The sequence below is a fragment of the Humulus lupulus genome, chromosome 1 (assembly GCF_963169125.1).
Source record: "Humulus lupulus chromosome 1, drHumLupu1.1, whole genome shotgun sequence".
Taxonomy (NCBI): Eukaryota; Viridiplantae; Streptophyta; class Magnoliopsida; order Rosales; family Cannabaceae; genus Humulus; species Humulus lupulus.
The window spans coordinates 193786361-193858449 of record NC_084793.1 but is presented as its reverse complement, the minus strand read 5'-3'; the positions used below and the strand labels follow the sequence as shown (position 1 = coordinate 193858449).

Genomic DNA, 72089 nt, shown 5'->3' with positions numbered 1-72089 from the left:
TCATAATCATGCAACAGTGCATACAAATATTGGGAACACTTAGTCCCAACCTAATCCCATAACTGAGTGCAATTTTCTTACCTTTAATTCCAAGTGTTTTGATTTCAGAAAGATGACCCCCGAGCATGATCCTGCCCCGAGCCTAAGCGTACACCTAGTCACAACCACAATAAAGGTTCCATCAAGAATAAATGAATAAGGGTTTCCGGATCAAGTTCTAGCCTTCGGGACATCCAATTCCACCAAGCACGGTAGTGGAATCGATCCCGAGCATCCTAGGTCAACTCCCCGCACCTTAAGCCTCCTTAAGGCCAAAATTCCCTTAAGAGTCGCGGCCCAAGCTTCCTATGACGCGGCTTGCCCCTGACCAGTGGCTCAGCCTCACCCCGCGGCCCAACACTCCCCATGTCGCGGCCCGCCTTTCTTCCCCAGCTCCTGTCTACCTCAAAGGGCCGCGGTCCGACCCCTTCGAGCCCAAAAAATCCACCATTTTTAACACTCAAACCTCACTCAAATCCATCCAATATCATCCTAATGATACAATCCAATTATCACAAACATTCTGACATGTTTTTAGCAACATAACCCAACAAAACCTAACTTAGAAACTCACCAATATAACACTTTAATCTTGAAACCCATAAGCTCAAAAACTCCTTAGAACATACAGTAATTCCCAATAAATCAGATGTTAAACCATTATTAAAGGCTTACCTTTACTAAAGAGCAAGTCCACCACTAGTTGCTGAGTTAATTCTGAAGCCTTAGCCCCAATTTAATCTTCAAAATCAAGAACCCAAAACACTTAGAACTCAGCCCAAATCTACAGAATTAAGTCAGCTAAACCACAATTCAATACTCACATAAACTCCTAGTCTGAACCTTCAGATTGCTACAGAAATTCTCCCCACAACTCCTGCTCAAATTCTTGAATTTCCAGCCCAAAAATCCTTTGGTTCCAATGGCTAGCTTGAGAGACTCCTTGAGAGGAAGGAGAGAGAGAAAAGGTATGTTTCAGGCAGGCTTCCAAACGTTTCTTACCTTTGTCTTATCTAACTTAAACCTCTTAAGTTAATCCCAAGGCTCGGGGTACCAAAAACGTCCCCGAGGGCAAAATGGTAAATTTCCCCAGTATTCCCACCTAGGCTTCCTAACCTCAAATATATCTCCAATTATTTATTTCCATAACGTGATAACCCAAATAACTGTCTAATACCCAAAATACCCCTTGACTCACCTCGAGTCAAGTATCGGGTCCCGTTGTGACTTTCCCGCTACTTGCTCCCTAGGATCGCCTTGTGCCGAAAGCATCGAATATATATATATATCCACATAATAATGTGGTCTCAATAGTTTATCACAAATAATCACATTTATGCGCTAACGGGCCAAAATTACAATTAAGCCCTTACAGACTAAACAGGGCCCGCATGCTTATCTAATACTCATAAGCATGCATTTCACATATCCATATAATCATAGGATCATGCATATCACATAATCATGCATTTTCACCATTAATTCACATATCTTCCAATTATGCCCTCCTGGCACACTAATCAAGGCCCTTAAGCCTTATTAGTAATTTTGGGTCGTTACAATTACAGTCGACCTAAGCGACAAAGTAGTTCATTACAGTACATTCCCCAAAATAACCCTGGTCGTGGAAGCCAGGTAGGCCGAACATGTACCCGTCACTCCACGCTCTCCGTACTCATGGTTGGTCGACCTTCCCTTTGCTCTTACCTGCACCATAGAGTACCCGTGAGCCGAAGCCCAACAAGAAAACTCACATAACATATAACATAACAATCCACAGTATACAGCAAAACAACAAACGAGCTAAACACATAGCAGCCTACGCCGTCCTAGGCGCTTTACCAAGCCCTGGGTTCACGGTGTTCACCAAGCGGGTGGATTCAGCACCCAAGGAGGGTCTCGCCCTAGTGGCCTGCAGTCAATGTGCTTAACACCGATCCCAGCCCCTTGTCGTACCCAGCTTCATGCTGTTCTCGCCCTTCGCTGTTCCCGGCCCTCGCCGTTCATTCACAAACATGTATATCATTCACATATATTAAACATAAACAATATGTTCGCGCCCTAAAACATAAACAATAGGCTCGTGCTCTGCTCTACGGGTACAACAATTTTCTTACTTGTATCCCGAGCTGATAAGCCAATGCGATCTTGAGCACAGCCCCCTAATTTGAGCCTTGTTGAAAACATAGTCACAACGCATTCATAATAACCATACATCAAGTCCTAAACCAATAAATAAATTCAGAATATTAATCTAGCCTCTGGAACCTTGGATTCTACTAAACCGGGTAGTAGAATTCTTCTTGAGCCTTAACATTCGAGTTCTCGAGCTAAAAACCTCCATTTCCTCTTTCCTTCCATTTAGGGCCGCGACCCGCTACTACTCAGAGGGCAATGCCCTCTCTGCTGGAGGACACGGGCCGCGGCGCGCTAAGCCTTGCGTCGCGGCGCTTGGGCAAATTTCTAAGGCCCCCAGGCCTCCACGTTCAAGCGGGTCGCGGCGCCTGATGAATAGGGCTGCGACTCGAGCCTCTAAACCCATAATTTCCCCATGCATTTCACGAGCCAACCTCTCTGAAACTCACCAATTCTAAGCCTTAATCCTAGAATTCGGCCTAGGATTCATGATACGAACCAAGCCAACAATTGTGACGAAACCCGAACTAAATCTAGAAAAACAACCCAAGAACACTCGAATTTGGAATGGAAACCACGACCCAATGCTTAGCAAAGCACGAACCTTGGTATGGTGAAGACGCCATAAACGGGAATGGATTATCCATTTGATAAGTCAGATTTGAACGCCACAAGGAAATCCTTGATAAGTTCGAAAGTTTCTTCAAGAACTCAAGAAGAAAACTCACAATTTTTCATTAACAAAAACTATCTGCCTTCCAAACCGTCCACAAGACCTAATATAGCTGAAAATTACAAAGAGGGTTTTAGACATATAAAAACCCTAAAATACCTGTTATCCAAAAATCAGGCACGGGTGACGTGGCAGACGTTTTTAAACACCTGGCTGACACCTGGCAGAAGTTCTGTTCGACCATCGACCAGTAAGATTCTCCTGGCGTAACATTTGAAGTTTCGTTACGACTAGCATGGCCGTACACTCCGCATATTTTAAGATGATCTTGGGTAAATCATAATCAATTCCGAGATTATCTCCTATGATTCCTAATTATCCAATTAATTAGGAGAAAATATCTGTAACAAATTCATGTAATCCTCCTTGAGCCTATAACTAGGGAAAGATAGCTCAAGGAAGGGACTTTTGGCTTTTGGTTGATTAAAGCTATACGCTTACAAGGGAATTAGAGCTATTGTATTACGATTGTATTGTTTATCTCTCTCAGGCTTGTGAAACTTAGAGAACCCTAGTTCTCTGATCACTCCTTTGAGAACTCATATCAATAATAGCTTCAGTGGACGTAGGTCATTACCAGTTCTTGGGGCCGAACCACTATAATTTACTGTGTTCTTTACTGTTTTTGTCATTATATCTATTCCAACACATCTATCCACTTCAAGCGTTTGACTTCGCGTCAGTTGACCAAAACGAGGGTCAACATTCTGGTGCTTTCATTGAGAGTTGAACTCAAGATTGTTGAAGCATTAATGGCGAAAACAACAAAGAAGACTGGGCAGGCGGCTGGCGCTGCACCATCTCAACCACCTCCTCCCCCAAACATGGCTGAAAATGAGCCACACTTGGAATTTGATGAGGAGGAACTAGATTCCGAGATGCTAAGAAATACCCTGGGGGTATTGCAAGATGAACTGGCCAATCTGAGGGCCAGTCAAGAAAGTGATGCGAAGATTATGGCGCGGCATCAGCAAGAGATAGAGCGACAGCGCCAGGAGCTAAGTGAAAGACAGGCGGAGATGGACCGTCGTTAGAGGGAGGCCATGGCAGCCCTCGAAGCAGCCCTACAGTTGGCTAGGAATTAGGCTGCACCTGCCTCACAACCTGATCAACCCTCGAATGGGCCACCCCAAAGGGGTCCTAATCCTAGCCCCCCAATCCGGCCAACAAGCCCTCAAAGGCCCGAGCAGCCACCAATGCCTCAGGATGATGTCCCACCAAGGGATCCTGAGATGCAACCTCCATCCTAGGCTGGTCGTGGCAATCCCCCACAGCCAAGGCAGAATAGGGTCGGGCAGCAGGCCCGCAGTCCTAGGTGCCATAGGGGTGAAGAGCCGAACCCGCCGAGCAGGGGGCAGCGTCCTTCTGGCAACAGAAGGAACTCAGAGATAAGCTCTGCGATCCGGGTCCCCCCATGGCATGATAATGCACGGGGACCTACCGACCAACGCAGGCCGCCCTCTAACGCCCGGGAAGTTCCAACCCGAGGAGGCAACCGAGGGGACAGTCGGTCCCACCATAGCCAATCGAGGTTCAGAGATGGCAATGGTTACAATGAGGTCGACTTAGACAGAGGAAATTTCGGTCAGAGAAATGAAGAGAGAGGTGGAGGTAGAAGCCCACCACCTAGGGAAGACCAACCAGAGAGACGTAACACTGGGGGGCAGCCCCGACAAAATAACGTCTTTAACCGGCTCAGAGTAAGTGAGCAACGACGAAGAGACAAAGATTTAAGGGATGTACTCAACGACCACTGGGAACGACACGACGAGTACATTCCCCCAGCAACAGAGGCCTCGGCAATTCCTGACACCGTGCAAGCCCAAATAGATGCCCTGAACCAGGCAGTACAACAGCTGGTCAGGGGAAGGATGTCTCATATCGAGTACGACAGGAGAAGAGGCACTCCTTTCGTTCAAAGGATAGCTATGACAGAAACTCCTAGCAAGTTTAAAATGCCCATGCTTCCAAACTTTGATGGGTATGGTGACTGGGTATCTCATGTCAATAAGTTTGAGATACAGATGGACATTCAGAAAGTGTCCGAAGACGCTCGGTGCAGGATCTTTCTTGCAACACTTTCTGATACTGCACAGGAGTGGTTTTTTAAATTCCCTCCTGCAAGTATTGTTTCTTGGGAGATGTTCGTAAAGGAATTTTACAGACAATTCTATGGGGGTCGTGTGCACCCAACTAAGGCGAACTAGCTGGTGGAAATACGCCAGTAAGAAGGAGAGCCACTGAAGGATTACGTCCAGTGCTTTATGCGAGCAACAGTTGGAGCTAAAACAGTGGGAGATGAGGGCAAGATGATGGCCATAACTGCAGGAGTTAGGTGTCGTATGCCTTTGTGGAGTAGCCTCAGAAAGCATGGAGTTAAGACTACTCAAGAATTCTTGGATCGAGCTGATCGATACATCAAGCTCGAGGATGCTATCGTCGGCGAAGGAAAGCCCTAGGCAAAGATAAGGGGACTGCAAAACCCACCAAAGCCGCCAATTGGTCAAAACCCAACGGCAACGGAAAAGGCAACGGGAATGGGAATGGCAATGGCAAGAATGGGGGGAAGAGGTCCCATAGTGAACCTTCCACCTCCGAGAATAAGCGCGCTAAGGGCAACCGTTATGAACCACGGTTCACTAACTACACTGCCCTTATCGAGTCTCGAGGAGAGGTGTATCAGGCCACGAGTTCCAGTGTGCCTTACAAAAGACCCACTCCCATTCGAAAGGATATTTCAAAAAGAGATACTACAAAGTTCTGTCGTTATCATAACGACTACAGACACGATACAAATGAGTGCAACCAGCCAAAAGATGAAATCGAGTTCCTTATCAGACAAGGACACTTGACGAGATACGTATGGGCCTCGGGAACTTCCCAACGAGAGGATCCAGGTGGCAACGAGTAGGCACCTGCACGCCAATGCTCGCCACCAGTTCCCGTAGCTGGCACTTTACTCACCATCTGTGGAGGCCCGCACCTCGCGGGAAATAGCAGAAAGGCAAGGGAACGATATGCTCAGACCTTACGCCACGATCACGACATCGAGATGATGACTGTGGAGGACCGGGGATCAAAGAAGGCTCGGTCAGAGGACGGTGAAATAGCCTTCTCTGATAGCGACGCCCAGCATGTCCGGTTCCCGCATTCTGATCCGCTGGTCATGGATGTTCAAATCGCCAACATGATGGTAAAGAGAGTGCTGGTCGATACAGGAAGTTCAGTTAACATCCTATATAAATCTTCGCTGGAACGCATGAAGTTGTCCGTCAAGGACTTGGAGCCCTGCAACCAAATAATATACGGCTTCTCTGGTGAGGGACTCGCCCCAACAGGGTCAATCAGACTTCCGGTAACAGCAGGTACAACACCTGCTACCAGGACATTACTCGCTACTTTCATAGTAGTCGATTGTCCTTCAGCATACAATGCTGTAATCGGAAGGCCCATACTGGTTGACCTTCGGGCCGTCACCTCAGGATGGCACCTGGCCATGAAATTCCCGACAGACGCAGGGGTAGGACGCGTGTTGGGAAATCAGAGGGAAGCAAGGGAGTGCTACAATGCCTCGATTACGAAGGCAAAGAAGGGAACGTCAAATAGCACTCCCCCAGAGAGGTTGCAGATGGCCATTGATACACAAGCCCAATCCAGTGATGGAGTCACCAAATAGGGTGTTGCCCAAAGTGAGGATAGAGATTTAGATCCTCGCTTTGGGGATTTTGAGGAAGATGTTGGACCCATCGAGGACCTGGAAGAGGTCCAACTTGACGAAAAAATTCTGACCAGAGTTGTAAAGGTCTGTAAAAATTTAGAAGCAACAACGAAGCACGCACTGGTGGAATTTTTGAGAAAGAACCAGGAAGTTTTTGCTTGGTCACATAAAGACATGGCTGGGATAGATCCTGCAGTCATTAGCCATGTCCTGAATGTTGACAAAAGCTTTCCACCCGTGCAACAGAAAAGAAGGTTGCTCGATAAGGACAGATCGAAAGCCTTAAAAGAAGAAATTGAAAGACTGAAGGAGAATGGGTTCATCAGGGTGGCGTTTTATCCATCATGGGTCTCTAATCCAGTACTGGTTCCCAAGCCTAACGGAAAATGGCGAACCTGTGTGGATTTCACAGACCTTAATAAAAGCCTGCCCAAAAGACTGCTTTCCACTCCCAAGGATCGACCAGCTGGTCGATGCAACTGCAGGACATGAGATCCTCTCTTTCATTGATGCATACTCAGGATACAATCAGATCAGTATGCATCCCCCTGATGAGGATCACACTAGCTTTCGGACCGATACAGGGTTATACTGTTATAAAGTAATGCCCTTCGGACTGAAAAACGCTGGTGCGACTTACCAACGATTGGTTAACCACATGTTTAAGGAGTTGATCGGAGTAAACATGGAGGTGTACGTGGACGACATGCTGGTAAAGTCAAAGAAGGTAGAAGGACATGTGAAGGATTTACAGGAGTGTTTCAATGTTTTGAACAAATATTAGATGAAGCTAAATCCTCTCAAATGTTCCTTTGGAGTAGGATCAAGGAAATTTTTGGGGTTCATTGTCAATTCAAGAGGAATCGAGGCCAACCCCGAAAAGATCAAAGCCCTGATCGACATGAAATCGCCGGTGAAAATCAAGGATGTGCAAAGTTTAACTGGAAGGATTTCCGCACTCAGTAGATTTATTTCAAAGTCGACAGATAAATGCGTCCCTTTCTTTAATCTACTTAGAGGCAACAAGAAGTTCAAGTGGACTGGAGACTGCGAACAGGCTTTCCAAGCCTTAAAAGCCCACATGGCACAGCCTCCTGTTTTATCAAAGCCTATAGATGGAGAAACTTTGTTCATTTACCTGGCGATCACCGAATATGCTGCTAGTGCGGTGCTAGTACGAGAAGAAGAAGGCGTACAAAAGGCAGTTTATTATGTTAGCAAGAGGTTAATCGGGGCCGAATTGAGGTATCCTCCCATCGAAATATTAGCCTATTGCTTAATTTTGGGCTCAAGGAAGTTACGTCCTTACTTCCAAGCCCATCCCATCACAGTCTTAACTGACTAGCCCCTTCGGCAAGTTCTACAAAAACTGGAGGCAGCTGGGCGTTTGTTAAAATGGGCAGTCGAACTCGGGCAATTCGATATCACATATTCACCGCGAGCAGCAGTAAAAGGACAAGTCTTGGCTGATCTCCTCACCGAATTTACTGAACTCCCAGACAACGAGCAGTGTGAAAAACCTAGTGCGCCTGAGCCCCAAGTTAAAGCTCCTTCGTGGAAGTTATTCACAGACGGATCGTCCAACGAATCTCACGCAGGAGCAGGAGTGATATTGATAACGCCAGAAGGGCATCAATTTCACTACACTATTAGGTTCGATTTCACCGCTTCAAAAAATGAGGCCGAGTATGAAGCCCTCCTTGCTGGGCTGAGGTTTGCCAAAGACATGAGTATAAAAGTACTGGATATTTACAGTGATTCACAGCTGGTAGTGAATCAAGTCTTAGGGGAGTATCAAGCATGAGGCCTGAAAATGGTGGCCTACTTGAACAAAACCAAAGATATGTTGGCGCAATTCGAGAAATATACCCTCCAGCAAATACCTCGAGATCAAAATTCAAACGCAGATGCCTTAGCCAAACTCGTGAGTGCGAAAGATGCTGACACTTTAAATATAGTGCCAGTGGAGCGGCTACGTGAGCCGAGCATACGAGCAGATGAAGCCAGTATGGAGATCCAGATAGAAGATACATGGATGGCACCGTACTTGGAGTATCTCACGAATGGTGTACTACCAGCAAATAGAAACAAAGCCAGGACTCTTCAGAGACAGGCTGCTAGGTACATATTGGTCGATAATGTTCTATACCGAAGAGGATACTCCATGCCACTGCTCAGATGTATTACACTAGAAAAGGCTAAAGAGCTGATGAGGGAAGTACATGAAGGCTTCTGTGGGGATCATGCTGGGGGGCAGAGCTTATCGAAGAAGATTCTGAGGCAGGGTTATTTCTTGCCGACTATGAGCGAAGAATCAATGGAGTTTGTGCAAAAACGTGATAAGTGTCAGAGGTTTTCCAAGATCCCATGCGCAGCTCCCAACGAGTTAAAGCAGATGCAAAGTCCATGGCCCTTCGCAGTATGGGGTATCGATTTAATTGGGTCCTTGCCAACGGGAAAAGGTGGAGTAAAATATGCAGTTGTAGCAGTCGACTACTTCACCAAATGGGCCGAAGCTGAGCCACTCGCTACCATAACGACAAAGAAAGTTCTTGACTTCGTCATCAAGAACATTGTTTGCCGATATGGATTTCCTCGGAAGATTGTATCAGACAACGGCACCCAGTTTGACAGCGACCTATCACAGACTTCTGCGAAAGGCATGGAATCGTCAAGAGCTTTTCTTCAGTCACGCATCCACAAGAAAATGGGCAAGTCAAAGCAATGGATAAAACACTTAAGGATACCCTGAAGAAAAGTCTCGAAGAAGCTAAAGGAGCATGGCCAGAACAACTGCTTGAAGTACTCTGGTCGTATTGAACGTCTCATCGAACAACAACAGGTCATACCCCATTTTCCTTAGCATACGGGTATGAGGCTATGTTGCCAGTCGAGTTAGATCCGCCCTCACATCGAAGAATCACATACGACCAAGACCAAAATAACCAACTGTTGATGGAGTCCCTAGACTCGGTTGAGGAGAAACGAGAAAAAGCCCAACTCCGAGTAGCTGCGTACCAGCAAAAAGTCGCCCAGTATTTTAACTCAAAAGTAAAAGAAAGAAAGTTCAACGTCAGAGACCTAGTACTTCGACGAGTTTTCTTAAACACCCACGACCCAGCTGCTGGAGTACTCGGACCAAACTGGGAAGGACCTTACCAGATTGAAGAAGTCCTTCATCCAGGCACATACAAACTTGCACGCTTAAATGGAGATCTCCGTCCGCGCTATTGGAATGGAGAACACCTGCGCAAGTATTATCAATAAACAGTCCTTCTTAAAGGACTGGCTTGTATTAATTTTTACTTTTTACAAGTTTTGAAAAAGAGTTAGTCATGTTATATGGCTAATCGCTTATAAGTGTAAGATCTTTTTATAGATCACTCGTAAAGACATGTTTAGTCCATTTTAATATGAGAATTATAAGGGACTGTGCGTAGCCAGTCATTCTTGCCAAACCTTTGTAAAAAAAAAATTACAAGTATTTGTTCATTACGTGTGTTGTTTTGCTGTATTAGAAGTGTTGCATTTTATACCAAGCAGTAATGTTCGTATAGGTCGTGGTCAAGGTAAGTGACCAAGGACCTAAAACTCCTCAGTCACTTGGGGGCATATAAGGTACATCGATAGCAAAGCATACCAAGAGGTATGTAAACACATGAACAAAATAAGTGAAAGCATGCTACGGTACTTAGAGTATTTTTCAAATTTTATATTTTGTTAAATCAAGCCAAAGTACTATGCTAAGTTCGGTCATGCGAAAATGATGTTATAATAAGCATAAATATTATAATATCAAAGGGAATTCTTTTACACCGCAAGCAGTACTGGTTGGATGTAATTGTTCAATAGTAAAAGTAAAATATGATGCCCATGCAACAAAATTAAAAAGAAAATCAGTCTTTACATCACGACCCGTAGGTCGTGTAATTAAAGAAAAACAAAAGAAAAAACTTTATGGAGCTTGAGGAGCAGGAGGATCCTATGGAGCATTCTGGTCGACCACGTCCCCAGCAGTTTCTCCTCCCTCCACTATGGCGGCCGGCAGAATGTTTGGGGAGGTAGGGACCCTGGCTCTCTCTTTGGCAGCCAACCGAGTAGTGCAGCGGGCTATCTCAGCCTTCCTGGCGTCCTCTGGCAGGTAACTGAAATCGACACTTTGGTTGTGTTTCCAAAAGTCATAGAAACACTGAAGTGTCGCGTTCTTATACCTCTCCAGGTCCTTGGCATTAGTCAACTTAAGCTGCTCCATCTGGCTCTGAAGGACAGCAATGGTCATGTCCTTAGCAAGATGCTCCTCCCTAAGTTTTTTAACTTCACGCCATTGGATTCGGTTAGATTCCAGGTAGTCATCCCTCTGCTTTCTGGTAGTTTCCAAATAAGCTTGCTTTTCTGCCAGCTCTGCTACCAAGGCATCCTTCTGCTGGGTGACTACCTCCAGCTCCCCAGCATGCCTAGCCTCTGCGGCTTGAAGCTCCTTAATAACCTTCGCCCGAGACTGCTCGATGCTGGCACCAGTGCGAGTACGAGCAGCAGTCATTGTCAGCATGGCCTGCAATCAAAGAATAAGAGTTAGGCTATCTTACAAGAAGGAAAAATAAAAACCAAGATCGCAAAAAGAAAAAGAGTGCTTACACTGGCCACTTCATTAAGGGCCCTGTTGAGGATCTGATTGACCCCCATGTTTTCAGCTACAGCCATTGCCTCCCTGCAACGGTCATGCTTCAGGATATGAGCGAGGCGATCCTTAGCTGATCGCAGGGAGCGGCTCGAGAGTTTGGCCCCAGGAAGTTCAGCTTGCTGGGCTTGTTCTTTAGGAGCCACAGGCGAAGGATTTGAGGCAGTAGGTGGGGTCTCCTTCTCAGCAGGAGCGGAGGGTTGAGCAGAAGGTTGGCCAGAGGGCCCATCCTTTGGAGGATCAGCTGCTTGACTCTTCTTGGCCGACGGTGCTTGGCTAGACTCGCCATCTTGTCTCCTAGCCGATTTCCTCCTTCGGACCAGGGGAACCTCCTCCTCCTCCTCCTGAGTGTTGTACATGTCGAAAACATTTGCGGAGGCCATGTCTGTAGAAAAAGATAAACATGCAGACAGTAAGCTAAAAATAAATGACAAGTTATGGTACATCAGAAAAGAAGTAAAGAAATTTACAAAGTCCAATACCCGAGCTACTACTACTTGTCGCTACACTACTGACTCTACTAGTCATACACTCACTCTCTGGCACGAAGAAGTCTGGCCCTAGATTTGGAGTATACGTAAAATTGCCGTCCCTGTCAAATAAGTGACAGGGAATTGGCAAGCTATTTAAAAGCGAAATAACAATACCGTTTTCGTCTGAAGACTCATCCAAGTCTACGACAGTCTCTGCTGCCTTTTGTTTCCCCTTCCCTTGGGGGGCAGAAGGCCTTTCTGCTGAGGGGGCACCAATCAGTTCCCTGATCGTAACCCCAGTCGGTCTCCTTCGAGTAGGGGACGTTGGGGGTTGCTGCTCGGGATGCCCCTCGGCAGTGGCGTCAACCACCATGGGTTCCCTCATTTCCTGATGAGGGGTCAGGAGGCCAGACAGCCTCAACTTTTCATCAGTGACTAGAGACTTAACACTTTTTTCAGCGTCAGTCATTCTGGCCAGTGCGTTGGACCTCAACACCATGTTTGGTGTTGGGTTTAGGCGTAGCCATGGTCCTGAAAGGCATAAGATACTTTAGAGAAGTACAAGGAAAATGGCTAAGTAAAAGTAGCAACCAGTGGAAAAGGACATTTACCTCCTCGAGCGAAGGCCAAGTTGTTTGTCGTCATGTCGGGCGTGAGGAAATACTCCTGGATGTATTTCCCCACGTTGGAGATGTGGGTGGTGTCACTCAGGAATGTTCGGTTTGTTTCCTGGTGACAAAAATGAAAAAATCCCGTCCCGAACTGTTGAGGGTTGGACTTGAGGTCAAAAAGGAAGTTCACCTCGTGAGGAGTAGGCTCTGGCCATTTGTTAAGTTTATAAAGGATATAGAGTGCAGCAAGCATTCTATATCCATTTGGAGTAATTTGAAAGGGGGCGACACCGAAATAGTTTGCCACCCCCTAATAGAACGGATGTAGAGGAAGGGTAGCCCCCGCCTCTATGTGGTACCTTGACCAGGCACTGTAGACGCCCCCAGGCAAGTTAGCCCTCTGGTCAGCAGCGGGGATCTTGAAATTGACCCCAATGAGAGGATATTTCCTAAGATATTTGGCAAGCATCCTGGGGGTCACCTGGCTGAGGGGAGAAAGATACCACTCGACATCAGGAAGGGTTGAATGCCGAGGGCGAGCCCTGACTTGAATGCGAGGGTTTGGGGCAATGTTTTCTCGACTGCTGGTCGAGGGAACCCTAGCCTGCAAATCAGGCTGGGTAGGAGGATTTGGATTGTCTTCAGGGTTTGGTTTCTTTTTGCCAGGAGATTTAGAACGGGCCATTTTAGGTGGTGATGGTTGAGGTCTGGAAGAAGAGAGTCTTGAGAATGGAATCTCGTGAACACGCTGGGCCGGCTGTTCTTCACCTTCAAGCAGTTGCGCAAGAAGATCGTCTTCGATAGGTCGCTCACCTCCCCACAAATCTGGCATTAAAATCTGAGAACAGAAAAATGGGGAGGTGAGGATGGAGAGTCTAGAAAGTTGGTTAGAATAACGCTGGTCGTGTATAAAAGTCAAACTTTTATACAACAGCATTCTAACAAAAACCTAATTTTTTCACACGAACAGTTTGAAAAACAGATCAAAAAGTGAAAGCAAAAAGTTTTTTGAAAAAGTTTTTTCAACTCCTATAAGGGCGGGAAAAACTCCGTTTTTCAACTAGCATAAAAATCGAATTTTTACTTCGGTTTTACGTCCTAAATTTATGATCCCAACTATCAAACTAACTCATAACTCCTGGATGGCAAAGAAACATCATCCTATCTAGCATCACCCGATAAATCCCCTACTTTCATGCATCTCAACCCAAGAACACAGATAATGCTAGAACTTAAAAGTTAACTCACAGCGGCATGCATAGCGAAAATAAAGAGTAGAAAGGTTCTGAAACTTACCAAAGAAAAGATTGTGGAGGTTTGAAGGAATTTTGAGCGTAGACGAATGGACGGCTGGTTCTTGGAACACTGAAAGATGATCTTCAGAGAGAATGAAAGTTCTGATTTAGGGTTTCTTGAGAGAGAAATAACTTGCGTAAAAAGAAAAAGAATGCTCTGAGAAGACTATATATATTTTGTCTGTGGCATGAAAAAAGAGGTAATCATCAGTTTCCTCTTTTCGAAGCACGGGGAAGGGTGATAGCCATCAATAGGTTACTTGGGAACCGAAAAGTCGTGATTAGACAGGGGTAGGTTGCTTTTTCCAAGAATGCACGAACTACTCTGACAGATCTGATGGGGTAATCGAAGAGTCGTTTTTCTTAAAGTTTATTTATTGTTGGTCGTAATAAATAAAGTTGGGGGCAAATGTTATCCAAAAATCAGGCACGGGTGACGTGGCAGACGTTTTTAAACACGTGGCTGACACCTGGCAGAAGTTATATTCGACCATCGACCAGTAAGATTCTCTTAGCGTAACATTTGAAGTTTCCTTACGACCAGCATGGCCGTACACTCCGCATATTTCAAGATGATCTTGGGTAAATCATAATCAATTTCGAGATTATCTCCTATGATTCCTGATTATCCGATTAATTAGGAGAGAATATCTGTAACAAATTCATGTAATCCTCCTTGAGCCTATAAATAGGGAAAGATAGCTCAAGGAAGGGACTTTTGGCTTTTGGTTGATTAAAGCTATACGCTCACAAGGGAATTAGAGCTATTGTATTACGATTGTATTGTTTATCTCTCTCAGGCTTGTGAAACTCAGAGAACCTTAGTTCTTTTATCACTCCTTTGAGAACTCATATCAATAATAACTTCAGTGGACGTAGGTCATTACCAGTTCTTGGGGCCGAACCACTATAATTTACTGTGTTCTTTACTGTTTTTGTTATTATATCTATTCCAACACATCTATCCACTTCAAGCGTTTGACTCTGTAGAGTCCAAAGAATTTACTTAGCTAGTTAGATAGTAGTAGTAGTAGTAGTAGTAGTAGTAGTAGTAGTAGTAGTAGTAGTAGTAATAGCTAGTATTAGTTATAGTATGTTCATTACTATGGATTTTGGTTCAAGACATGACTTAGTTGGAAACTCCTAGCAATAGTTATGGATTTTATAAGTTTAACCTATAGTTTAAGAATATTAATTATAACATAAGGTTTGATTAATATTACTAGTTATTAATATGATAATTATTATAACCTAAGGTTTAGATAAAGCTAATAAGAATATGACACTTGTCATGAGCATGGTTATTCCTAAGGGTTAGATAGAGCCAATAGGAATATGACACTTGTCATATGTATGATTATTAAGGAATTATTATTTTAATGATAAAATAAGAGAAATATAAGACTTAGGGCCCGTTTGGTTGATGGTAATAGGCCAGAAAGGAAAGGAATGGAATGTTAATGGGCCGGATTCTTTTGTTTGGTTGGAAATAACAAGTTTGGAAAAGAATTCCATTGTAATGCTTATTCCCCCAAACTAACGGAATAACTTTTCCAATTTTGAGTCAGTGGAATTATAATTCCATTCCATTGCTTATCATCATCTCTCTCCATCTGGGTCTTCGTATTCTTCTCCAACTCACTCCTTTGTCACCGACTGAGTTCCTCAGGTACGACTCCCCTTGTATCCGTAACTGCATATATTGTTAGGGTTTCTCATGCCTGCAATTTATTTATTTATTACTTATTTGCTTTATTTATTTTGATATCTCACTCTCCTCTTGCTCAACCCCTGAAAACCACAAGCAATCCAACACAACCATCTCTCATTCTCACTCTCAGCAAGCAACACACCCAGTCGAAGGTAGCTGCTCGTCCCAGTCGGAGGTCTGTGTCAGAGACACTCTTCTCTTCTTCCTTCTGCTTTTCTAATCTGTTGCAGAGGTACTCTCTCTCTATCTCTCTTTCTATGAATTCAGTAAGAGCACCAAATGTTTGATGGAATGCCTATTTGCATATTTTAGATTTTTTTTTCTTTTTTTTTTCGTGTAAAACAAAATGGATCGAATCTATATCATGAGTTTAAGACTTAAACATGTAAAAAACATATGGTATATAAGATGAATTATAGGAAACCTGTTCTTTGGTGTATCCGAATTTGGAGAGGTAGTCAATGGCATTGAGTACTGCACGCTTGTAAGCCACAGTTGCGTCAAGAAAATGCTGTCTCCCACTCTCATCAACGCTTATACCCTCAAAGACAAGCCATTATGAGAATCTTGGTTCAATAGGGCCTATCTCAAATATTGGATTTACATGAAGTGGAGTTGGTCCCATTGGTGTCAGATACTCTTTCATTCCACCCCTTATTATTTCACACCTGATAAAGAAAACCAGTGAGGGATAAAAGATATCTAGTTTTGATACATCTCCATTGTTTACTCAATTTTGATGCTTACAGAAATGGTAAAAGATTAAGGTATTGGAATATAGTACTTGAGATCGAGAAAGTCGCTCATCTCAATTGCCCCACAGAATGAGACTTCACCATCTCCCTGAGAAAAGTGCATGTCACCAGTACTTAGATTTGCTCCCTCTACGAATACAGGAAGGTAGATCTTTGATCCTGTACTTAGGTTTTTAATGTCACAGTTCCCACCATTTTCTCTTTCTGGTATGGTCCTTGCAGCCTCCCTAGCTATCTTCTCCCACTCTGGAGTACCCTCTTGGATCTTTATATGCATGAAAACTGTGTTAGATGTTTAGATTGTAGAAGCTACATAGCTGCTACTTGGTGTTAAAACTGATAGTATGATAGAAATGTGTGAATTGAAACTTTAATATAGTTAGTAGCTTCATGAGGTCATACCTTTCCGAGGAGACAACCCTTTGTTGTTGGTAAGCTAGCCATTGGCCGTTGATGCACAACTTCACAAAGTTTCAAAGACTCAACTCCATTCTCAACAAGCTGTCTTTCCCTTTCATTCCAAATAATAAGAAGTTCCATTGAGGGAGCTGTTCCAACTATTCCCGGGTGATTCAAACCCGGAAATCTTACTCATGTTATTGATCATTAGAATAAATGTTGTGTTTTGAGTCAATTCATTAATTAAGAGCCAAAGAGAAGAAGAAATAGGTTGAGAAGCCACCTGGTATGTGAGGAGAGTAAGCATATATTCCTGGTCTTCTCTTCCCTAGATTTGAGAGGATAGAGGTTCACAGTATCTGTCTGACCAAAGCTTAAGTGAATATATATTTGTATTTATATTATATATTTATATATATATATGACTGAAATAAAAACATTTTCAATGGGAAAAAGTCTTAATATCCAAAGGTGTTATTGTGTTTTGCCAACTTATATCTGATCAAATCTGACCAATATCTAAGCTAAATACTATAGTATCTATCTATCTATATATGTGGTGTTGAACATGTTTTTGTTCTTGTGTTCATACACACATTAGATTTAGTTTCTTTCTTCTTTTGTTGTTATCTTAATTAGAACAATATCTTTTATTAGATCTTCTGATAAAAAGATCACAATAAGGGAATAATATATATCATTACATCACTTATGATATTTATGAATGGTTCTAAATATTCATGCAAAATTATTTAAACCAACCACACATAGACAAATATATATATGTTTAATTTTGTAGAGTAGGTATATTATATAGCTAAGGATATTATTATGATGATGATCATCATGTTAAGCACATAGAGCACCGTCCCAACCGGCCCATTGAACCCTGGTCTCAATTACCTTGCAAGAAACACCATATACTTAGGTGTTTTGATTTTTGGTACTTACAGTTGAGAGGTCTATGAATTTAACATCTAAAGCAGAGTGGTCATCTTTAATTTAAATTTTCTCTTGTTTCGGGTTAAAAAACACACTTAATATGCTTAGCCTAATTTCAATGCATAAAAGAAACAAGGAGCACACCTTTCCCACTTTCTCCATCTTCTAAATAACTCAACGAACTTTCAATTTATTACAAATTAGATAGGAAAACATAATCTCTGTCTGTGTTTCTTCTAATATGGGAGGCAAATTTCTGATGTAGCAAAAAACTTGAGGTTTTTTTTATTGTAGCTACCATTTAGCTTGGCTTTTGTCGTTTTGGGACTGTATAACTGTAATAGAAGTTTTCGTACTGAGCTGCTGCTCTTCAATTCTAAGGTTACTGCGTCAATTTTTAATACTACCTCTCAGTGATTAACAATGGCCATCCCCTAATGCGGAGACTGCAGCAGCCCCCTTCAAGATCAAGTCATTCCCTTGGTATGATGAATTATGTATGGTTTTTGGCAAGGATCGTGCAACTGGAAAAAATGCGGAGACTGCAGCAGATGTTGTTGAAGAACTTCAAACTGAAGAAGAAAACACTACTCTTGGAGAAGATGATTTCAACTATGCTAACAATGTGGATGAAGTTCCATCTATGTCTGTTTCATATGCAACAAGAGGTACTCAATCTCACACTCAATCAGATGGGTCTTCAAAGAAGAAAAGGAAAACTGTAAGTCATGAAGAACTTTCAGATGCACTCACACAATCAGCTTGTATTATCGCAAGAGAAATTGAAAAAGCTTCTATTCGTTTGAGTAAAGCTATTGGTGAAGACATGAATGAAAAGCATATGCAACTTGGGAAAGAGTTAGAAAGGACCACTGCACTTACCACAGCTCAACGTCATAAGGTAGCTCGCATGATTATGCAAGATAATGCTCTGGTTTCTTACTTTTTCAGTGTCCCAGATAATGAGAAGGATGAATGGGTGACACTTCTTCTTGATGGCTCTCTCTAAGATCATGTTTAGTCCACTTTGCTCTACTACAATTTGCAGGGAAATTTATATTGCCTTTGACATTCAGTAGTATACAAATTATAATCTTTTGGATATGATGTAATGTTTTATGCTCATAATTTTGCAAACTAGATTGTCTTTGAGCATACATCTGAGTAATTGGACATGAATACTTATACTATTTCTAGTGATATTTCATGTGCATGGACAAAGTTTGATATCAGTAATCAAAAACTCTTTTGATTATTAGAATATAAATATGTTATAATGTTTAGTTTAACATTTTTATGTTATTATATTGTTTTATTTTAAAAAAATTTAAAATAGTGTTTAGTGATAATTAAAGTAAATTGCATTTGACATTAAAAAAATACTTCACAAAAATAAATTCTTATTGATAATTTTAATATTTTGTAGTGTTCAAAAGTGGAATTATTATGCTTAAAAAAACTAGGATTATTAAATATTATTTTGTAAAAAAAGAATATGAAAAAAAAAGTAACGTCATTGTTGGTAAATCTATATATATATATTTAGTATGTTTATTTTAATTTATTAATCATATTTTAAGCACTTTGGGTATTTTTGTCCAAAATAAATTTATTTCATTCCATTCCATAGTCAACCAAACATAAGAATAGGTATTTAATCATTGATTCCATTATTCTAACCAAACAACATAATCGCATTACCTTTCTTATTCCATTCTATTACTATTCCTATTCCTATTCCATTGTTTTCATTACCTCCAACCAAACGCCACCTTAGTCTTCACCAAAATCTGATAGGAGCATGATATTTGTCACAATTTTATTTATTTGTGGATTAGGTTGTAAATAGATTTTTCGTAACTTTAGAGAACTGTAACGTCCGACCTGTTTTTGACCTAGTTATGTTATGAATTTCGAAAAATAGTATTTCTATAACGTTGTACATAATTTAATTATCTTTCTAGCGGTATAAAGAGAGTCCAAATCTGAGTTCTAAAGCTCCATATATCTTGATTTTACTGCATGGGAGTTTAGAGTTACGAGATTTAGAGAGTTAGAAGTTAGGATTCTATTTGTTTTTATTATTTTAAAAATCAAGCTTTGAATCCTTAAATCTCTTTGAAAATTTTGACCAATTCCTAAGCCTTTGGCTGAAGGATATTCAAATATTTTCAATTAAATTTATTATTTTTATTCAAAGCCAAAAAGAAGATTTTTATTCCTAGAACTCTATAAATAGGACCTAGCACCAAGCCTTTTCATTCATTCTTCAAGCATTGATCAGAGCCTTCATGTGCTAGTGAGACTATAGAGTGATAAACACTTGGATTGGGGTTATAAGCTTAATAAACACTTGGGAAGTAAGGTTGTAGAGTCCAAGAACTTTACTTAGCTAATTGTTTAGTAGTATTATAGTATGTTTAGTGTTATCATTGTTACTTTGGATTTTTGGTTCAGACCGGGAGTTATTTGGACACTCATAGTAGTACTTATAGATTTTCTAAGTTTAACCTATAGTTTAAGAATATTAAGTATAACCTAAGGTTTGATTAATGTGACTGATATTAAGGATTATATTATTATATTATAAGGTTTAGACATCAACCAATAGGATTTTAAGCACATGTTATGAATGGTAATTAAGGATTAAGTATTTTTGAGGATTAAATTAAATAAGGGTAAAATTTGAATGTTATAGGGTCAGTCAGCAGCCTTGAGTACGTTGAGGGCCTAGTCAAGGCTGTTTAATCCATTCAAACTTAGCTAAAAATGTGTAAATTCGTGTTTAAATATTCAGCGTATGCCGATATATCGCAGCTATAGGGGGCGATATATCGCAGCACGTAGATACGGAAAACACGAATCGATGCACGGTCGCCTCGGGAACAAAGGTCCAGGCGATATATCGCCTATAGGGGGCGATATATCGCCTCCACCAGCATGTTTTCAAAATCATTTGAATTCTTTTCCTTTCAGCCATTCAAACTCCTTCAACAGTCCAGCATCTTCTGAACGAGTCTTCAGCCTCTGCTAAACGATTATTCAAATGATTTTCACTTAAAAAGCCATTATTTTTATTCAAGTAAAATCAAGATATTTTCATTCCTAAACTCTATAAATAGGACCTAGTACCCAGCCATTATTCACCATTTGCTCTAAGTTCAGAGGCTGCTAGTGTTAAGTGAGTGTGAGAGTGTAAACACTTGGTTTGGGGAAAAACTGTAAGCTTAAACATCATAAGCTTATCAAACACTTTGGGAAGTGAGTGCTATAGTATTTCGGTGGATGTTAAATTGGTCTTGCAATCTTTGAGGTAAATCCAAGACTCTAGTTCTTTTCTGTATTTTTATGTTATTTCCTTTCTCAAAACCTTCTACTCAGTCCCCTAACCTTATTCTTATTTTGGTTAGGGAATCCAAGCTTTTAAGCATATAAGTCGGTAAGTATGTTTTCTATGGTTTAGTCTTTCCATCTCTTTCATTTCATCTCCTTTCTTTAGACTTACTCTTTCTTATGGTTTTAGGAGTGTTCCAACAATCCCAACTTAGTCCATAATCTCGGTAACTTTGGTAAGGAAAATAGGTTAGAATTAATGTGTTATGTGTTTGTGTTATCTATATGTTTTATGTTATTAATGTGTTATGTTTTGTTATGAATATGTTATTGATGTGTATGTTGTAGGCTTGGGCTTATGCCCTATTTGACTAACAAGACCCCAAAAAGATTGTGGGCATAAGCCTATTTAGCTGGTAGGACCCCACTAATCTCATGGGCATAAGCTTGTTTAGTCTATGGGACCCCAAGTAATAATGGCCATTATAATAAGTGTATGTTATATGTGTTATGTTAAGTCTTTATGTTTTCTTATGAATTTATGTATATGATTTTGTGTTAGATTTTCCTTGCTGGGCATTAGGCTCACTCCTTTCTGTTTATGTGCAGGAAAATAAGTTTAGGGGCGGAAAGATTCGTGACGCTTGGAGAATGTGTATCGATGATGAATGGAGTCAAGGGGCCGAGCGTTATTTGATTCGAGGATATAGTCTCCTTTTATGTTTTTATGGTTTTTATGTGTATTTTCCGCATTATTATGTAATGTCTTTTATTTTAAATCATGTTTTGTTTTAAAAACAATGGGATCCAATAATCCTTCTTAGTATTCTGTTTGTTTGTAAATAACTCTCATTTTTTCAAGTTACTCAATAAATTATGGTATTTTTGTAAAAATGTAAGTTTTATGTATAGTTTCGTTAATGGTCCAATTAGTCTAGATTAGTGGGTCGTTACAAAGGTTATAGTGTATTTCAGTTTTGAAGTATAGTTCGGTCATAGACGCATTCAAGGTATTCCTAATTCTAGTTCCTTTCTGTATTGATTCTTATAGTTCTTCTCTACTCAAATCCTAACTCAGTCTTTTCTATTCTTGGTTAGGCATCTAAGTTCTTTGAACTTAAGGTTTTCGTTGGTAAGTATCGTTTCGATGGTGTATTTTATTCTTTCCATCTCTTTTCTTTAGTATACTCACCTCTATATTATGGTTTTTAGGAGTGTTCCAAAATACCGACTTTGTTCTCATCATCTCGGTATATTGGTAAGAAAAATAGGATAGGATTTTATATGTTATATGATATGTGATATGTTATCTTATGTTATGTTGTGTTATGAAATGTTATATTGTGTATGTTTGTAGACTTGGGCATATGACCTGTACACTAACAAGCCCCAATAAATTTATGGGCATATGACTTGTTTAGTTATGGGACCCCAAGTAATAATGGCCATTATAGTATGTGTGACATATGTTTATGATATGTTTTATTATATGCTACATTATGCATTTTATGTATATGAGTTATGTGTTAGGTTTTCCTTGCTGAGCATTAGGCTCATTCCTTTATTTTTTTTAGTGTGATGCAGGAAACTAGATACGGAGGTGGAAGGATTCTTGGAAGCTTGCCATGTGTGTTGAGGATGAACGCACTGAGTGGACTGCGTGTCGATCGAGGATGAATTTATTTATATTTAGTCTTTTAGATCATGTTTTTCCGCATTTAGTTTTTTTTAAACAATTGAATTAAAGTTTATGTTTTTCTTTTAAACAATGGGTACCCATGCCATATTTTCTATTATTATGTATTTGGTACAATATTTTGAGATTTAATGAAGTTATATTATTTATTATGTATCTTTCCCAAAATAGTAGCTATGTATAGTAGATCTAATGGTCCAAGGTCATAGAAATAGTTGGGTCATTACAGACTCCGTGTCAGTTGACCAAAACGAGGGTCAACAATACCCTTAATGAAAAAGCCCAAAAAAAGACATGTCTTTGACTCCAACAAAGAGTCTAATAAAACATGAAAATATAGTTCAAACTAAAACAAATAATTAAAGTAAGGTTACAAAGAAGCCAAATCTTAATCAAGCTTCTAAACTAAATCAACTTTGATGAGCAGCACAAGCCTTTGTTCACCCTCAGTAGTGAACTCGACCTCTTCCTGTTGTAGGATTCTCCAGACTAAGTTGTTAAGCTCTTCTTTGAATCTCATTGCTCGTGCCCTCGTCACCGGTCCAACTGGAACTTGAATTGGATCGTTAATCTTGATGTCCTCATCATTCCCCCCCTCTTGAGAAGGATTTTTCCTCAAATCGTCACTTACGTCAAAAGGACTCAGATCAGTAATATTGAAAGTAGCACTAACATTGTACTCACCTGGTAAATATAGTCGGTAGGCATTGTCATTGATCCGTTCTAACACTTGAAATGGACCATCTTCTCGAGGTAGAAACTTGGAACGTCTTTGTGCTGGAAATCTTTCTTTCCTCATGTGCAACCACACCCAATCACCGGGCTCAAAAACCTGCTTGTGACGTCCCTTGTTAGCTTGCTTGATGTATTGCTCGGTCCTCCTCTCTATGTTGAGCCGTGCCCTCTCATGGAATTGCTTCACAAATTCTGCCTTCTTCTTGCCATCTAAATTCACATGCTCAGAAACAGGTAAAGGTGATAAACCCAAAGGAGTTAAAGGGTTAAAACCATAAACAATTTCAAACGGTGAAAACTTAGTAGCAGAATGCATGGAATGATTATAAGCAAACTCAACATGTGGTAAACAATCCTCCCAAGTCTTAATGTTCTTACTAATGATAGCCCTCAACAAAGTGGATAAAGTTCTATTAACTACTTATGTTTGACCATCATTTTGAGGATGACAAGTAGTAGAAAACAACAGTTTCGTTCCAAGTTTACCCCACAACGTCTTCCAAAAGTAACTCAAGAACTTAGCATCCCGATCTGACACAATTGTCCTAGGCATACCATGTAATCTCACAATCTCCCTAAAGAACAAATCAGCAACATTAGAAGCATCATCAGTTTTATGACAAGGTATAAAGTGAGCCATCTTAGAAAATCGATCTACAACCACAAAGATTGAATCCCTCCCACGCTTACTCCTAGGTAAACCCAAAACAAAATCCATCGAAATATCAACCTAGGGTGAACTAGGGATAGGTAAGGGCGTGTAAAGACCATTTGCCTTAACTCTCGATTTAGCCTGCCTACAAGTGATACACCTACCACAAATTCGCTCAACATCTCGTTTCATGTGTGGCCAATAGAAGTGCTCCTGTAACATAGCTAGAGTCTTAGCGACTCCAAAATGTCCCATCAACCCTCCACCGTGGGACTCCCGAACTAACAAATCTCTCAACGAACAATTAGGTACACACAACCGATGCTCCCTAAACAAGAAACCCTCATGCCTATAAAACTTTCCCTCAGCAGATTTTTCACAAGCACCATAAATCTACCCAAAGTCATGGTCAACATGATAAAGTTCCTTAATGTGCTCAAAACCAAGTAATTTAGCATCAAGAGTAGAGATTAAGGCATACCTGCGTGAAAGTGCATCAACAACCACATTCTCCTTACCTTGTTTATACCGAATGACATAAGGAAATGTATCAATGTACTCAACCCATCGTGCATGTCTCTTGTTCAGCTTATGCCGTGGCCCTTAAGAGATTTTGGGATTTTGAGATTCTAGGCTTGGGAATTTAACCTAGAGTGCTCGGGATTGAATCTTTTACCATGTTTGGTGAAGTTCAATGTTCCGGAGACTAGAACTTTGTCTAGAAGCTCATTTTAGATTGTTGATGGTATCCTTTATCTTGGTTGTGACTAGGTGCTAAGCTAGGGCTCGGGGATCGGATCGCGCTCAAGGAGCATCGCTCGTAACTAGCTCACTTGGAAGCCAAAGGTAAGAAAACTGCACCCGGTTGTGTATTTGTAATGGGACTAAGGGTTCCCTAATATGTATGCTTTGAAAAGGATGGTATTATGCCATGTAAATAGTAAACTAACGGCCTAAGAGTGCCAAAGGTTACACTTGCGCACAGGGCGCGGCTCGGCCACTGGTAGCCGAGGACAGCTTATTATGCACTGAGCTCGATTTAAGCGGGTCGGAGGCAGTGGGGTAAACAGAGGGTGCGGCCTAAGTTGTTGGCCCTAGTTATTATGTGATTTGACTGTTATTAATGAATGGTTGCATCCTTGTTTCCGATTACATGCTATTCTATTAATGTGGAATGTTAAGTGTTTGATCATGCTTAAAGAATTATTCTCTTGTTATGATTCTTGTGATGTGTATTATGTTTTCTTGCAGGCCTTGGCTCAAGGGTGCTACGTGGTGCAGGTAAAGGCAAGGGCAAACTTGATCAGCCCTGACTTGGAGAGCTCTGTGAGCAGAATGTACATGACCAGCTGCTCAGCCGCCACGGTTGGGAGGATGACAGGAACAGAAAAGCTATAAATGTCTGTTTTGCCTTAGAGTGGTTGATGGTAGTCTGTATTTTGGAAATTTTGTAACTAACCTTTAAACACTGTTGCTTTTTGGGATACCATATGTAAATCTATTTAGATATATGAAATGTATCTTTAGACCAAAACCATTTTAACCCTAGCACATTTATGGTTTAGTGACACATTTTGACTAAATGACTTGATTAGCAAGTCCTGCACCTTTACAAGTACACAGTGTAGCGGTCCTGACTATCCAGGGCATTACATATATATATAAATATTGAATCAAAGATATGAATAGAAAATGACCTCAAGTCCTTCCTTGCTGCTATCTTTTTGTACGGCAAAGATCCTTGAGATCTCACACCAGGATCTTCCAAAATGTTCTCAGCACACAAAGAACGAGTGTGGGCTCTGTAGAGTCCAAGAACTTTACTAGCTAGTTAGATAGTAGTAGCAATAGTAATAATTGTAGTATTTTTATGACTGTTGATTTTGGTTCAGACCGGGATTTAATTGGACACTCGTAGTAACACTTGTAGATTTTCTAACTATAGTTTAAGAATATTAACTTTAACCTAAGGTTTGATTAATATGACTGATATTGATGGTGATATTTATTATATTTTAAGGTTTAGATAGACCCAAGAAGATAGTAACACTTGTCATATGTATGTTTAATGATAATTAAGTATTTTTGAGGAATAAGTTTATTAAGATCAATATTTGAATATCCTAGGGTCTGTCATCAGCTTTGAAATCGTTAGAGGACTTAGTCAAGGTTGTTTACTCAATTCAAATTAGGCTAAAAATGTGCAATTTCTTGTTTAAATATTCAGCGTATGCCGATATATCGCAGCTATAGGGGGCGATATATCGCAATACGGGGATACGAAAAACACGTAACTTTACACGACCAACTCGACGCGCCTCGGGCATATTAGCCCAGGCGATATATCGCCTACTAGGGGCGATATATCGGCTCCTTTGAATGATTTTTGAATATTTTTTAAACCGAGCTCATTTTAATCTTTAACCTCTTGATAAGTCCAGCATCTTTCTGACCGAGTCTTCAGCCTCTGCTGAACGATAATTCAAATATTTTTCAATTAAAAAGCCATTATTTTATTCAAGTTAAATAAAGATCTTTTCATTCTTGAACTCTATAAATAGGACCTAGTACCCAACCATTTATTCATTCATCTAGCTAAGTTCAGAGGCTGCAAGCTGCTAGGTTATTTTTTGAGTGCTTAAACACTTGGGTTGGGAATATAAGCTTTAACTTTATAAGCTTAATAAACACTCGGGAAGTAAGGTTCATTGTATTTTTTGGTTCGAGGTGTAGTTCGGTTATAGAAGCATTCGAGGTATTCATTATTCTAGTTCATTTCTGTATTGTTTCCTTAAGTTCTTATAGTTTTCTACTCAAAATCCTAACTCTATTCTTTATTCTTGGTTAGGAAATCTAAGATCTTGAACATAAGGTTCTTGGTAAGTATATTTAGATGGTATAGTTCTTTCATTCTTTTCATCCCTTTTTCATTAGTATACTCACCTTGCTTTGATGGTTTTTAGGAGTGTCCCAAAGTCTCAAACCTGTTCTCATATCCTGGTATATTTGGTAAGGAAAATAGGATAGGATTCTATATGTTATCTTATGATTTATATGTTATGTTAAATGGTATCTTATGATTTATTTGTTAAGTTATATGTTATAATATGTATGATTGTAGACTTGGGCATATGACTTGTATAACTAACAAGCCCCAATAAATTTATGGGCATATGACTTGCTTAGCTAGCAAGCCCCGCAAATCTAATGGGCATATGACTTGTTTAGTTTACGATCCCCAAGTAATAATGGCCATTATAGTATATGTGACATATGTTTATGATATGTTTTAGTATATGTTGCGGTATGAATTTTATGTATATGATTTATGTGTTAGATTTTCCTTGTTCGGCATTAGGCTCATTCCTTTATGTTTATATGTGCAGGAAAATAGCTATGGTGGCGGAAAGGTTCTTGGCAGCTTGGGGGCTGTGTATTGAGGTAGAATGGAAATGGATGGATTGAGCGTTCGGTTTGAGGATGAAGTCGTTTCTTAGTCTTTTAAAAATTATGCTTTATATGTATTTTCCGCACTTTATTTTGTAATCCATTTTAAAGTTATGTTATGTTTTTCTTTTAAAAACAATGGGATCCCATATCCTACTTTAAATTTTAGGTAATTTAACATTTGTCTTACAAGTTTTAATGAAGTTATGATTATTTCACTTGTGAGTTTTATTAAAGATTAGTGTCTATGTATAGTAGTCATTAATGGTCCAAAGACTAGAGTAGTTGGGTAATTACAGGCTCACTATACAAAATAATAAGCAAAATCTATTTATCAGATGTTCTCAACACATGAGATCTGATAAAGTTTGAACCTAAGTTTGTAAAGAACAGTGACCTATGCTTGTAGCATTGTTCTGTTTCTCTCAGGGAGATTTCACGATATGTTTTCTATCATTGAAAAGTATCGCTCTGAAAAACTGATCTCCTATATTTAATATATCCAATATATTAAAAATAAAATATTAGTTATTTAAAACAATTTAAAAATAACTAATCAGTTATCAGATTTTGTTTAAATAATAATATTTTAATCATATTACAATATCTCATTATTTATTTAATATTTAAATAACTAAAATTGTTGAACCAAGAATCTTATAGAAACTTCTTGTGCGTGTAGCACAGTGACTGTGCAATGTGCTACACGTCCACCACATGCTAGGGAAGGCATGTGATTTTTCCCAATTTTCATCATTATTTAAATACCGAAAATCCCAAAAATAAATTAATTCAAAATTAATTATATTTTTGTTAAATCAAATAATTAATTAATTCTCAATTAATTAATTACACATAATTATACAATAATTATGTTTAGTGCATAGAAAAATATTTAACTTATCAAATAAGTCATTTTCCCCATTTTTGTATTTATCTTTGTCTGTGTTTGTTTGAGCCATTTCGGGGACCATGGACCTATAACATTAAGCTCCAATAAATTAAAACTAAATAATTAAACTCTTTAATCATTATAGTTAATTTATTAATTATGATATTTCTCCACTATAATTTCATAATTGAACTCTTTATGTTATAGATTTACTTTTATAGAAATCTTATTTTAAGTTGTGCATTGATATAACCATCTTACAATAGTTCAACCATCTAATTAATTAGTTCATAAATTAGAATGGAAGAATTACCATTTTACCTTTCTAATTTACTTCTTATTCCTTAAGTACCATTAATTCACTAATGAATAATTAATCTATAATCTAATTATAGATTTGAGCTCAAAATCATTCGATTCCAGAATTAACCCTTAAGGGAACCAATATACGATCCGTTAGGACAGATTAGATTCCGTATTGTTGATACATGTTCCCAGCCATCCATGATATTAAATCTCCAAAACAAAAGTCATTAGCTTCATTCTATGAAGAGACCTTAACGAATGAATCAAAAGATTTAATAAACATGAACAGGAGTTCATGAACACTCAGGATTTAGGTTGATCTATAAATGATCATCATTTATGATATGAATTACAAGTCTTTATTATTAATGGTTTGTGTATAAAGACTTTTATTCATATCGGTCCATGTCATATATAATCATATTATATAAAAGACCTTTACCGAGATGTCTTACCACATCAATAACCCAAATCTAGATTATTTGTATCAACATGATACTCAGTAAACCGTACTTACAACCCCAATTAAAGAATTCCTTAACTTCAATTTGTTGTTGACTATTTTTATTCATTCATGTGATCTTAATTCTCTCATACTAATACAAGATCACATCCTCAATAATGAATATGGATTTTTTTTAATATTTACAAAAATTTCAAACAATAATCTAATAATCTAAATATAACAATAATAGACCATTGTATTTATTTATTCATTGAAATAATAAATGTCTTTTATATGCTTTTAGGACATACTCCTAAAAATTTCCCACTTGCACTTAAATCAAGTAAGGCATTTCTCTTAATCCCAAATTACATACATGACCCTCGAATTGCTTTGAAGGAAGCATCTTCGTAAACGGGTCTGCCAGGTTGTGTTCTGATGCGATTTTCAGAATGGACACATCTCCTCTATGTACGATTTCTCTGACTAAGTGGTATTTTGCGCTCTATATGCTTTCCCCTCTTGTGGCTTCTTGGTTCTTTAGAATTGGCCACTGCTCCACTGTTGTCACAGTAAAGAACAAGTGGTTTCTCCACTTCTGGAACCACTTCCAGATCCGTGTAGAACTTTTTCAGCCAAACTGCTTCTTTAGCTGCTTCACAAGTGACTATGTATTCAGCTTCCATGGTAGAATCATCTATAATGGATTGCTTAATGCTTCTCCAGACAACTACTCCACCACCAAGAGTGAATACTGACCCAGAAGTAGATTTTCTACTATCTTTGTCTAATTGAAAATCTGAGTCAGTGTATCCAATAGGTTCAAGTTCACTACCTGAATATACTAGCATATAGTTCCCCGTTCTCCTGAGATACTTAAGAATATGTTTCACTGCAATCCAGTGTTCCAAACCTGGATTTGACTGATAACGATTGACAATCCCTACTGCATAACATATGTCAGGTCTAATACATAACATTGCATACATTAGGCTCCCTACAGCTGATGCATAGGGATATTTTCTCATGTCCTCTTGCTCTTGTGGTGTCTTTGGACACTGATCTTTGCAAAGAGTAATTCCATGTCTGGTCGGCAATTGACCCTTCTTGGAATTTTCCATAGAGAATCTTTCAAGCACTTTATCAATATAATTTGCTTGTGAAAGTGCCACGAGCTTGTTCTTTCTATCTCTTAGAATTTTAATGCCTAGAACATAGCTCGCTTCTCCCAAATCTTTCATTTGGAATTTGTTAGCCAACCATTTCTTTAGATTTGATGATGTGTCTACATCATTCCCAATGAGTAGGATATCATAAATGTAAAGGACTAAGAAAACCAAAATTTTCCCTTTGATGTATTTATAAACACATGCTTCGTCAACATTTTGTTCGAAACCATATGTTTTAATAGTTTCATCAAATGTTAAGTTCCAAGATCTTAATGCTTGTTTCAATCCATAAATGGATTTCAACAACTTGTATACCTTTTGATCTTGATCCTTTTTAATAAACCCTTCTGGTTGTTCCATATATATGGTTTCATCAAGTTGGCCATTTAGAAAGGCTGTCTTGACGTCCATTTGCCAGATCTCGTAATCATAGATGGTAGCTATGGATAAAAGTATGCGAATGGACTTAAGCATGGCTACAAGAGAAAATGTTTCTTCATAATCTACACCCTCTCTGTGTGTGTAGCCTTTGGCCACAAGCCTTGCTTTATAAGTCTCTACCTTTCCATCTGCACCCCTTTTCTTCTTGTAGATCCATTTACATCCAATGGCTTTGACATTGATCCATGGCAGCTTGCCACTTATCAACATTAGGGTCTTCCATTGTTTCTTTAAAAGTCAATGGATCGTCCTTTTTAGTATCTAATACAAGAACGTGTGCCTCATGTTCGTAGCGAATAGGTTGTCTCACAATCCTCCCACTACGACGTTGCACTAGTTTTTCCTTTTCAGGAATTGTGGTTTCTTTGGTTGTTTTGTCATTAGTTGTTGCTGGTGACTTTACAACTTCATTTGAGACCATCTCCTCCATAACAACCTTACTGCGAGGTTTGTTGTTATTAACATAGTCATATTCAAGAAAAGTTGTATTTGTCGATACAAATGTTGTATTTTCTTTTGGACTATAGAAAATTCCACCTTTAGTCTCTTTGGAATATCCCATAAACATGCACACTTCAGAGCGTGATTCCAACTTCTCGGTCTTCCCTTTAAGCACGTGTGTAGGACACTCCCAAATTCGAAAATGGTGTAAACTAGGTCTACAAACATTCCATAATTCTATGGGTGTCTTTTGGATAGACTTAGATGGAACATCATTCAATATGTTTAGAGCACATTGAATCATATAGCCCCAGAATGACAGTGGTAATGATGAGAAACTCATCATTGATCTAACCATATATAATAACATTCTGTTCCATCTTTTTGAAACACCATTTTGCTGTGGCGTTCCAGGTGCAGTGAGTTAGGATTAAATGCCATGCTCATGCATATGGTCCTCGAATTCAAAATCCAAGTACTCTCCTCCTCGATTAGATCGAAGTGCTTTTAGTGATTTACCTAATTGTTTTTCAGCCTCTGCTTGAAATTCTTTGAACTTTCCAAAAGTTTCAGATTTTCTTTGCATCAAGTATAGGTAACCATATCTTGAATAATTGTCAATGAAAGTGACGAAATATTCACAACCTCCTCTTGCTTGTATATTAAGGGGACCACAAATATCCGTATGTACTAGCTGAAGTGGTTCTGTGGCTCTTGAACCTTTAGGAGAGAAAGGTCTCTTGGCCATTTTGCCTTCTAGACAGGATTCATAAACAGGGAGAGATCCAATAGATAGTTCTCTTAAAGGACCATCCTTTACAAGCCTATTTATTCTGTCAAGACCAATATGGCCCAATCTCCAGTGCCACGGATATGTTTCACTATTGGAATCAGTTTATGTAGAGTCCAAGAATTTTACTTTGCTAGTTAGACAGTAGTGGTAGTAGTAATAGCTAGAGTAAGTTATAGTATGTTTATTACTGTGGATTTTGGTTCAAGCCGGGACTTAGTTGAACACTCATAGCAACACTTATATATTTTATAAGTTTAACCTATAGTTTAAGAATATTAATTATAACATAAGGTTTGATTAATATAGTTGATTATAAAGATGTTATTTATTATACTATAAGGTTTAGATAGAACTAATAAGATCATGACACTTGTCGTGTGCATGTTTGATGGGAAATTAAGTATTTTTGATGAATAGTTTTATAAAAGAAATATTTGAAAACCCCAGAACCTACCAGCAGCTTTAAAATCGTATTATGACTTAGTAAAAGTTGTTTTCCCAATTCAAATTAAGCTGAAAAAGTGTAACTACGTGTATAATATTTCTGCGTATGCCGATATATCGCAGCTATAGGGGCAATATATCGCCACACGGGGAATACAATATACGTGAACTTCGCACAAACGCATCGATGAACCCTCAGGATATATATCGCCTACAATGGGCGATATATCAGCCCTAGGGCAAATTTTTCAAACATTTTTGAAACCGAGCTCATTTTATTCCTTAACCTCTTAGCAAGCCTCTGAACGTTTTGACCGATTCTTAAGCCTCTGCTAAACAAATATTCAAATGTTTTTCATGTAATATTCATTGTTTTTTTATTCAAGCTAAAAGAAGATCTTTACACTCCTTGAACTCTATAAATAGGACCTAGTACCCAGTCATTTCTCTCATTCTTCAAACTGTGTTCAGAGCCTTCAAGCTGCTAGGTTTACTATTGAGTGATAAACACTTGGGTTGGGTTATAAGCTTTATAAACACTTGGGAAGTAAGATAAAAAATGTGTTTTTCTATATCAAGGTGTAGTTCGGTTCTAGTACATTCAAAGGTATTCCTAATCTTAAGTTAATTTCAGTTTAATTCTTTAGTTTCTTTGGTTTTCTTTAGTTTTCATTCAGATCCTAACTCATTGTTTTCAACTCTTGGTTAGGTATTTAAGTTCTTTGAACTTAAGGTTTCCTTTCAGTAAGCTCTTCTTCTCGGTGGTTTAGTTCATTTCTTTTTCATCTCTTTCTTTTAGAAATACTCACCTTCTTATTGTTGGTTTTAGGAGTGTTCCAAATTCCGTCCTTGTTCTCATAAATCCCAGTTTTGGTAAGGAAAATAGGATAGATCTTGTATGTTATATGATATGTTATGCTTATGTTATGTTACATTATGTATAGTATGTTTATAGACCTTGGGCATATGACTTGTATAGCTAACAAGCCCCAATAATTTATGGGCATATGACTTGCTTAGCTAGCAAGCCCCACAAATCTATTGGGCATATGACTTGTTTAGTTAACAAGCCCCAAGTAGTATAATGGCCATTATAGTAGTATATGACATATGTTATAGTATATGTTTATGTTTATGTTTTTTGTTATTAGTAGATTTTCCTTGCTGGGCATTAGGCTCATTCCTTTATTTTATGTATGCAAGAAAATAGTTATGGCGGCGGAAGGATTCTTGGCAGCTTGGGGTTGTGTATTGAGGAAGAATGGATTCTGCGGACTGCGATAACGATTCGAGGACGACGTTATTTTCAGTCTTTTTAATTATGTTTCTATGTATTTTCCGCACTTGGTTTTGTAAACAATTTTAATTAAGTTAAAGTTATGTTTTATTTTTGAAACAATGGGATCCCATACCCTGAATTTATGTATTTCAACATTTACTTAGAGTTTTTAATAAAGTTTGTAAATGTTTCATATGTATGTTTTCGTGAAAGTAGTGTCTATGTATAGTAGTTTTAATGGTCCAAAGTCTTAGAATTAGTTGGGTCATTACAGTTTAATAGATCTAGGATTAGCTGTTTTAAATAATTCAGAATTATAAAAAAAAAATTCATTCATTATAAGTATGTAAAATTTGTTTATCCCAAAGCATTTGCATAGCATGTAAATAGATAATTTCTTCAAATAATAACTACTTTATTAATAAAAGAAATAAATGTTATGCAAAAATAGAAATAAGTTTCCAAACATTAATAATCAAAATTACTGATAATAAACTAAATTTCTAGACTGTAGTTTTCTTTGTTTAAATTGTTCAACTAACAATAAAATTACTAAATAAAACTACTCTCCAACTCCTCCAGCTCTTTACTCGCTATCAAAATCCTCATTAGTCTCTTCCTCTTTTTTAGGGTTCTGATTCTGTAAAGGAAAAACAAAAGAAAAATAGACTATTGGCATATATTTTTTAATCTACTATCCAAAAATTTGAATATGATATTCATAGTATTTGAATCTATTATTCAAAGTTGAAAAATATATGTAAATCTTATTTACCTTTTTCGTCTGATATAAACGATGACACTCAGCAAAGACTTCCTCTGTCATTGCTCGCCACATCTCATGTGCTGAGTCACAGTGTATATATTTTTCCTTTGTTTCGTCAGACATGGTTGAAAGCATGCAATAACGTGCCAACCGATCGGATTTCATCCAATTTGCATATTTTTCTTCTACTTCATAGCTAGTAGCCAAAGATGGTTCTGTTGGAGGTTTGTTACAGACGGTTGAGATCATCATTTTATAAGAAAAAATGGCCACACTACTACAAAACTGTACATAGATGACACACATGAGATGACGGTTTTAGTAGACCTGTCTTCTTGTGTTAAAAATAAACATATGACGACTGACTCTCTAGAACCGTCATGCCATGCACAACAAAACTTACATTAGACAATAGTTCTTAGAAGAATGTCGTCACGTGTTTATTTTTAACACAGTTAGACAGTTCTACTTAGATTGTTGTCTTATGTGCGTCGTCTTATTATTATTATTTAAGGCTTATTGATATTTTTTCCCTCGAACTATTACCGATCCAAATCGTGCCCCCCGAATTTTTTAACTGGTTAAAAATTCCCCCTTAATTATTCACGTTACTGAAATGTGGGACTTCCTTCCAATTTCGTTAATGGAATGGTGATGTGGCAGTTTGGTGGCTGATGTGGTATTGCCACGTCAATGCTTCATTTATAATATAAATAAGAAATAGGATTCTTGCCCCCGAACTATTACCATTACTAAATTGTGCCCCCTGATTTTTAAAAATTTACAATTAAACAATCTTTTGAATATTAAAAAAAATGAAAAAATCATTAAAATTAAAAAAAAAATTGATGGTGACAAAAAATTGGCTTGGGTGTTGGGCATGCGTCAGAATGAGGGTAGTGACATCGTCGACAGACTGGGCTCATGCAGGTCCCTTGCAACATTCAACTTTGGTGTCGCCTATGTCGCTTTAAGTTTTTATTTTGTATGATTTAATTTTTAAAAAAATGATTTTTTAGTTTAATGTTTTTAATATTTTCTTTTAAATATTCAAAATATTGTTTTAATTTTAAATTTTAGAATTCGATGGGCATAATTTGGTAACTGTAATAGTTTGGGGGGTAAAAGCCTATCTATTTTTAAAATTATACAAGTAGCAATCCACATCAGCACTCCAGTGTCGCCATATCACTATTCTGTTAGCAAAATTGGATGGAAGTCTCTCATTTCAATAACATGAATAGTTCAGGGGGAATTTTTAACAGGCCAAAAAATTCAGGAGGCACGATTTGGTAGTCGTAATAGTCCGGAAAAAAATCCTAATAAGCCTTTTTTTTAAAAGGGTATTAATATATTTAATATTATTGGATCACATATATATTTTAATATTTATAAAAAATATTGTCTAGACATATCTATTAATACTTTAATTAGTTGTTAAATTTTTATATATAATATTATACTTTTAATTAATTATATTATATTAATAATACTTAAAACTTAAATCAAATAAAATCATTATATGTCTAATATTAAGATATATTACTCATGCATATGTTTCTTATTTTTTTTAAACTAAAAATAATTTATATATAAAAAAAATTTAATCCACTTGTAAAAAAAAGATTATTCCTTAAAAAAGAAAAAAAATGTTTACATGTTTAATATGTGATATAATTTTTTTTAAAGTAATGAGTGACATAAATTAACCGTGTATTATAAAACAAATGAGATTTTATAATACACGAAATTAACAAAACAAAACAGTAAGAGAGACTCACTCAAAATAGCCCTCAATCGTCAAAAATAGCCCCAAATGAAATTAACAAAACAAGAAAAATCCCTAATCTTTTAATTCTACCAGTTGGCTTCTCTGAAACTCACTCAAAATAGCCTCTCAATCATTTTTCTCTCACGCTCACCCGCTCGATCTATTCTCTCTCACACTCAGCCCTCTCGATTCGTTCTCTCACTCAGCCTCTGCAAGAACTCAGCTCTCGTCTCTCTCCATAACGTCGAGCTGCTCTCTTTCACACTCAGCCTCGGCAAGAACCAGGCCACCATGGGGTAAACTAGGCAGACCTCCAATTGTTTATGAGGTAATTTTTTTTTAGATTCAATTTAATATGGAGAAAATACTTTAAATATAGTCACTGTATTTTTTTGTGTTGGAATTATTTTTAATTAAGAGAATCACTCTGCAACCGAGAGTTTTATGTGTACATAAAAGATTGAAGTGCTGGTTTTTGTTGAGTTTTAAAGTACTTGTTTGAAGAGTTGTTGTTCATAATTATTTCCTGTGCATACCAGTTGTTTGTTTCATTGTTTGTACTGAGTTTGAGTGCATAAATGTTTATTATTGGTGCTAAGGTGTCATTACAGGATCTTGATATTGTGTAGGAATTATTTTTGGGTGTTCAAGGTGTTATTACAGCTGAGAGTTGTCTTGACAACACCAAGATTGATTTTTTTCTTCACTGTTTTGGAACAAATGTTTTTTTCAAAAATTCAGAGCAAAGGGATCAAAGTTGATACAATAAGAGAGACAATCTTGTTCTTTTTGGATTTTAAGGCATTTGCTTTTAGCTCATGATTATAGACCATAGAGACAACCTTTATTCCTTTTGCAACATTTTCCCAATGATCATTACCACCTTTCATTTTCCATAGCAGTTCAAATTATGTACTTTCTTACTTCATGGTTATTCAAGCCCTTGCCATTTTCTTTTTTCAAGTGTGAATATGTGATTATATGAAGCATACATTAGCAAGAAGGATATTCATTTGTAATTGAACAACATAAGGTTATCAATATGGCAGTAAATGAAAGTTGCACACTTTGTATGAAGAATGCATAAATGTGATTTATGAGCACATAATAATAGTTTATGCATAATGGCATAGAATAGTAAAAGTCAGAACCATGCTCTCAGCACTGTGGGGTAATGCATAGTATGACCATTTCCTTTCTTTTGTTCCCTCCATTGAGATAAAAGGATTCTTCCTGCCTTTGTCTTTCCAAAATTTCAAAACAAAAGTTGTTTTATGTGGTATTTGCTTGAATTGGTTTAGTGTTCTGACTTTCTTTGTCATGACAAAAGACATTGATATTGTGACGAACTTGAAGCAAAGACTTTTGAAGTTTGACTTCTAATGCAAATTCCTTTGCGTGTGAAACTCAAGTAAAGCTAATTAACTTAATTATTGCTATTATGTCAAGTATTTCAATTATTTTGTTAGTCTCTCAATTAAAAATCAACAAGTATGTACACATATTACTATAATAAGTGCCACCTAATACTTTGTATCATTAGGGCCAATGAAAACAGATCAGGATCATGATTCATTTATTGGAATCAAATCATTACCAAGAATCTGTAATCTTGTAATATTGGGGCAGCCACAAGCTTAAGGTTTTTAATTATTTTATTATTTGAGTTGTTTTCTTTCACCTTTTCTCTACATGGAATATTTATGTTTTCTTTGAATTTTGAACATAATAAAAACCTCACCACAAATATGTATCAGTAATAAAAACTTGGCTTTTGTTTAAATCATAAAAGGGTAATTTTCTTTTCATTAGCCAAATCATCACGACAGTTATATTAAGAGCAAAAGAAGAGGAAAAAAAAAAGACAAATTAAAGACAATACAAGAGCTACATTACCATCCTTTCAAATTTCTACATCACAAATTTCTGGAAATGAATCAATTAAATCTACAAAAATCTACCAAATTTTACATATAACTCATCTTTCTTTTTTCCTACTGTTATTTCTTGATGCAAAACTAATTGAAACCACATCATATTGAGTTAGAAAAAAATATACCTTTACATGGTATTCCTTTGGAAAACAAATGAAGTTTAGCTGATTTTTTATGATAGACATTTTCCTTTTTTCTTTTTCTATTTTTTTTGTTTGCTATCTTTGATGCCTTTTGTTTTGTGTTACTTTATTTGGTTTGGTTGTAATGTGCTTTGTTTTTTGTCATGACAACTACTATAGTTAATTCATTGACTGAGTTTCGTCTCCTTTGCTGCTACCCCAGGTTTGTATATGCATGAATATCCTTTTGCAATGACATCTTTAAGAGACTAAAATTAGATTAGAAGTGAGTGCCATATAAAAAAGTAAGAGAATGAGAGTTGGTTTAGTGTTCTTTTTTTGTCATGACAGCTACTATAGTTAATTCATTGACTGAGTTTCGTCTCCTTTGCTACTACCCCAGGTTTGTATATGCATGAATATCCTTTTGCAATGACATCTTTAAGAGACTAAAATTAGATTAGAAGTGAGTACCATATAAAAAAGTAAGAGAATGAGAGTTGGTTTAGTGTTTTGACTTTCCTTGTCTCTAAAAATTGTTTTACTTAAATTTTGCTAGAATTTTTAATGGTTGTGAGTAGATTAATATGATTACCATTAACATATGTATTTACATTTTCTTTCTTCTCATTGCTACATTATTAATCTGGCAGGTTCCATGTTACATTTCTCAGTTGTTTCAAGTGACCTTTAGTTATTGTTCTAAGAAAAATTGTTTATCATTCACTAGCTCACTTGAATTTGTGTTCTAACTTAGGATATTTGTTCACATGAATTACATGCATGAAACACAATTAATTTATGTATATGTGTTGTTACTCCAAAAGACATCTATATTACTTTTCATCTGTCCAACGTTTGGTGGTTCCCAACCTAACCAACCTTTCATTCTTATCTTCTATAGTCTTTTTTTTAGATGATATTTTCTACAGTCTTGACTTGAGCTTTATTTAATTGATTGCATTTATGGGTATTCCATTCTAATTTATTTTTTTCTATCTTAGGATTTTGTAGATTGTTTATTCATTTATGTATTTCTCCATCACATTTAAGTATATATATATGTATAAATGCGCTTTTTGGTATTAGAGGTTGCAAGACTTATTAATATCAATATTTATAACAAATTTCTTGAACATATACATGATTATGCGGGTGTTAAATACGTATTTTATTTTGTATTTTATTTTTACATGAGATGGTTTTAGCATATTTTTTTATATGTAATAGATAAAATCCATCTTTCTTTAGACATCACCAATTTCAATTGAATTGAATTATACGAAGACATGATTAGTCGTGTTATTAAGCTTTATGCATATATTTGTTAAAAAAACATCCATATATTTATATACTATAAAAGAAACAAGATTTTTGATATTTGGTTTGGGGTATATTTCTTCAGTTTATATATACATATATATATCTTTTTTCTTTTATCTTTTTCAAGCCATGTGATTGTGAATATCTTGATTGAATAAAATTGTAAGGCTTTGTATGAGTGAACTAAATTTGTTTTATAGGCCAATTTTTACATATAAATCATCTTTATTTTTTCCTACTTTTTCCTACTGTTATTTCTTGATGCAAAACTAATTGAAACCACATCATATTGAGTTAGAAAAAAATATACCTTCACATGGTATTCCTTTGAAAAACAAATGAAGTTTAGCTGATTTTTTATGATGGACATTTTCCTTTTTTCTTTTTCTAATTTGTCTATTTGCTATCTTTGATGCCTTTTGTTATGTGTTACTTTATTTGGTTTGGTTGTAATGTACTTTGTTTTTTGGTCATGACAACTACTATAGTTAATTCAGTGAATGAGTTTCGTCTCCTCTGCTACTACCTCAGGTTTGTATATGCATGAATATCCTTTTGCAATGGCATCTTTAAGAGGCTAAAATTAGATTAGAAGTGAGTACCATATGAAAAAGTAAGAGAATGAGAATTGGTTTAGTGTTCTGACATTCCTTGTCTCTAAAAGTTGTTTTACTTAAATTTTCCTAGAATTTTTAATGGTTGTGAGTAGATTAATATGATTACCATTACCATATGTATCTACATTTTCTTTCTTCTCATTGCTACATTATTAATCTGGCAGGTTCTATGTTACATTTCTGGGACCTTTAGTTATTGTTCTAAGAAAAACTGTTAATTATTCACTAGCTCACTTGATGTGATTTCTCTTTTTGTTTCTCAGACATTCAAGAAATGAGGTCAATTCCATGTTCAAAAGATTCTTAATGCATTAATCCATGTTTCAACCATTTTATCTGAGAGTTTGGATTATATGTATGGAGGAGAGATTTTATATCTAAAAATTGTATTTCTTATTTTCATTTGGTATTATTATTTTGGAAGACGAGTTAACATGCTCTTGTGAATCTAAGTTTATTGTTATTTTAATGGAAAATCTAAGTTAGTTATTTGATGATATCAAACTCGTATTTTTTGCTCTGTTTGTGCTTGTTATAGCATTATGTTGTGTAGATGCTTACTGCTTTAATGATACTACAATAAAGAAAAATTATAAGTGTTATCAAAACTAATATATTATAATAATTCAAACTCTTATAAGCATAAAATTGTGTTATGCAAACTATTTTTATAGAATGTAGAAAATGTGTTATTATAAAGTGTACAATAATACTGTTTTATTAGTACAAAAAAGGGTTATATAATTTATTATGAAAAACATATTGAAGCACTTGTCTATTTATTAATGTAATACTACAAGTATATTGTTGCAGTAATTTCTTTATTTTAGCACATTCAAAACAACAGTCTTATGTGATAAGACATGGTTTTAATGATGGATAAATTGTATGACTGTTGTAACATATTTTCTTTTATTAATTGTGATTTTTTTTCTACAATGGGTGGAAGTGTTTATAAAATATCTATTTTAGCTATACATAAAATGACTTATGTAGTTGAATTATTTGTAACATCTAATTTATGGTTCATGTTTAATATAGTTAGGTTGAGACAAAAACTTGTATTGAATATTGGTTTGGGCATAGAAGAATAAAACTAGCATTCTTTTGGTAAGTTTACTAAACTATGAATTTACTTTGATTTTATTTAAGGTGCACATTATGTATGGTTTTGGGAATTTTACTTTTAATACTTGATTATATTATGTATTGTTCTGGGAATTTTCTGTGTGTAGGAAGTTTTTATAAAATATGTATAGGGGAGATGATGCCTAATTATTAAATTAGTTGATGATCATTATGGTGATATGTTGTAATTGAACATGTGTCTTGGGAATTTTATGCATGTAAGAAGGTTTTAGTCAAACTTATAGAAGAGGTTTCGCCCAAATTTTCAAAAAATGAGTAGGAGTTGGATGGCGAAAGATAGGTTATCAAAGGAATATGAAGATGGAGTTGAGAGTTTTATTGAAATAGCCTTGAAAAATACAGTGGATCCTAAGAGAGTTCATTGTCCATGTCAAAAGTGTTCTAATTTGAAAAAATTGGATATAAAGGAAATAAAAAATCATTTGTATTTCAATGGAATAGACAAAACTTATGTTAAGTGGATATGGCATGGAGAACAAGTTGAGTCTACCCCCAAAGTACACAATGAAAATAAAGAATTTGCTCAAGTGTTTGATGACCCTATAGAGATGATGAGAGATGCAGATGATCGATTTGTGGATAGGCCAGAAGAATTTGTAAAGTTCTTAGGAGGTGCAGAGAAACCAATTTTTCCAGGGTCACCTATGTCAAAGTTGGTTGTTTTGGTAAAATTATACAATTTAAAAGCTGGTAGTGGTTGGAGTGACATAAGTTTTACAAAGTTGCTTGATTTGATGAAGGAGATTTTACCAAAAGACAATGAGATGCCTTCTTCCCTTTATGAGGCGAAAAAAACTCTGTGCACTTTAGGAATGGATTATAAAAAGATACATGCCTGCCCTAATGATTATGTTTTATATCGCAACAATTTAGAAAATGCAACCGAGTGCCCTACGTGCAAGACATTGAGATGGAAGAGAGGTACAGAAGGAAAAGAAGGTAAGAAAGGGATTCCAGCTAAAGTATTATGGTATTTGCCACCGATACCAAGATTTATACGTTTGTTTCGGAATCCAGAACATGCTAAAAGTTTAAGATGGCATGAGGATGGAAGGATCAAAGATGATAAACTAAGACATCCAGCAGATTCATTAGCTTGGAAAACTATCGATGAGAAATGGCCTGTAATAAAAAAGGATCCTAGGAATCTTCGACTTGGTCCTTCAGCTGATGGCATCAATCCATTTAGCAATATGAGCTCGTCTTACAGTTGCTGGCCAGTGATATTATGTATTTACAACCTCCCTCCTCACCTTTGCATGAAAAGAAGATTCACAATGCCGACTTTGTTAATTTCAGGAAGTAAACAACCTGGAAATGATATAGACGTCTATTTGGCACCGTTGATAGATGATTTAAAGTTGTTGTGGGATGGAGTGGACTGTTATGATTCTTTTAGTAAAGAAAGTTTTATACTGAGAGGGTTACTTTTATGGACAATTAATGATTTTCCAGCTTATAGAAACTTGTCGGGGTGTTATGTTAAGGGTTATAAAGGATTTCCAATATGTGGGGAGCAAACAAGTGCAACAAGATTGAAGTTTTGTAAAAAGACTTGTTACATGGGGCATAGAAGGTTTCTACCTGCAGATCATTATCTTCGTAATCAAATGAAAGCCTTTAATGGTAACCAAGAACTACGAGGACCTCCACCAATAATGACTGGTGAAGAGATTTATGAAGAGATTCGTTTGATAAATAATAGATTCGGAAAACCAGTCACAAATACCAAAGAATGTGAAGACATTGAAAGTAGGGTCAAATCAAAGGGTAAAAGTAAGACGAGTAAGAAACGAAAACGTAGCAAGAAACATCAAGTGAGCAATGATGATTCTTTGAATACTACATGTTGGAAAAAGAAATCAATTTTTTTTGAATTGGAGTATTGGAGACATTTGTTAGTCAGACACAATCTCGATTTCATGCATATTGAGAAAAACATATGTGATAGTTTGATAGGAACTTTACTCAATATTCCTGGAAAAACTAAAGATAGTATATCTGCTCGTCGTGATCTCGCTCTAATGTCTGAATCGAAAAAAGAGCTGGCTCCTAAAGTAGAAGAGAATCGAACATATTTACCTCCAGCATGTTACACATTAAAAAAAGATGAGAAACACCAATTTTGTGAAACATTGACAAAGATTAAGGTGCCAGATGGTTTTTCATCGAATATTCAAAATTTGGTTTCCTTGAAAGATTGTAGACTACAGGGTCTAAAGTCTCATGACTGTCATGTGTTAATGCAACAAATGCTTCCAATAGCTATTCGAGGCTTTTTAGAAAATCCCGTGAGAAATGCTATAACCAGAATGTGTTTCTTCTTTAATGCCCTTTGCTCTAAAGTTATTGACGTATCAAAGTTGGAGGTTATTCAATTGGAAATTGTGAAGACTTTGTGCTTGTTCGAACAATATTTTCCTCCATCTTTCTTTGATATAATGGTTCATTTGGCAGTTCATCTAGTTAGAGAAGTCACCTTGTGTGGGCCGGTTTGTTTTCTATGGATGTACCCTTTCGAGAGGTTGATGAAAATTTACAAGGGTTATGTGCGAAATCGAAGTCGTCCAGAGGGTTGTATAGTTGAATCTTATATAGTTGAAGAAGCAGTTAAATTATGTTCTGAGTATATGGTCAATGTTGACTCAATTGGAATTCCAATAAGGGCAAGAGAAGGAAAAACCTACTTTAATGGAAAAAGAAGATTGGGAGGTTGCTCATCAAAATGTCTTGGAGAATACAGTTGAGGTTCAACCTTATATAGAGTAAGTACATTATTTAAATTAATTTTCTTAACTTAAACAAATATTTTTAGTGATTATTATGTTGTAGTAACAATATTATTCAATACAGAGAACATTTGCAATATCTAAATAAGGAAAATCGAACAAAATCTAGAAAGCATATTCAAGAAGAGCATCATCGTACCTTTCAACATTGGTTTCTTGATAAGGTGATGTTTTACTTTAAAATGAAAACTCCAATATAAACCATTTTTAACGATTGTTTTCAAAATGTAATTAAGGTATTATTCATTAATGTAGATTCAGAAAGAGTTGACCGATGAGTTGCATGAAGTTACCGAAACTTTGAGATGGCTTTCATTAGGTCCGACTCGATTGGCAATTAAGCACGACGTGTTTATAATTAATGGTTGTAGGTTCAACACTAAAGCTCGTGATGATGTTAGGGTCACCCAAAATAGTGGTGTAAGTATTGTAGCTCAAACCTTGCAAGTCTCTAGTGCACGTGACAAGAACCCTATATATGGTGAGATGAAATTTTATGGTGTCATTCAAGAAATATGGGAGCTTGATTATCATGAATTTAGGATACCGATGTTCAAGTGTGATTGGGTAGACAGCAAAAATGGTGTGGAGAAAGAAAAGTTAGGTTTCATTAAAGTTGATTTGAATAAAATAGGACATAAAAAAGACTCATTTATAATGGCAAGTCAAGCTAAACAAGTGTTTTATGTTGAGGATCCTTCTTCATCAAGATGGTCAATAGTGCTTGCTTCACAACCAAGAGACAAAGTGCATGATGACGATCAACAACATGACTTTGGTGAATTACAAATTTCAGAAAAAGAGTGTGGTTTTATCCCTGAGTTTGAGGGAGTTGAAGCAACTGTTGGGCCATATGTACGAAAAGATGGTGATGGAATTCGGATAGTAAGATTTCATTTTTATAAATGACATATAATATTATCTTTTACTATAAATTTTCTTCGTTGATCTTAATATTTCTTTTACTTAAAAATTTACTTCATTGATTTTTACATTTTCTAATAATTTGTGTTTCATGTGTTGACAGGATCATGGACCCATTTGATGAGCACCTTGAGGAGTACCTAGAGGGTGATGATGAGCAAGCTGATGTTGATTCCATTGATGAGCAGACTGATGGTGGTTCCATGGATGTTGAGCACGAGGAGGAGGATAATAATAAAGAGAACGCGGAAGATAAAAAGAAAACACATAAGCGGACACGAGGCATAGTGCGATTGACGAAGATCATACCAGATAAAATTAAAGGAATCAAACGCCATTTGAGGTTCAATAGCAGGGGCAATCGATCGAGACCCCAAACAGAGAGCTTCAATGTTATTTAGAAATGCAAGCCAAAAGTATGGTGCCAATTAACATTGACAATTGGCGCAAAGTTCCTAAATCTATATTGGACAGCTTATGGAAGGATGTCAATGTAAGACATTTTACTATGTTTTGAAATAAATTGATGAGTTTTATATTTTCTTTTGCTTACAAAGTTTCTTAAACTATTTGCAGCTAGCTTTCCACCTAGATGAGAATATGCGAAAAAATATTATTGGCTCAATGGGTAATAAGTGGAGACAATTCAAATGTAATTTGAACAAGAAGTTTATAGTCCCTTACCTTAATGACCCATCTCTTTTGGAAGCAAACCTTCGTGGTCTCGATAAACCTCCACCAAGCTATCATATAGAAGAAACACATTGGAAAGAATTTTTCAAGAGAAGGACATCCAAAGAGTTTCAAGATTTTAGAAAATTACAACAAGAAAGGCGTAATCATTTACAATACCCTCATAGGACTTCACGCCATAGCTATACTGAATTGGAAGCTGATTTAGTAAGTACATATATAGAACGTATTATGCCTGATTTTATGTTTTCTTCATTTGATGTTAAAATTGACCTAATTCTATCACATGCAGCAAGCTAAGTGGGGCACAACAGAGCAAATAGATCGATCTATACTCTGGAAGGAGGCCAGCAAATATTCTTCTGGCAACTATGTCATCGAGCGTGACAAGGTCAAGGGAGAGGCCATCGTAAGTTGTAAAATGTTAAATGGCTTTTGGTAATTGTTTTATATTTTAGTAACAAACATATAATTGATTAAATTTTGTACAGGAAGACATGCTTGAGCAAAGAAAAGAGGGCAAACTGATTGAAATCGGAACAAATGACATCCTAACACAAGTGTTAGGTACTGCTGAGCACCCCGGTCGAGTTCGAGGCCAGAGTCGAGGTGTCACACAAAAAGACTACTTTCATAAGCCTATTGGGGGGGGGGGTCTAAGAGGCTTGCAGAAAAAATAAATTGAGTTCGAATGACAATCCAACATACGACATAGGGAAGAGATTGAAAAGTTGAAAGAATCGTTCATGTCCAAGCTTGAAGAATTATCAACCAAGATGGCACATATGCAAGCTAACTTTGGTAGTCATTCTAGCTTTGGCAGCCATTCTAGAGTCAATAAAATAGAAGTTGAGGCACCAATTGACACTGCTCCAGAAGTTGAGGCACCGATGGACACTACTCCAGATTTTGAGGCACCAATTGACACTACTCCAGAAGTTGAGGTACTGATGGACAATACTCCAGGAATTGAGGCACCTGTTGACACTAGTACTTTGTATGAGACACCTACACCTTCACCTTCTATTCATCCTGAGCCACTAAAGGTAAATTCTCTTATATTTTTTAAGAAATGATTATTTAACTTATACTAACTATAACATCATTGCAGAAAGATGTTAAGTGCAAATTATACATTGGGCAAGGTTGTGATGTTGTGGCTCTTGGTTGGGTGGTGGCTACCAAAGGCAATGTACATGGGAAAAGTTTAGCACCTGGTAACTATCGCGTGGTTGTTGATAGATGTCTAGATGGGAGTGCAAAACTACCTGTCTCAGTTGGGGATGAGATGACTCTTGTAGTTCATGCGGTCAACAGTTATGTTGCTTGGCCATCGCATCTGATCATTACTTATGATCATGAACAGGTAACTTTTAGTGTGCTGTAAAAATTTTCATCTTGATAGATCCATAAATGTTTAATTTCATGGAGAGAGAGGGAGTAAATTGTGTAATAGATGGGGATTTTGACAAAGAAATATATGGTGTGGTACTGGTGAGGAGCCATGTGCCAAAGGAATTGACATAACATACTTAATTAGTCTCTTAAATTATATATTTACATTATTGGTTTTGGTTGAAATACAACCTATAAATTGCAAGTGCTGCTGCAGACAGGTAATAAAATAGTGTGTTAGAAACTTCTCTTTTGCGATATTTTGTCTTTCTCATTATGCCTCCCATGTACAACCATATATGTTCACACTCCTAAATTCTTACATTTTTTAATACATTTGTTCTCACCTACTACAACTAAACGAATTATAGCCCTCCATGAAGAATATTATATATATATATATTTATACATGTATATATGAAAGGAAGAGATCAATTTTGGACGGGCATTTGCATTGATAATAAATTGAATGTATTATGTGATTTTTTTATCTAACTTTTCTATGTTAATTGTGAAGGAACCTAAGAGACTAAAGAGAAAGAGGATTTCAGCAGCTTGTCCGCCAACACAAGACCTAAAACATCCTCCACAACATCTTCCCACTACTCAAGAAGAGGCAGGATCAAGTATGGCTAGTAAGTCGCCGATTATCTTCAAGGTTCTCACTGGACTTCCGATGTTTTTGAAGATACTTCTAGGTTCAGTTAAGTACGTAGAACCAGGATTCATGATTGACATTGTTATGGAGACCAATATTATGGGCGAACAATATACCTTATATATCTCAAATGAGGATATAGTACACTTTGGACTTATGGAAGAAATCGGCGTGTCTTGCGTTTCATTCTATATCAGGTAAATTTTAAATTAATAAACATTATATATTTTAAGTATAACTATAATATCATTAACTTTCATGTATGTAGTATAATATATTCCGAGTTGTGCGATGGAGAGATATCACACTTTTTTGGTTTCATTGAGCCATCGTGGTCATCGAGAATTGGGAAAAATATGGATAATCGGGCTGAAATTATCTCAGAGTGTATCAATAACACAGTAATGGGTCAAACTTGGTTAATGCCATACCATTTCTTGTAAGTAAATTTTTCATTTAATATTAATTTTACTTATACCTTATGATGTTTATTTTAATAAATTTGTTCAAATGCAGACGTCACTGGATGTTAGTGATCATTGATCCAGATGACCATACATGTTACTATCTTGATCCACTTAGAAAATCTCCTCCAAATGATTTGAAGAACCTTATGAACAAGTAATACATTTGAAACTCATTTTAGAATATAATATGGTTATTTGATATGGAAATAAAAAATTAATATGCTCTTCATATTGATGTATATATAGTGTCTCTTCACACATTAAGCGAAAGACAGGAATGAATTAAAAAAAATTACAAGTGGAAAATAGTCAATTGCCCTCGTCAAACATCGTCAGTAGAATGCGGCTTTTATATCATAAGGATGATGAAGGACTATTGCTTGAATGAGACACCAATGCGATGGCTAACTAATAATGTAAGTGTATTTATTAGTATTGAACTACAATTCTATTGGATTTAATTTCTGACTTAGTTTTTATTTTGTGTTTTGTAGTGTGGTGGAAAAAATACATATACACTTGACGAAATTAATGAAACTCGAAATGAATGGGCAGCCAAGCTTCTTGAGCGGATGAGTCATAGCTAGAGTAACTTTTGAAATCAGAATTAAAAAATATATTAATTGTAGTATTTAGTTAGTACTTACATAGTTATTCCAAGTGTATATTTTGATATTGCAATTTTTAGATTTGGAACATACTGAGTTCTATTGATTTTGTCTGCCTATTGATTATGTCTGAACTATGTTGTAATTACACAGGAAATTATGAATGAATATAGTGGTTGAAAATAGAGAAATGAAAAAATTCTCATATTCTACATGGGACGTCGGTCTCCACGAACTTGTCGTCTTATGTATTGCAGGGGACGATGCTTGCACATAAATTTTCATCTCATGTACTGCAGGAAGATGACGCTTTAGTAGGAACTTTCGTCTCATTTATTACAGTGGATGACGCTTGCACATAAATTGTCGTCTCATGTACTACAAGAGACAACGTTTGTATAGGACCCATCATCTCATGTACGACAGGAGATGACACTTTTATTTCAACTGTCGTTTTATGCTTTACATGGCATGACATTGCATGGGACGATGGTATTAGAACCGACGTATGAGAGTCCATACAACGGTTTAAAACGATCATCTCATGTCAATTTTGTAGTAGTGTCAACATGCCTCGAAACTAGTGTTGCATATTTTCAAGTTCAAAAACCAAGAATTTGAGAAAAGCATTAGTGTGCAATTCACCAATAGACATTTTTGCTGGGAATAAATAAATATAAATATTATTATATTTAGAAAAATAAATATCAAAGTTTCGAAAATTAAACGTGATGCATGAGCACAATTAAAACAGATAAAATAAAGTTTAATTTCCACGATAAAACTTTCTAACAATTAAAGTGTCGCATTAGGGTCGGTCAAATTAATCTCAGAGAATTTCTAAGACATTCTTATCTTTATTGTTTAAAACTTAAAATAACTCATTATAGTCTCTTTTAAACATTAAAGTACCGCTTAGTTTGGTCAAGTTATGATTATCCACTGGAAAAGCTTAATCATAACTTTGTGAGTGTAACCCATTATTTCGGAGTTCATGACTTAACTTAGGACATGCCGCCTTAGGGTCGGTCAAACCTAAAATACATCATTAGTTCCTATCTTTGTAAGAAATATAATCTTGCTATTGACATGTCTAGACACCTTCCTTAGGGGGACGGAAACAAAGCCCCCGCGAGGCGCAATTCATATCTCACGGTGTTATATTAGTAATGGAGACCACGGGTTATGTTGAGTTATCAACCCTCTCCCACTCACTATTTTGAAATAAGTGTTTTTAATCTAATTAATTCCAAATTAATTATAGATTCTTTTAACTTTATGAACATAATTTAAAATTGGTAAGAAAGCAAGTTTCTAGGTCCATATCCAATTTTAAATTACCAATTATGTTCATCTAAACTTTACTAAAAAACAATTTTAAAATAAAGTTGGTTTAAAGAAATTAAGTCATAAAGACTTTTAAAAAAATGGTGTGATATTTTACCAAGTTTTTAAAGAATAAAACTAAGTAATTTATATGCAATTGGTTTCGCAAAACAAATCATATAAACATATAGGACAATCCTAATAATCATGTTTCTACCAATGAGATGCATGATAATGACTGTGTGTGTGTTTTTTTTATGTATGACACAAAATGCATGAACATATTATCAATCACATGAAAATAATTATTTAAATAAATAAACAATAAATGTTGAACTGGGTGCTTTTGGGTATTTCTAATTTTACAACATCTTTATAAAATTAAAATAAAATAAAAAAACGCATTGATCTCCATCGGGCTTGTTCACTTTACTTTCGGTAGGATACGTGTCGTTGGTCTAGAATAATAATAAGAAAATGATTTTCTAATTATCTTGATTAATTAAAACAAAACTTTTAAATAATCATAATTTTATTTTCCTTCTAATTAAAACAACTTTTAATTAAAAAACAGAAATAAATTTAATTAAAATCTGTAATTTTGAAAAATAAATTTTTAAATAAGATATTCAAAAAATTTTGTTAGGATAACAAAATTATCTCATTATTTAAATATCAAATTTCTAACAAATAGGATATTTAACATTTTAGAAATTAAAAAAAAATAACAAATTAATTTCAGAAAAAAAATTATGGACCAGTAAGACGGGGACACGTGGCACTTGAAGGTGTTGTCGGGGCCCACTGTACGGAACCGTACGGGCCCGTCTGTACGGTGTCCCCAGCAGCAGCTCGGAGGGTAGCCTCGGAGGAACGGTGATTGAATTCTGAATCCCGGGCTCCGTTTTGACTCTGTGTGATCGGAATGACAATTTTATGATTTCAAAAACCAAATAAAATTACATAAATCCTATGCCCCTTTATGGCTTACACAATGATCTAATCATAAACAAATCCTAACCCAAAAATACCATACAATTAACTATTCAACATTCTCATGCATTCAATCATTTTAAGCTATCCATTCATTCATCATAAATGCATAAATATAAACCCACACAGATTCAATATATATATATATATGTGAAGATGGCTCTGGTACCATTTGTTGGTTTTTATAGATCAAATCAAAGATTATACGCAGCGGAATTACAATCAAAATTGTTAATTTAACCCCACAAGATTTCAATATCTACTTCTACACATACATATATATATTGAATCAAAGATATGAATAGAAAATTACCTCAAGTCCTTCCTTGCTGCTATCTTTTTGTATGGAAAAAATCATTAAGATCTCACACCAAGATCTTCCAAAATGTTCTCAGCACAAAAAGAATGAGTGTGGGCTCGCTATACAAAATAATAGGCAAAATCTATTTATCAGATGTTCTCAACACATGAGATCTGATAAAGTTTGGACCTAAGTTTGTAAAGAACGGTGACCTATGCTTGTAGCACTATTCTGTTTCTCTCAGGGAGATTTCACGATATGTTTTCTATCACTGAAAAGTATCGCTCTAAAAAACTGATATCCTATATTTAATATATCCAATATATTAAAAATAAAATATTAGTTATTTAAAGCAATTTAAAAATAACTAACCAGTTATCAGATTTTGTTTAAATAATAATATTTTAATCATATTACAATATCTCATTATTTATTTAATATTTAAATAACTAAAATTGTTGAACCAAGAAGCTTCTTGTGCGTGCAGCACAGTGGTTGTGCACTGTGCTACACGTCCACCACATGTCAGGGAAGGTATGTGATTTTTTCCAATTTTCATCATTATTTAAATACCAAAAATAAATTAATTCAAAATTAATTATATTTTTGTTAAATCAAATAATTAATTAATTCTCAATTAATTAATTACACATAAGTATAAAATAATTATGTTTAGTGCATAGAAAAATATTTTACTTATCAAATAAGTCATTTTGCCCATTTTTGTATTTATCTTTGTTAGTGTTTGTTTGAGTCATTTCGGGGACCATGGACCTATAACATTAAGCTCCAATAAATTAAAACTAAATTATTAAACTATTTAATCATTATATTTAATTTATTAATTATGATATTTCTCCACTATAGATTCAAAATTGAACTCTTTATGTTATAGATATACTTTTATAAAATTCTTATTTTAAGTTGTCCATTGATATAACCATCTTACAATAGTTAAACCCTCTAATTAATTCATTCATAAATTAGAATGGAAGAATTGTCATTTTACCTTTCTAATTTACTTCTTATTCCTTAAGTACCATTAATTCACTAGTGAATAATTAATCTATAATCTAATTATAGATTTGAGCTCAAAATCATTCAGTTCCAAAATTAACCCTTAAGGGAACCAATATACGATCCATTAGGACAGATTAGATTCCGTATTGTTGATACATGTTCCCAGCCATCCATGATATTAAATCTCCAAAACAAAAGTCATTAGCCTCATTCTATGAAGAGACCTTAACGAATGAATCAAAAGATTTAATAAACATGAATAGGAGTTCATGAACACTCAAGATTTAGGTTGATCTATAAATGATCATCAGTTATGATATGAATTACAAGTCTTTATTATTAAATGATTTTTGGATAAATACGTTTATTCATATCGGTCCATGTCATATATAATAATATTATATAAAGCACCTTTACCGAGATGTCTTACCACATCAATAACCCGAATCTAGATTATTTGTATCAACATGATACTCCCCAATTAAAGAATTCCTTAACTTCAATTTGTTGTTGACTATTTTTATTCATTCATGTGATCTTAATTCTCTCGTACTAATACAAGATCACATCCTCAATAATGAACATGGAATTTTTCTGATAATAATCTAAATATAACAATAATAGACCATTGTATTTATTTATTCATTGAAATAACAAATGTCTTTTACATGCTTTTAGGACATACTCCTAACATCATTAAATACCAACCAACCCTAAGTCGAGCTTGTCACTGGCAATAATTGTACATGTTTGATTGATCTCTAGGAACCATAAACCTTGGCATGCTCTAATACCAAGTTGTAACGCCCTACTTCTTTAGAGTCATTATTATGTGAGTTAAAAAGGTGCTATTAGCTCGCTAATCGAGGTTTTAGGTTAAATGTGTGAATGAATTGAAATAATACTCGTTCAATGACATTAATCATAAAAAAAATTAGGCATTCATTGAAATCATAAAAAGTTATAAAGGTGGGATCCCAAAATACAGTTTAGATAATATATTACAACTAAAAAATATAATTACGGTCGACCTATACGACAAAGCAGTTCATTACAGTACATTCCCCAAAATAACCTTGGCCATGGCATCCAGGTAAGTTGAACATGTACCTGTCGCTCCATGCTCTCTATACTCATGGTTGGTCAACCTTCCGTTTGCCCTTACCTGCACCATAGAGCACCCGTGAGCTAAAGCCCAGCAAGAAAACTCAACACATAACATATAACATAACAATCAACAGTATACAACGAAACAACAAACGGGCTAAACACATAGCGCCTTATGACATCCCAGGCGCTTTACTAGGCCCTTGGCTTGTGGTCTTCACCAAGCGGGTGATTTCAAAACCCTAGGATGGTCCTGCCCTAGCGGCCTACACTCAATGTGCTTAACGCCGATCTCGGCCCCATGCCGTACCCGACTTTATGCCGTTCTCACCCTTCATCGTTCTTTCCTTTGGCCGTTCTCGGCCCTCACCGTTCATTCACAAACATGTATATCATTCAAAGATATTTACACATATATTAAACATAAACAATAGGGTCATGCCCTGAAACACAAACAATAGGGTCGTGCCCTGCTCTACGAGTACAATAGTTTTCTTACCTATGTCTCGAGCTGATAAGACAATGCGATCCCGAGCACAATCCCCTAATCTTAGCCTTTTTGAAAACCTAGTTCCAACTCATTCATAATAACCATCCATCAAGTCTTAAACCAATAAATAACTTTGGAATAATAATATAGCCTCCTGGACCTTGGATTATACTAAACCGGGTAGTAGAATTCTTCCCAAGCCTTAACATTCGAGTTCTTGGGCTAAAATCTTCCATTTCCTCTTTCTTTCCATTTAGGGCCGTGATATGCCATCTAGGGCCGCGGCCCGCTACTAGTCAGAGGGCAAAGCCCTCCCTGCTGGAGGACATGGGCCGCAACACGCTAAGCCTTGCACCGTGACGCCTAGGCAAATTTCTGAGGCCCCCAGGCCTCCACGTTCAAGCGGGTCGTGGTGCCTGATGAACAGAGCATCGACTCAAGCCTCTAATCCCAAAATTTCCCCATGCATTTCACGAGCCAACCTCCCTGAAACTCACCAATTCCGAGCCTTAATCCTATAATTGAACCTAGGATTCATATCCAAACAAACAAAACTAGTATAAGCATCTAAAAATCCAACAAAAACCTCATCATAACCTAAATTCAATCACCCAAGTTTCCAACCCCCAAAACTCTAACAAAGACTGAGAAATTTGTACAAAGACTTGCTTTAATTCTTACCTTTGTAACAATTTCTCCCTTAGCTAACTTTAGTTGCTACAAGCTTTAAGTCTCCCCAAGTTCAGCAAGCCTCTTGCCTCCAATTCCTTAGCTTAAATCCTCCATAATTTCTCAGCTTCCAAATGTCTAAGAGAGGGAGAGAGAATCGAGTAAAACAGAGAGAGAGTTGAGAATTCTAGTTTCTATCTACTTGTTCTTAGCTCTAGTATCTTGATTTAACTCTATCCTTAATTTCCTAAGTTCCAAAAATCCTCCACAAGTGTAACCTTAATCCCTTAATGCAACCAAGGGCATTCCCGTCAATTGCCACATCCCGCTAAATCCTCGAGTGTTCCTTTAAATCCCCACTCTGATCCTGACATGCCCAAATAATTGTTAAATTACTACCTGTTACTCAATAATTCCCAAACATATACTGTATTCCCAAAATACTCCTAGGCTCCTTCCGAGCCGAGTATTTGACCTCGTTGTGACTATTTAGCTAATTCTCTCCTTAGGATCTGTCTCGAATCGTACATCACAAATATACCACCACACCCTCGTGGTATCAATCACAATACACACATATATCACAATTATGCCCTCAACAGGATAAATATACAGACATGCCCCTAATAACCAAATGGGGCCCATATGCATATTTAATTCACCTAAACATGCATTTATAATCATTTAATTCACATATTAACATAAGTAAATCAATTATTGCCCTCTCGGCATGCTAAGCAAGGCCCTAAACCTTATTAGCAAATTTGAGATGCTACACCCTTGCTCTTACCTACAATGTGAAACAACTAGGGAAGCGATAAGGCTTAGCAAGATCAACCTTACAAACAATAAAGGAAATATAAGACAAGGATAGAAATTAATGACTGAGTCATTAAGAAGCAAGTATCAGCCAACATGCCAGAATTATGGTTTCAAAAATATATGGGTCCTAAACAGATAATTATGGTACACATAAGCGTCCCTACGTGACAAGTCCTAACCTAGAAGTTTCTAACCAAACAAGCTATAACCACCTGCAGAAAAGCCAACAATGGTTCCCCTAGATATTAATCGTACCAATAATTCAGAATTCGATCCCAATAATAGTGAGGCATAAAAATATGCCATTTATTCACACTCATAATAATTAATAGTAAGAGATAGCAATACTAGTAGAGGGTTCAACACCAAATATCATAACATGAGCAATCACATAGCTTACCTGGGAAAATGTTGTTACGGGTGTAAGTGATATTACACCAGTTTATCGAGAGTCCTAGGTTATTGAATATGTGTCGAAGTTATTTATTATGGACAAGAATCAAAATTATTTACATTGACTTGAACTGGTAAACTATAAGAAGTAGAACTCTAACTGCGATATGATGCAAAACTTTAACTACAATATTATGCAGAATTCTAACCCACGATATTATACAGAACTTTAACTACAATATTATGTAGGACTTTAATTGCAATATAATGTAGACTCAAATCACACCATATATTGAGCATAAACGTCTCATTGGACCACAGTCTCTAAATAAACCTTCTTTAGCAAAGTGTATACATGTCTTTGTTTCCTAATAACTAGTAAACATAATACTAGTTATATCATGTTGTAGTCACGTAAATCAAATGTTTACTTACTTGGACTCCTTAGCACTTATCTGATTTCTTCCCTCTTAAGTTAGTGAACCTAACCATGTTAGGTGATACGGTGATTAGCATATGTACTCGAATTAATTATGGCAATAACACTTACTAAATTTATCACTAACCAATTATTTACTAATCATAAGCCACAATGGGTTTAGATCCACTGTTATATATATATATATATACAGCTAAGGCTCTAAAAGTACCTATCTATGGACTTGGTCTTAAGGCTCGGTCATACTGTTGGGGTTTTATGCCTTAATTATAACTCAATTTCTTTGTAATCTCATTTATTATCAATAAAAGAATAGAAATAAATTTTTAACTTGGTCAATCACTTTGCTCACATGCTTTATTTTGATGATTATTTGTTTAATATATACTTGTATTAAATCCTGAGCATATAGCTAATCGTATCTATAGTGATGTAATCATAGTGGAATATAAATATGGTTATATGTTCAAATATAAGTTAGTCCTAAGATTAGTCAGTACACATGATTTACACTGACTTGCCAATCAACGATATGATCTACTTACACATTGTAGTATTATGTTCTTTCTAGAACATTAGCAAAGTAGATAAGATCGGATGTATTTGCTACATCGGACTAGACCGATATTGACAGTAGATAGGATAAGTAAACATACCGTTATTATCTATTCTATTCATATCATATAGTTGACAAAGTTCAATTCAATCTCAATTCTGAGTGGTTAGTATTCTAACTGATTGTATTATTTGAGTTCTTTGACATGTTCATTACCATCTTACCCTACGGACTAGCCCTTACTTACATCTTGGGAACTCGGTAGTATAATTGAGTGGGAGTGTTAATCATAGATATGAACATATATAGCTTCTGATGAAGAAGTAAAAAGATGGTTTCCTTTTAGTTTAGTTCAAGGTGTCAAATGATAGAGATCTCATTTCAGTAATTAATATTAGTTTACTTAAATATCATTTACATGGAACTAAGTGTTTTAAGGATAAAATGCAATGAGGGATAAAATGGTATTTAGTCCCATCTCATTATCAACCGTCTATAGAGGATTGAGTGACAATTATGGTTGTAACAATGGATAATTAATAACGTATCTATATTTGTTATAGAGCGTTCTATGAATTTAAGAGTGCAATTTTGAGTCTTTAGTGGAGTCATGAGGAATTAATAAGTTAGTAAATTTATTTGTTAAATTTATGATAACTTATTGGAGCTTGATTTAATAAGCCCATGGTCCCCACTGTACCTTGGATAATATCATCTAGATATTCTCAATTCATTGATTTAATTATCAATTAGAATTATCAAAGTTGACCAAGTCAATTTTGGATAGTTTCACAGAGTTGTACAATTTAGAGAAGAAAATAGATTTTAGGGCAGATTTATTAATTAAGACAAATTAGTGTCTAAATTAATAAATAAGTTAAAATCAAGGTTCAAGTTATAAATAATTAATTTGATAAAGGATTTAAATAATTATTTAATTAATTAATCAATAGAAAATAATACAGGCCTTGATTTTAAATCCAATGGGCTTATAATTAATGAGAAATTTCACGGGCCTAAAGCCCATGAGAATTTCGACCATTAGGCAGATATTATCTACTATTTTATTGATTTTTTTAATTAAAATAAATGACCTACTTGAGCCTATGAAATGAATTCTAAGTGAGAGTTGAAATTATATTTTTTTTTAATCACTTGTTTTTTAGAAGATCAAAAGATGTATTCTTGATGTTCTACGTTTTAGATTCACTCTACAACATAAGTCATTTTCTAAGCCTCAATATTCTACCTCTATTCTTCTTCTCTTTGTATCTATCTCATGTGTTGAGAATTGCCCACTCTAGTCTAGGTGATTCTACAGATACTTTGGAAGACTGTGAAGAAATTTGAAGATTGGTTTAGTTTCTTGGTGATACCCTGCGACAGAAAGGATTCAAGGGTTAGAGAAACTGAAGGAAGGACTAATATATTCCGCTGCGTATAATGTAAGTGTTCTTATCATTATTTCTGTTTGAATTCAATTATAGAAACATATTCTAGTTTGTCTTATATTAATGTGTTTAATATTAGATTTACATGAACATAAACAAGATCCTATATAAGTTTTCCCAACAACTGGCCTTAGAGCCTTTGGTAATCTTTATTTTCATACATGAACATGGTAAAAGTTGAATTATTTGATGTGTTTAGTAATTAGATGGATTTCATGTTTTTTATGTTGCATATTGAATTTTATGTGATTATTAACATATTTGGGTTATTTTGTTGTGTTATCTTTGCAAATAATTTTTATATAAATGCTTAATTTGATGTAAAGCATGGTAAAAATTATTTAGGAAACGTTTTTGGATTGAAAATTTACAAAAAATTTATTTTTTTAAAAAAATCTTTTGGGTTGTGGCTGCGACCTAGGTAACAACGACTAGTGGCTGTAGCCACCATCAACCCTTGGCCGCGGCCAGCACACGTTTTATTGCCCAGATAGTCTCGTGGCCGCAGCCACCAACTTTCACTGGTCGTGACCTGCGATAAATTTTCTCTTACAATTTGAATTTTGAATGTATTTATATGGGTTAATACAAAAATATCAGATATTTTCTACTATTTAAAAATATCTTATTTGAAATACGATATTTTTATTGTTTGATCTTTTAAAACATAGATATTTTCTACAAAGATTCAAATTCAAATTTAAAAATAGGTTAACTGATTAATTTTAAATATTTTAATATATTAAAATATTAGAATTAAGTTATTAGATATTAAAGATATTTTTTAATACTTGATATATTTTTTTTGAAATTTGATATTTGAAGATATTAATATCTGATTATTTTATGGATTTTAATATTTAAATTATTTGAAATTTGAAAATTTGTTGACTAGATATTTTTATGGATATTTGAATTTGTTTAATTGTTTAAGATATTTTTTCAAAAACACCAGATGATATTTGTTTTAAAAATTTATAACTGGTTAAATTTTTAAAAATATCACATTTTTCAAACCAATTAATATAATATTTTTTTTAATTAATGAGATTTAAATTAACTTTGGTTAATTGTTGATAAATCCTATTTAAATTAAATTAATATTTTTCAAAATGACCTAAACTAAGTTAATTGTTGATAAAAGAAATTTAAATTAACTTTTGTTAATTGTTTATAAATTTCATTTAAATTGACTTATTTATTTTTGCAAAAATTTACTTAATTCGAATTTTGGATAAATTCTAGAAAATTAATTGTGGTATTTTTGCAAATGAAATAAATTGTGGTATTTTTTTTCTTCATAAATTCATAGACTTTCTCATATAGTAACATGATTAGGCTCATCCAATTATAACATGTTTGTTTGCACTATATGTGGTATGTTTGCGATTGGGCTTAGATGCATATAGTGACCCATATGTTTGCTTAATATATGGATTTTTCTAAATAAAAAATTCATAAAATGATAGGTTTTATTTGGGCCCATTAGAAAATGTAAAGTTTAAATCCCTCTCTTGTGAGTGGTTCCACTTGTGAAGATCCATTTGCTTTGCATGACTACAGTTGGCATAATCAATTAATAACAATTAATAAAATGAAGGTTTAAATTTAAGTCTTTTGGACCTTGTATGGAAGTATGAGGGCCTTAGTAGTGGGAACGCCATACTGGACTCAACCCTTCTCCATACAAGCCCAATTGTTATGGCCCATTTGCCTAAGCTGAACTTAATTGTATAGGTTTATTATAATAATTAAACCTAAATTTTGATTAGCAACAAGTTAATTCTAATTTAATTGAATTTGTTTCAACGTGACACTTTAGAATTAATAGAAAATTATAGGACTTTGGTTTTAAAAATCTAATTTTACAATTTTTTGGAGAATCGTAGTCATTAATTTTCGAAAACTAATAATAAAAATACTATTTTAATAATGAGATTATTTTAAGAATTAATATTCGTTCTTCATCGTTAGTTTAACAAGGTCAATAACTTAATGGAGCCTCGAGACGCTTTGATTCGTCCCCCTACGGAAGGTGTTCATTAGTTGTTTTGACAAGGTTAGATTTCGAAAAATAGATAATTATAGGTCAAATTCTATTAGACTCACCCCTACGGTGACTACTAGGACTATATCTATTGATTATCAAAACCGTGGGTCTGGCTCATAAAATAAGAGATTTCGTTTTCTTATTTTGATCGAATAGTAGGTTGTTAATAATGATGTCCATTATTAAATGAGTTTACAACTCTATTTAACTAATGATATTTTTTTACTCTCGCCAACCGAGACAACAATATCATAGAATAGTTAAAAACCTAAGGAAATATAGATATGATTATTTTGATATTTTTTCCATATCTTACATATTTATGGTAAATGTTATGCTATTTCTTGTAATTAGAGTGAATAGAAGTTTTATTGAGAAAATGTAATTGATTTATATTTTATTGATAATATGTAATTTTAAGTATGGTTGTGTCTACTCCCATCCTTTCTCAACTTTCTATGGAGAAACTCACTGGAGAAAACTTCCTTAAGTGGAAGTAGAATATCAACATAGTGTTGATTGGTGACAACGCCAAGTTCGTCATGACTGAGGAATCCTTGGAAGTTCCAACTAAAGGAGCTACCAAGACTGTTGGAGACAAATATGAGCCTTGGCAGGCAGCCAATAATATGGCACGGTACTACATGTTGACTAGTATTTTCGACACTCTCAAGACAAAGATGGAGAATGTCGAGACGACCTACGAAATCATGGATCAACTCCAAGACATGTTCAGTGCAAAGTCTGTGCAGACTCGTTTTGAGGCCACCCAGAAATATGCCAATGCTTGGATGGCACCGTCTCAGCACGTTCATGATCACCTGATCAAGATGACCAACTACTTTCATAAAGCTGAACTGCATGGAGCAATTATAGATGAGGAGACTCAAGTCTGCTTAATCCTCAACAGTCTCACTCCAGCTTTCCTGTCGTTCACCACAAACTATGTGATGAATAAACTCAACTATGGTCTGACGCAGCTCATGAACGAGCTTCAAACTTTCCAGTCTATCATGGGTGGACCAAGTAAGGGAGGAGAAAAGAAGACTAATGTTGTTGCTGCTGATCCAGCTAAGGCTGAAGCTAACTAAGCTTCGTCTTCGAAAGCTGGAAATAAGAGGAAAGATGGACAAAACAACAACCACAGGCCTGCAAAGGCTGCAAATATGAGTGCACAACCAAGTTCACAGACGCCTAAAAGGAAGAAAAAGAAAAACAAGAAAGGTAAAAGTGAGTGTTTTAACTGCAAAGAGAATGGGCATTGGAAACAGGATTGCCCCAAGTTTCTAGTAGCGAAAAACAAAGGTAATGATTATAGTTCATATATCTTAGATAATGATAAATCTGTTTAGATTGTGGATTCTAGATCTACTAACCATGTTTGTAACTTTTTATAGCTTCTTGAATCGTGGGAGGAAGTGGATGAATGAGGCTTAAAGCTTAGAGTTGGGAATTGAGCGTTCGTTATGGTCCAAGCTAGAGGAAGAGATTGCCTGAAGTTCATAAATAAATATTTAATTTTGAAAGAAGTTTATTTTATTTTGTATTTTAGTAAAAATTTAATTTCAGTTTCCATGTTGCAATTAGAAAAATTTGTTATGACTTTCACAAGTTTTAATATATCTATTTCTTTCAATGGATCACAATTGTGTATTCCATGTTTGGAAAAAAGGGCTTTATATTCTGTGACCTAACAAACCTCTCGCTCTTAACAATGATTTATTCAAAGCAGCTAAACCTAGGACCAATAAACGTCAAAGGACTGATAACGATAACATGATGTCTTTATGGCATTTGAGACTAGGTCACATTGGCTATGATAGAATTCAAAGACTTACAAAGGACGACCCTTTGAGAGAACTCACCTTAGGTGAATTTCCTATCTATGAATCTTGTCTAGAAGGCAAACTGACCAAGTGTCCATTCTCTCCAAAGGGTGAAAGGGCCAAGGAACCACTTGGACTTGTTGATTCAGATGTTTGTGGACCTTTGAATGTACAACCCAGGGGTTGTTTTGAGTATTTTGTCACTTTCATTGACGATTACTCTAGTTACTCGTGTCTTTACCTAATGCATAGGAAGTCATAAACATTTTCAAAGTTTCAGGAATTCCTAGCTATGGCTTAGAACCAATTAGGTAAAACATTAAAGATCTTGCGATCTGAAAGAGGTGGAGAATATTTGGATATGCAGTTCCAAGATCATTTAACTGAACTCTGGATTTTATGACAACAAACTGCCCCGGGTACTCCGCAACAAAATAGTGTAGTGGAACGTCGAAATAGAACTTTATTGGAAATGGTTAGATGCATGCTTAGTTACTCAACTCTGCCAACTTCATTTTGAGGACATGCAATTGAAACTGTGAATGACATGCTAAATGTCGTCCAGAAAAAATCAATCCCCAAAACACCTGTAGAACGCTGGAATGGTCGTGAACCTATCTTACGTCATTTTCGAATCTGGGGGTGTCCCGCCCTCGTCCCGTGGAAAAAGGAAGGAAAGCTAGAACCGGGAACCAAAGTTTCCATGTTTGTTGGCTATCTTAAAGGCACTCGGGGTGGAATTTTCTATAGTCATTGAGTAAAGAAAGTGTTTACTTCTACGAATGTTACTTTTCTGGAAAATGACTATGTCCAAAACTTCAAACCACGCAGCAAAGTAGTTTTAGAGGAGATGGTTGAAGAATTGACTCCAACCCATGTTCCATCGTCATCAATGCAAGTTGATGATGAAATTCCCACTCTTCATGTCCAACCGACGTAAGTCAATTTAAATGAAGTACCACTGTTCCTGAGCAACAGTCACGGAGCCTCATCGTAGTGGGAGGGTTTCTAGGAACCCAGTTTGCTATGGTTTGGATGGTGAAACCAATATGGTTGTTGGTGACATTGGTGATGATGATCCTTTGTGTTGACGCAGTTCTTCGCCAACAGTGTATTAAGAAATAATAAAGTAGATTAGTGCTTAGTAATAAACGTTAATGAAAGATGAAATGACCTCACAAGAACACAAATCTTTTACGTGGTTCAATGGTTAAAATCCACCTTGTCCACGAGTCTATATTATTGTTGTTTCTCTCTCTATTTTGGCAGAGTTTTGGTATTACCGAATAATGGTCCCCCTCCCTGTCCAATATTCCCAGTATTTATAAGGGAATTCCATAGACAGGTTTGGGTAACCGCGTGAGTCAATCACACATTTACATATTTATTACATTTAATATATATACTTCCTATTTATAATGGGATATGATTTGATCACAAAGTAAATGTTCTCCTAATATCTAGGACATTAAATATGACAGCCTGGTCATAAATAAATGCATAAAAGGACCCGAGTCTCTAGGGATCCGCAAGTGTGCAATATATTAAAATTACCACGAGTTGCTTGTCTCCTCCAAGCTCGTGCTTCGACAACTATTTTAATATCCTAAGCTCGCGCTTCATGACCTCCGTATCCCTTGCTCGGGTTAGACCTAGGGCGCCTAACACCACGGGTGACCACACGAAACCCAAGTTGTCCACGTGCATAACAATCAGATAACACTCCCATGCTACGTCTCCATATATTTATTTGCCAGCTATACCCGAGCTGGGTGAATAAACTCGAGTTGAAATTAGAGTACAACATTTTCCCCCAAGCTCCTGCTCGTGTATGACGTCGCCATTTTTTGACCTACACAGTAGGGGCTTTTAGACTTCCGTTACACAAAACAATGCCTGCCCACTACTCGAGTACTGGACACGTGGCGTACCACGTTTGGCGTCTGTTCGGGTTTTGAGGATTGTAATAATTGTCTTGTCACTATTTTTCCGCTGTTTGATCTATTTAATCTTGACCCTTGGATCTTGAACTAACCCAATTGGATGACTCAGATTAATCTACACAATTTACATATAAAAAGGATGGCCAGAGTTCAAACTTCACCACCTTTCAATTAAAAATTTTCCTATTATGCATTTCCAAGCCTTTCTTCTTTCCTTGAAATCCCCAAAAACTGTTAACCGTACCCAGTCACTCAGAAGCTTTCCTGGAGCTTCCCGTCGTCGATTCTACAACTTACCGTCGAAGAACACACTGTAAGTATCTCATTTTTTTGTTTGAAGAGTTTTTCCCTTCCTTTTTTTTTAATGGAATTTCTTTTCTTTACTATGTTCATTTGTAACATTAATTGTTGTTATTGTTAGGCTACTTTTGAATGTTTGTAGAGAATAGGTCTTGACTTAGGTTCGACAGGTGAATCCAAAAACATTTTTAGAAATAAGACGTTCATAAAATTGGGAATTTTTTGGGTAATCCTAATGGTGCATTAATTTAAAGAATACCCATTTGGGGATAAAGGAAATGAAGGGTTTTTAGGTTTAGAACCAGATAGCTTAGAGGTTACATTTCTTGGGTGGTTTTTCACTAAACTGCCTCCCAAGGAAAGTAGTGGTATGGCACACGGATCAATATTAGGGGTCTGTTAGGAAACTGAGGCGTGTAACCTAGGGTATCGTGTGGTATCACGCGATGGGGCTGAGGCTAACCTTAGCTTGTATAACAAAAGTAAACCATTCCCCCCTTCGTACTTCAACGTCATAGTCTTCCTACTAAGTAGGCCGTTCTATTCGTTAGGCGATCTGATGGCGCCTCAAAAGAAAACCGCCCCCAAGAAGAATGCATCAAGATCAAGCTCATCCGCTCAGCAGAAGAACAAGGGGAAGAAGATCGCCCCAGAGTCTCCCATCCCGCACTTCGACCCGGTGGTAGAGAAGGAGCTGGTGGTTGACCCGAACGCCTACTTCGAGGCTGAACGTACTGTATCAAAGATCACGACCCAAGGCAGGGTGAATAAAATCATGCTGAGCCACAACATAGAGGTCAGGACCGGTACACTCCTTGCCCGACCCGCGTTTGAAGGGGAACAGAGCTGCTCCCCTCTCCAAGACGACTTCGCGGCTTGGAGTGATGAGCATATGAAGGATGGGGTCGTTCTTCCCCTGGACCAATACTTCGCGGAATTTTTAAATTTCGTGAAGTTGGCTCCATTTCAGCTCCCCCCAAATTCTTATAGACTTTTGGCAGGGCTAAAATATTTGTTTTTGAAGCATGAGTGGGAGGTCCCCACCCTGGCAGATATACTTTACTTTTTCTGCCTTAAAGTTAGCCTGGAGCAGAGAGGGCAAGGTGACGGATTCTATTATCTCACACAGTTTCCCAAATTTTCCCCCGTCATCGAGCTTCCCAGTCATCCCAACGACTACAATGACTTGTTCTTTATGTTGAATGGATTCCGGAATTGCGAACATCGACACTTCAACTGACCTCTTAAGTTCCTTACTTTGTGACTTCAACTTGTGAAATTTTATTCTTTTCAAGATATTTCTTTTGTACATGTCTTAACTAAATTTGTCTCTCATGCAGCCATATTTACGAGGACAGAGAAGTCTGTGACCCTCAGGGGTCAGTACGAGAAGTTATCTGGGCTTCCACTAAGTGAGAAAGATTACCGCCAGGTCGTGAATGACGTCACGATGTTGGCGTGCAAGTTGATCGGCGAAGGTCAAACTGTTAGGAGTATGTCCTAAAAGCATGTAAAAGGCATTTGTTATTTCTATGAATAAATAAATACAATGGTCTATTATTGTTATATTTAGATTATTAAATTATTTTTTGAATAATTTTATAAATATTAGAAAAATTCCATACTCGTTATTGAGGATGTGATCTTGTATTAATACGAGAGAATTAAGATCACATGAATGAACAAAATTAGTCAACAACAACAAATTGAAGTTATGGAATTATTTAATTGGGGTTGTAAGTACGGATTGCCGAGTATCATGTTGATACAAATAATCTAGATTCAGATGATTGATGTGGTAAGACATCTCGGTAAATGTGCTTTATATAATATGATTATATATGACATGGACCGATATGAATAAAAGTCTTTATCCAAAAACCATTTAATAATAAAGACTTGTAATTCATATCATAACTGATGATCATTTATAGATCAACCTAAATCCTGAGTGTTCATGAACTGTTGTTCATGTTTATTAAATCTTTTGATTCATTCGTTAAGGTCTCTTCATAGAATAAGGCTAATGACTTTTGTTTTGGAGATTTAATATCATGGGTGGCTGGGAACATGTATCAACAATACAGAATCTAATCCTTCCTAACGGATCGTATATTGGTTCCCTTAAGGGTTAATTTTGGAACTGAATGATTTTGAGCTCAAATCTATAATTAGATTATAGATTAATTATTCACTAGTGAATTAATGGTACTTAAGGAATAAGAAGTAAATTAGAAAGGTAAAATGGTAATTCTTTCATTCTAATTTATGAACTAATTAATTAGAGGGTTGAACCATTGTAAGATGGTTATATCAATGGACGACTTAAAATAAGATTTCTGTAAAAAAATATATCTATAACATAAAGAGTTCAATTATGATTTTATAGTGAAGAAATATCATAATTAATAAATTAACTATTATGATTAAAGAGTTTAATTATTTAGTTTCAATTTATTGGAGCTTAATGTTATAGGTCCATGGTCCCCGAAATGACTCAAACAAACACTGACAAAGGTAAATAAAAAAATGGGCAAAAAAGACTTATTTGATAAGTAAAATATTTTTCTATCACCAAACATAATTATTGTATAATTATGTGTAATTAATTAATTATTTGATTTAACAAAAATATAATTAATTTTGAATTAATTTATTTTTGGGTTTTTTGGTATTTAAATAATAATAAAAATTGGAAAAAATCACATGCCTTCCTTGGCATGTGGTACACGTGTAGCACAGTGCACAGTCACTGTGCTGCACGCATAAGAAGCTCATGGCAGTTTCTTAGTTCCACAATTTCAGTTATTTAAATATTAAATAAATAATGAGATATTGTAATATGATTAAAATATTATTATTTAAAACAAAATCTGATAACTGATTAGGTATTTTAAAATTGTTTAAAATAACTAATATTTTTATTTTTAATATAGTGGATATATTAAATATAGGATATCAGTTTTTCAGAAAGATATTTTTCAGGGATAGAAAATATATCGTGAAATCTCTCTGAGAGAAAGAGAACAGTGATTCAAGCATAAGTCATTATTCTTCACAAACTTAGGTCCAAACTTTATCAGATCTCATGTGTTGAGAACATCTAATAAATAGATTTTGCCTATTATTTTGTATAGCGAGCCCACACTCGTTCTTTGTGTGGTGAGAACATTTTGGAAGATCTTGGTGTGAGATCTTAATGATTTTTTCCAAACAAAAAGATAGGAGCAAGGAAGGACTTGAGGTAATTTTCTATTCATATCTTTTATTCAATATATATATATGTATGTGAAGAAGTAGATATTGAAATCTTGTGGGGTTAAATTAACAATTTTGATTGTTCTTCCGCTGCGTATAATCTTTGATTTGATCTATAAAAACCAACATATGGTACCAGAGCCATCTTCACATATATATATATATATTGAATCTGTGTGGGTTTAATTTTATGCATTTATTTATTTTTGATGAATGAATGGATAACTTAATATGATTGAATGCATAACTTAATATGATTGAATGCATGGGAATGTTGTATCGTTAATTATATGGTGTTTTGGGTTAGGATTTGTTTATGATTAGATCATTGTGTAAGCCATTATGGGACATAGGATTTATGTAATTTTATTCGATTTTTGACACCATAAAATTGTAATTCCGATCATACAAAAGTCAAAACGGAGCTCGGGATTCAGAATTCAGCCACCGTTCCTCCGAGCCGCTGTCGGGGACGTCGTACGGACGGGTCCGTACGGATTCGTATGGTTCCGTACAAATGGGCCCCGACAACACCATTTGATGCCACGTGTCCCCGTCTTACTGGTCCATAATTTTTTTTATTTTTTATGAAATTATTCTGTTATTTTTCTTAAAATTTTAAAATGTTAAATATCCTATTTGTTATAAATTTTTTATTTAAATAATGTGATAATTTTGTTATCCTAACAAACTTTTTGAACATCTTATTTAAAAATTTATTTTAAAAAATAACAGATTTTAATTAATTTTAATTTCTGTTTAATTAAAAAGTTTTTTTAATTAAAAAGAAAATAAAATAATGATTATTTAAAAGTTTTGTTTTAATTAATCAAAATGATTAGAAAATTATTTTATTATTATTATTATTCTGGACCAACAACGCATATCCTACCGAAAGTAAAGTAAAGAAGCCCGATGGAGATCAAGGCGGTTTTATTTTATTTTATTTTAATTTTATAAAGAGTTTGTGAAATTAGAAATACCCAAAAGCACCCGGTTCAACATTTATTGTTTATTTATTTATTTAAATAATTATTTTTATGTGATTGATAACATGTTCATGCATTTTGTGCCATACATAAATAACTCACACAGTCATTATCATGCATCTTATTAGTAGAAACATGATTATTAGGATTGTCCTATATGTTTATATGATTTATTTTGCGAAACCAATTGCATATAAATTACATAGTTTTATTCTTTGAAAACTTGGTAAAATATCATACCATTTTTTAAGTCTTTATGCCTTAATTTCTTTAAACCAACTTTATTTTAAAATTGTGTTTTAGTAAAGTTTAGATGAACATAATTGGTAATTTAAAATTGGATATGGACCTAGAAACTTGTGTTCTTTCCAATTTTTTTATGTTCATAAAGTTTAAAGAATCTATAATTAATTTGGAATTAATTAGGTTAAAAACACTTATTTTAAAATAGTGAGTGGGAGAGGGTTGATAACTCAACATAACCCATGGTCTCCATTATTAATATAACACCGTGAGATATGAATAGCGCCTCGTGACGACATTATTTTCGTCCCCCTAAGGAAGGTGTCTAGACATGTCAATAGCAAGGTTATATTTCTTACAAAGATAGGAACTAATGATGTATTTTAGGTTTGACCGACCCTAAGGTGGCATGTCCTAAGTTAAGTCATGAAATCCAAAATAATGGGTTACACTCACAAAGTTATGATTAAGCTTTTGCAGTAGATAGTCATAACTTGACCAAACTAAGCGGTACTTTAATGTTTAAAAGAGAAAACAAAGAGTTAGTTTAAGTTTTAAACAATAAAGATAAGAATGTCTTATAAATTCTCTAAGATTAATTTGACCGACCCTAAGGCGGAACTTTAATTGTTAGAAAGTTTGTCGTGGAAATTAAACTTTATTTTATGTGTTTTAATTGTGCTCATGCATCACGTTTAATTTCTAAAACTTTGATATTTATTTTTCTAAATATAATAATAATATTTGTATTTTTTTTACTTATTCAGAATATGTCTATCTCTAGCAATCCTATCATTGCTTTAATCGCACAAGAAAAATTAACTGGTGATAACTTCATAAAATGGAAATCAAATATGAATCTGATGTTGGTTAGCGAAAACCACAAGTTTGTCCTAAATGTGGAATGTCCTGAAGAACCTAGCGCCACTGCCCCGAAACTAGTTCGAGACAAATTTGATGCATAGATTGAATCCAATAACAAAGCTAAGTGCTATATGCTTGTAAGCATGAGTGATGTCGTACGAACAAAGCATGAATCCATGAAAACTTCTTTTGAGATACTAGAATCTCTTAAGGAAATGTTTGGGTGCCCATCTAATCAAAGTCTTCATGAGGCTACTAGAACCTACATGAATGCTAAGATGAAGAAAGGTCAATCTGTGCGTGAGCATGTTTTGAACATGATCAGTGTACTCCATGAAGCTGAGACGCATGAAGCAGTCATGGATGAAAAGACACAAGTAAGCATCATACTTGAGTCTTTAACTCCTGCTTTTTCTACATTCACAACAAATTATGTCATGAATAAATTAGAATTTAACATGACACAATTGCTGAATGAATTGCAAACTTTTGAGTCTTTGAACAAGACAATCTCAAGTCAGGGTGAAGCAAATGTTGTTGAAGCAAAACCTTCTTCTTCTAAGAAGAAAAGAAAAAGCAATAACAATGACTGCAAACCTAAAAAGGACAATCCAAAAAAGGCTAAGAAGTCATCCAAGGCACCCGAGAACAAAAAGAACAATGACCCCAAACAAAAGGCACCCAAAGGAAAGTATTTCCATTGTAATGTCGATGGTCATTGGAAGAGAAACTGTCCAAAGTATCTCGCCGAGCTAAAAGAGAAAAAGAAAGGAAAATTAGATTTTCTTGTACTCGAAGCTTGTATGGTGGAACATGATAAATTATCATGGATAATTGATTCTGGTTCCACTAACCATGTTTGTTCTTGTTTGCAGATGCTTGAGTCCGCAAAGCAGTTGGAGCAAGGAGAGATGACTATGAGAGTTGGAAGTGGAGCACTTGTTTCACCTAAAGCATGTGGAACAATCTGTTTAAATTTTAAGAACAATTTTCTAGTTTTGAATAATGTTTTCTTTATTCCTTAAATTACTAGAAACATTATTTCTTTATCTTTGTTACATGAACAAAATTTTGGCATTTCTTTTAATAATAATATGATTTTTATTTCAAGGAATGGGAACAATATTTTTCATGCAAAACAAAAGGACGGACTATACATGCTTAATCCAATTGAAAAATCACTCAATAATTCTGAATTATTCAAAGTAGCTATTCCACAAAGTAACAAAAGACAAAAGGTTTCTAAAGAAAATGACACGTATCTTTGGCACTTAAGATTAGGTCATATTAGTCTAGATAGGATAAACCGGTTAACTAAAGATGGACCCTTGAGGGAACTAACAGTTGGAACCCTACCGGTTTATGAATCCTTTTAGAAGGAAAATTGACAGAACGACCTTTCACTTCAAAAGGAAATAGAGCCAAAGAACCACTAGAGCTCATACATAGTGATGTATGTGGTCCAATTAACATTCAAGCTCGAGGTGGTTATGAATATTTCGTCACATTTACTGACGAATATTCTAGATATGATCATGTTTACCTAATGCTTATGTTATACCCAGATTTCGAGCTATGTTAAATGTAACCTCGGAAGTGGATTCACAAACGATTGGACTCGTAAGGTTTAGAGTATGCTCCAGGACTAAATATCGAGCCTGCAAGACTCGATATGACCTCGAATGTGGTGACCTCGAAATATTCACGATCTTGAAGGTAGCTCCCGAGACGCATCTATCCTCAGGGATGATCTCGGATCAAGGGTTCCGAGCCTGACACAAGTACGACCTAGAAGCCATGTGACCTCGGGAGATGTCATTAGCTCGAAAGCTGATGAGAAATCTGAGAGACTATGGCCTTGGAGATATATGATAATAACTTTGAATATCTACAAGTGTTATTCACAAGAGACATAGTCTACATTTATTACTGTAAATCCCCTAGAATCGTGGGATATTATTTGGTTAGTTATACGCCCCCTAGTCTTCAGGGGACGTTTCCTTTTATATCTGATTATAGGCATTTAAAGCCATTTAATTTATTTTACACAAAAAGAGTAACTACCCAATATATGTGGGATAGTATTCTGCAACCTTCTCTATAAATAGAGAGGTCATGCACCATTGTAAAGGACCGAAATTCTGAACCTTGAGAGAAAACTCTGAAGAATTCATGCTTAAGAATTTTCAGAGATAATCTTGAGTTTAATAACAGAGACTCGTGGACTAGGCAGATTTAACTGCTGAACCACGTAAAAATCGTGTTTTGTG

At 35.7% G+C, this 72089-nt stretch overlaps 2 protein-coding genes and 1 pseudogene across 2 annotated transcripts; 2 read left to right on the top strand and 1 right to left on the bottom strand.

Moving 5' to 3' along the window:
* Nucleotides 1–15749: 15749 nt before the first annotated feature.
* On the bottom strand, nt 15750–16743 carry LOC133824325 (uncharacterized; annotated as a pseudogene).
* Nucleotides 16744–39908: 23165 nt separating this feature from the next.
* Nucleotides 39909–45359, top strand: LOC133825911 (uncharacterized). Its single transcript, XM_062258780.1, has 7 exons — nt 39909–40010; nt 41138–41206; nt 41332–43864; nt 43911–44010; nt 44099–44198; nt 44290–44837; nt 45062–45359. The coding sequence occupies exons 3-7, from the start codon at nt 41497–41499 to the stop codon at nt 45357–45359; spliced, it is 3414 nt and encodes a 1137-aa protein (XP_062114764.1). The 5' UTR covers nt 39909–40010; nt 41138–41206; nt 41332–41496.
* Nucleotides 45360–45604: 245 nt separating this feature from the next.
* On the top strand, nt 45605–47905 carry LOC133825895 (uncharacterized). Its single transcript, XM_062258779.1, has 5 exons — nt 45605–45858; nt 45944–46060; nt 46147–46697; nt 46763–47017; nt 47564–47905. Exons 3-5 carry the CDS (start codon nt 46398–46400, stop codon nt 47903–47905), a joined length of 897 nt encoding a protein of 298 aa, XP_062114763.1. The 5' UTR covers nt 45605–45858; nt 45944–46060; nt 46147–46397.
* Nucleotides 47906–72089: the final 24184 nt, after the last annotated feature.

Excerpts from the sequence above, each read along its gene's own strand:
- LOC133825911 (XM_062258780.1), top strand. The coding sequence starts at position 41,497 with ATGAGTAGGAGTTGGATGGCGAAAGATAGGTTATCAAAGGAATATGAA. Across the intron at positions 43,865-43,910 it reads TGAAGAAGCAGTTAAATTAT|GGCAAGAGAAGGAAAAACCT; the intron begins GTTCTGAGTATA and ends AATTCCAATAAG. Across the intron at positions 44,838-45,061 it reads TTACAAATTTCAGAAAAAGA|GATCATGGACCCATTTGATG; the intron begins GTGTGGTTTTAT and ends ATGTGTTGACAG.
- LOC133825895 (XM_062258779.1), top strand. The coding sequence starts at position 46,398 with ATGTCCAAGCTTGAAGAATTATCAACCAAGATGGCACATATGCAAGCT. Across the intron at positions 46,698-46,762 it reads TTCATCCTGAGCCACTAAAG|AAAGATGTTAAGTGCAAATT; the intron begins GTAAATTCTCTT and ends ACATCATTGCAG. Across the intron at positions 47,018-47,563 it reads TTACTTATGATCATGAACAG|GAACCTAAGAGACTAAAGAG; the intron begins GTAACTTTTAGT and ends TTAATTGTGAAG.